Source organism: Oncorhynchus tshawytscha, linkage group LG25, assembly GCF_018296145.1.
Source record: "Oncorhynchus tshawytscha isolate Ot180627B linkage group LG25, Otsh_v2.0, whole genome shotgun sequence".
NCBI lineage: Eukaryota > Metazoa > Chordata > Actinopteri > Salmoniformes > Salmonidae > Oncorhynchus > Oncorhynchus tshawytscha.
In genome coordinates this window covers 4552378-4613325 of record NC_056453.1, presented here as the reverse complement: position 1 = coordinate 4613325, position 60948 = coordinate 4552378, and the positions used below count along the sequence as shown (strand labels likewise).

The 60948-nt window shown below is 42.2% G+C and overlaps 4 non-coding genes across 4 annotated transcripts; 3 read left to right on the top strand and 1 right to left on the bottom strand.

The window, feature by feature from the left end:
• Positions 1-2000: 2000 nt before the first annotated feature.
• On the top strand, positions 2001-2094 carry trnai-uau. Its single transcript has 2 exons — positions 2001-2038; positions 2059-2094. It is a non-coding gene; the product is annotated as a tRNA-Ile (tRNA).
• Positions 2095-2996: 902 nt separating this feature from the next.
• trnai-uau lies at positions 2997-3090 on the top strand. The gene is made up of 2 exons: positions 2997-3034; positions 3055-3090. It is a non-coding gene; the product is annotated as a tRNA-Ile (tRNA).
• An 896-nt stretch (positions 3091-3986) lies between these two features.
• Positions 3987-4080, top strand: trnai-uau. Its single transcript has 2 exons — positions 3987-4024; positions 4045-4080. It is a non-coding gene; the product is annotated as a tRNA-Ile (tRNA).
• A 225-nt stretch (positions 4081-4305) lies between these two features.
• Positions 4306-4378, bottom strand: trnak-cuu. Its single transcript has one exon. It is a non-coding gene; the product is annotated as a tRNA-Lys (tRNA).
• Positions 4379-60948: the final 56570 nt, after the last annotated feature.

The following is a 60948-nucleotide window of genomic DNA, read 5'->3' as shown; positions in this document are numbered from 1 at the left end:
CCCAATATTATCCAGTTTGCTAAATTCTTCTCATATTCGAGCAGAATTGTTAGAATTTGTGAGCTTCTGTCACGTTCTGACCTTTTTTTGTTATGTCTTTCTTTTAGTATGGTCAGGGCAGGGCGTGAGTTGGGTGGGTTTTCTATGAGTTGGTATTTCTGTGTTTGGCCCGGTATGGTTCTCAATCAGAGGCAGCTGTCAATCGTTGTCCCTGATTGAGAACCATACTTAGGCAGCCTGTTTTCACCCTTGATTGGTGGGTGATTATTTTTCCGTTTCAGTGTTTGCACCATTCGGGAATGTTTCGGTTTTCATTTCAAAAGTCCAAGCGGAGAGCTGTTTGCGAAGTGAGTTGGTGCTTCGGCAGAGAAAAGAATCGAACAACGTGGAGCTCAACCCACGGCCCTGAGATTAATTTGGTCCGAATATTGTACAGCTCCGTTTGTGCAAAATATGGTGATCAGTGAGAGTGTTGTTAATGGATCCTGTGGTGCAATCGGTTAGTGTATTGTGCTTATACAGTAATATGCAGCAAATTGATGACAAGGTTGTGCGTTCAAACTCCACCAGGAGCAAGTATTCTTCTTGAACCCTTTCCCTGTCTATTTCTTGTCCATAAAAGGAGCATTTATTCAATACACTTAGGAGGACGTTTCATAATTAATTGGTATGTCATTGAGATAACAGGTCAGAGTGCAGGCACAGATAGGATTCAAGTCCATAGTCTTCTGTATCACCAGCTAAGCCTGACACGTCAGCAATGCAGGGTGGCAAGCCTGCTAGAAAGTCCAGGTGTATGGCTGTTTGCAAAGTGAGTTGGTGCTTCGGCTCAGACAAGAATCACCCCATTTTTGGTATCGACCCTATGATTCTGAGATTAAGAGGCTCATGCTCAAACGTCTGAGCTTGCCAGGCAGGTCAATTGTAGTACTGACTTGGAACGAATATCGTACAGATATGTTGGTGCAAAATATGGTGATCAGTAAGAGTTCTTTGCATAGCTCCTGTGGCGCAGTCGGCTAGCGCATGGTAAATATACAGCAGTATGCAGCGAACCAATACCGAGGTTGTGAATTCGATCCTCACCAGGAGCAAGTGCTTTTCTTGAAATCTCTGCCTGTCTATTTCTTATCCAGAAAAAGAGCATTTATTCAATCTATTTCATAAGTAATTGGTATGTCATTGAGATAACAGGTCAGAGTGCAGGGACAGCTGCCATTCAAATGTATAGTCTTCTGCAATGCCTGACACATCAGCAATGCATCCTGCTCGAAAATCCAAGCGGTTGGCGAAGTGAGTTGGTACTTCGGTAGAGAAAATAATCACTCAACATGGGGCTCGAACCCATGACCCTGAGATTAAGGGTCTCATGTTCTACCGACTGAGCTAGCCAGGTACCTCAATGGTAATCTTGTATTGGTCCGAATATCGTACAGCTCCGTTTGTGCAAAATATGGTGATCAGTGAGAGTGTTGTTAATGGATCCTGTGGTGCAATCGGTTAGTGTATTGTGCTTATACAGTAATATGCAGCAAATTGATGACAAGGTTGTGCGTTCAAACTCCACCAGGAGCAAGTATTCTTCTTGAACCCTTTCCCTGTCTATTTCTTGTCCAGAAAAGGAGCATTTATTCAATACACTTAGGAGGACGTTTCATAATTAATTGGTATGTCATTGAGATAACAGGTCAGAGTGCAGGCACAGATAGGATTCAAGTCCATAGTCTTCTGTATCACCAGCTAAGCCTGACACGTCAGCAATGCAGGGTGGCAAGCCTGCTAGAAAGTCCAGGTGTATGGCTGTTTGCAAAGTGAGTTGGTGCTTCGGCTCAGACAAGAATCACCCCATTTTTGGTATCGACCCTATGATTCTGAGATTAAGAGGCTCATGCTCAAATGTCTGAGCTTGCCAGGCAGATCAAATGTAGTACTGACTTGGACCGAATATCGTACAGATATGTTGGTGCAAAATATGGTGATCAGTAAGAGTGCTCTGCATAGCTCCTGTGGCGCAGTCGGTTAGCGCGTGGTACTTATACAGCAGTATGCAACGAAGCAATGCCGAGGTTGTGAGTTCGAGCCTCACCAGGAGCAAGTACTTTTCTTGTATATTTCTTGTCCAGAAAAAGAGCATTTATTCAATCTATTGCATAAGTAATTGGTATGTCATTGAGATAACAGGTCAGAGTGCAGGGACAGCTACCATTCAAATGTTTTGTCTTTTGCATTACCAGCAATGCCTGACACATCAGCAATGCAGCCTGCTCGAAAATCAAAGCGGTTGGCGAAGTGAGTTGGTACTTCGCCAGAGAAAATAATCACCCAACATGGGGCTCGAACCCATGACCCTGAGATTAAGAGTCTCATGTTCTACCGACTGAGCTAGCCAGGTACCTCAATGGTAATCTTGTATTGGTCCGAATATCGTACAGCTCCGTTTGTGCAAAACATGGTGATCAGTGAGAGTGTTGTTAATGGATCCTGTGGTGCAATAGGTTAGTGTATTGTGCTTATACAGTAATATGCAGCAAATTGATGACAAGGTTGTGCGTTCAAACTCCACCAGGAGCAAGTATTCTTCTTGAACCCTTTCCCTGTCTATTTCTTGTCCAGAAAAGGAGCATTTATTCAATACACTTAGGAGGACGTTTCATAATTAATTGGTATGTCATTGAGATAACAGGTCAGAGTGCAGGCACAGATAGGATTCAAGTCCATAGTCTTCTGTATCACCAGCTAAGCCTGACACGTCAGCAATGCAGGGTGGCAAGCCTGCTAGAAAGTCCAGGTGTATGGCTGTTTGCAAAGTGAGTTGGTGCTTCGGCTCAGACAAGAATCACCCCATTTTTGGTATCGACCCTATGATTCTGAGATTAAGAGGCTCATGCTCAAATGTCTGAGCTTGCCAGGCAGATCAAATGTAGTACTGACTTGGACCGAATATCGTACAGATATGTTGGTGCAAAATATGGTGATCAGTAAGAGTGCTCTGCATAGCTCCTGTGGCGCAGTCGGTTAGCGCGTGGTACTTATACAGCAGTATGCAACGAAGCAATGCCGAGGTTGTGAGTTCGAGCCTCACCAGGAGCAAGTACTTTTCTTGTATATTTCTTGTCCAGAAAAAGAGCATTTATTCAATCTATTGCATAAGTAATTGGTATGTCATTGAGATAACAGGTCAGAGTGCAGGGACAGCTACCATTCAAATGTTTTGTCTTCTGCATCACCAGCAATGCCTGACACGTCAGCAATTTAGGGTGGCAAGCCTGCTCGAAAGTCCAAGCGGAGGGCTGTTTGCGAAGTGAGTTGGTGCTTCGGCAGAGAAAATAAACTCAACATCGAACATGACCCGATTAAGAGTCTCATGCTCTACCAACTGAGCTAGCCAGGCCCTGGATCTTGTTTGGTCCGAATATGTACAGCTCCGTTTGTGCAAAATATGGTGATCAGTGAGAGTATTGTTAATGGATCCTGTGGTGCAATCGGTTAGTGTATTGTGCTTATACAGTAATATGCAGCAAATTGATGACAAGGTTGTGCGTTCAAGCTCCACCAGGAGCAAGTATTCTTCTTGAACCCTCTCCCTGTCTATTTCTTGTCCAGAAAAGGAGCATTTATTCAATACACTTAGGAGGACGTTTCATAATTAATTGGTATGTCATTGAGATAACAGGTCAGAGTGCAGGCACAGATAGGATTCAAGTCCATAGTCTTCTGTATCACCAGCTAAGCCTGACACGTCAGCAATGCAGGGTGGCAAGCCTGCTAGAAAGTCCAGGTGAATGGCTGTTTGCAAAGTGAGTTGGTGCTTCTGCTCAGACAAGAATCACCCCATTTTTGGTATCGACCCTATGATTCTGAGATTAAGAGGCTCATGCTCAAATGTCTGAGCTTGCCAGGCAGATCAAATGTAGTACTGACTTGGACCGAATATCGTACAGATATGTTGGTGCAAAATATGGTGATCAGTAAGAGTGCTATGCATAGCTCCTGTGGCGCAGTCGGTTAGCGCGTGGTACTTATACAGCAGTATACAACGAAGCAATGCCGAGGTTGTAAGTTCGAGCCTCACCAGGAGCAAGTTCTTTTCTTGTATATTTCTTGTCCAGAAAAAGAGCATTTATTCAATCTATTGCATAAGTAATTGGTATGTCATTGAGATAACAGGTCAGAGTGCAGGGACAGCTACCATTCAAATGTTTTGTCTTTTGCATTACCAGCAATGCCTGACACATCAGCAATGCAGCCTGCTCGAAAATCCAAGCGGTTGGCGAAGTGACTTGGTACTTCGCCAGAGAAAATAATCACCCAACATGGGGCTCGAACCCATGACCCTGAGATTAAGAGTCTCATGCTCTACCAACTGAGCTAGCCAGGTATCTCTATGGTAATCTTGTATTGGTCCGAATATCGTACAGCTCCGTTTGTGCAAAATATGGTGATCAGTGAGAGTATTGTTAATGGATCCTGTGGTGCAATCGGTTAGTGTATTGTGCTTATACAGTAATATGCAGCAAATTGATGACAAGGTTGTGCGTTCAAGCTCCACCAGGAGCAAGTATTCTTCTTGAACCCTCTCCCTGTCTATTTCTGGTCCAGAAAAGGAGCATTTATTCAATACACTTAGGAGGACGTTTCATAATTAATTGGTATGTCATTGAGATAACAGGTCAGAGTGCAGGCACAGATAGGATTCAAGTCCATCGTCTTCTGTATCACCAGCTATGCCTGACACGTCAGCAATGCAGGGTGGCAAGCCTGCTAGAAAGTCCAGGTGAATGGCTGTTTGCAAAGTGAGATGGTGCTTCTGCTCAGACAAGAATCACCCCATTTGTGGTATCGACCCTACGATTCTGAGATTAAGAGGCTCATGCTCAAACGTCTGAGCTTGCCAGGCAGGTCAATTGTAGTACTGACTTGGAACGAATATCGTACAGATATGTTGGTGCAAAATATGGTGATCAGTAAGAGTTCTTTGCATAGCTCCTGTGGCGCAGTCGGCTAGCGCATGGTAAATATACAGCAGTATGCAGCGAACCAATACCGAGGTTGTGAATTCGATCCTCACCAGGAGCAAGTGCTTTTCTTGAAATCTCTGCCTGTCTATTTCTTGTCCAGAAAAAGAGCATTTATTCAATCTATTGCATAAGTAATTGGTATGTCATTGAGATAACAGGTCAGAGTGCAGGGACAGCTACCATTCAAATGTATAGTCTTCTGCATCACCAGCTATGCCTGACACATCAGCAATGCAGCCTGCTCGAAAATCAAAGCGGTTGGCGAAGTGAGTTGGTACTTCGCCAGAGAAAATAATCACCCAACATGGGGCTTGAACCCATGACCCTGAGATTAAGAGTCTCATGCTCTACCGACTGAGCTAGCCAGGTACCTCAATGGTAATCTTGTATTGGTCCGAATATCATACAGCTCCGTTTGTGCAAAATATGGTGATCAGTGAGAGTGTTGTTAATGGATCCTGTGGTGCAAACGGTTAGTGTATTGTGCTTATACAGTAATATGCAGCAAATTGATGACAAGGTTGTGAGTTCAAGCTCCACCAGGAGCAAGTATTCTTCTTGAACCCTCTCCCTGTCTATTTCTTGTCCAGAAAAGGAGCATTTATTCCATCTATTTCGTTGGACGTTTCATAGGTAATAGGTATGTCATTGAGATAAAAGGTCAGAGTGCAGGCACAGCTAGGATTCAAATCCATAGTCTTCTGAATCACCAGCTATGCCTGACACGTCAGCAATGCAGGGTGGCAAGCCTGCTCGAAAGTCCAAGTGGAGGGCTGTTTGCGAAGTGAGTTGGTGCTTCGGCAGAGAAAAGAATCGAACAACGTGGGGCTCAACCCACGGCCCTGAGATTAAGAGTCTCATTCTTAGGCAAAGGGTTCAAGAAAAGCACTTGCTCCTGGTGAGGCTTTGTTTTCCATTAAACCACATTATGGATACATAAAATGCTGCATTTTGGTCCTCCGATCCTTCCTACTACTCCACCTCAGAGGAAGAAGAAACCCGTTACAGCTTCTTTCAGCCACTGCATGGTTTTATTAAAATCCTATAGCTTCCTATTACGGAGAGAAATGGGGACATTTGTCGACATATGAATAATTATTATTCCCGAACCTCGCACTACTTTCCTGTGATATTCGTATTTATTCTTTGCTCCCTAGTTTTGTTTTACTGTGTTATTCACTTTATTAACACCACTCTCTTTCTCTTGTTCTCAGATTTCTCCCTACTATTGTCTGTTGCTCACATGTATCTGTTTATTACATTTCCTGAGTTTTCCCCGCAGTCCCAGCATAAGTCGCTTGTAGATTCAGGCGCAGCTGGGAATTTATTGACCGTTCATTTGCCCATAGTTTAGGGATTCTCCTTGTTCCTGTGGATATGCCCGTCCCTGTGTTCCCCCTGCTCAAGCCAGCGCATGTCCAGGCCCGTCTGAAGTTTGCCAATGACAATCTGGATGATCCAGAGGAGGAATGGGAGAAGGTCATGTGGTCTGATGAGACAAAAATAGAGCTTTTTGGTCTAAACTCCACTCGCCATGTTTGGTGGAAGAAGAAGGATGAGTACAACCCCAAGAACACCATCCCAACCGTGAAGCATGGAGTTGGAAACATCATTTTTTGGGGATGCTTTTCTGCAATGGGGACAGGACGACTGCACCGTATTGAGCGGAGGATGGATGGGGCCATGTATCGTGAGATCTTGGCCAACAACCTCCTTCCCTCAGTAAGAGCATTGAAGATGGGTCGTGGCTGGGTCTTCTAGCATGACAACGACCCGAAACACACAGCCAGGGCAACTAAGGAGTGGCTCCGTAAGAAGCATATCAAGGTCCTGGAGTGGCCTAGCCAGTCTCCAGACCTGAACCCAATAGAATATCTTTGGAGGGAGCTGAAAGTCCGTATTGCCCAGCGACAGCCCCGAAACCTGAAGGATCTGGAGAAGGTCTGTATGGAGGAGTGGGCCAAAATCCCTGCTGCAGTGTGTGCAAACCTGGTCAAGAACTACAGGAAACGTATGATCTCTGTAATTGCAAACAAAGGTTTCTGTACCAAATATTAAGTTCTGCTTTTCTGATGTATCAAATACTTATGTCTTGCAATAAAATGCAAATTAATTACTTAAAAATCATACAATGTGATTTTTCTGGATTTTTGTTTAAGATTCCGTCTCTCACAGTTGAAGTGTACCTATGATAAAAAAATGACATACCTCTACATGCTTTGTAATTAGGAAAAATGATTTTACCCATATGGTTATAGGAAAATAGAATTAAAGCAGCATACCCTTAGTTAAATGCAATGCCCTCTCCTTCTTCAAATTGGTCCAAATTACAAATATGGCTAAGAACTATAAACTCAAACATATTTATCAATTACACAAATTATCTTGAAATCAGTATTACAAATGACCATAAATTCATTATCCAAATGTCTTTCCAATGAGGGTGATCAAGCCACAATGGAAAGTCATGATATAGGTCATACAAAACCCTTCAAATAAGTATTTTTTACTATATTAGACAAATTATTTAAACTCCAACAAATAGTCACAACAAATGTTTTGTGTGATGGGTGTTTGCAAACCTTACTGGAAAAACACACAACATACATACTTTAGATAACTTCCATCCGTCCCAGAAGAAAGAATCCTACTCAAACACATCAGATAATACAATGTTTAATTAAATCAAATCAACACCTAAAATAAACAGTGAACAAATAAACAAACCCATAACCTCTTTAATCAGCTAAATCATTTCAACCTGTTTTTTTGTTTGTTTTTTACAAATCTAAAATGTTTCAAAAGTTGGCGCTGTCTCATCAGCGTAAAAATCAAAGCTAACTTTTTTCCACTCACATCCACAATGTTTTCATTACCCAAAGATCAAAACTGTTCAGCTCATACATTAATGATCTTCCTTCTGTGTTTACAGGGTCTGAAGTTCCAATGTATGCAGATGATAGTGATAAATGCATGCAAATAACAAACAACAAACTTCACAAGAACACACTACTATAATGGGTCAGATGACAAACTTGTTCAGAGACTCATGTTTGCATCTCAATAAAAAAACAGTCTGCATGTTTCTCACAAAGAAAACAACTGATGCACCTGAGACAGATCTCTATGTATCAAGGGAAAAGCTCCAGGTAGTATATGATTTTAAGTACCACGGCATCTTACTTGATTTTCCTTACCTCTATCGTAAGATTAAAATCAAACTTCACAACTTTCTGTTCTCTTTCCCCTCATGAAATGTCCAAGACTTTAAAAATAACATGCACAGCGCCAAATTTATAACATATGTCAGTCAATCCATAAGAATGAAAAACATTTCGGTGGGCACTGTTTCAGTATGATATGTTGGATAAAGGAATAAAGCCCGACACCAATGTCAGGTTCAATAGCCTTGTTTGTGCATTGTACAAATCCCTACACATGGAGTCCGGGGAACAGTCCGGCTAGTCGAATACCTATCAACTAGACTCCGTAACATCATCCTTTTCAATAGAAAGTGCAAACATAAAGACATAACATTAAGTTCTTAACAGTCAGGTCATAACAATAGAAAAAGCATGACATTTTCTTTTTACTTCAGTTGTCATCTTCCTTTTTTAATTTAATTATTTAAGAAAATATATTTTAAATTAACCGAGGACAAGTTAACAGTCCCTTGCTTACAGAGTAAGCCTAGGTATTTGACTGTCCGGAGGCTTGCACAGCCAACCCACCCGTGAGTAAGTATTGGCTCTGACAGGGGTAGGGTTAGGGGCACAAGCTGGAGAGCTTGGTAGGGTAGAAGCCTCACCTTCAGTTGGCCCATGTCCCAATTCTGCGCCCCTTACCCTTAGGCCTGGACTGTGATCCAGCTCATCTAGGTGAGTGTATGGCGTGTTCTGGTTTGTCTGCTCTGCTACGCGCAGATCCACCTGATTGCGACAATAGAGGGAGCCACCAACATCCACCAGGTAAGAACGTGGTGCAACTCTCTGCAGGCATGTGCCCAGCCTCCAAAGTTCTGTGTGGTCTCCCGGCAGTGGTTTCATCCTTATCGTTTCACCCACCTCCAGCTCTGGTAGGTCTCGAGCAGTCCGGTCGTAGAAGCTTTCTGTGACGCAGTTTGTCGGTGACGCCAACCATGACGCAGGGCTCAAGTAGCTTGTTAGCTACGGGGATGGTAGTCTTCAGACGTCTGGACAGAAGGCGTTGTGCTGGGCTGCTGTCTATATTTTCGGTGGGTGTGTTCCTCCACTGTAAGATCGCTTTCCATGGGTCATTGCTGTCGCGCAAGGCCCTGCTTAACAGGTTTTTTGCAATCTTGACAGCTGATTCTGCCTTGCCATTTGCTTTTGGGTGTCTTGGAGAGGAGGACACGTGGTCAAACTCCCATTCTGAGGCGAAACGCTTGAACTGTGCAGTGAATTGTGGGCCATTGTCCGTGATTACCTTGTCAGGCTGACCTTGCCTTGCAAACTGCTCCTTGCAGCGCTTTATGACCATCTCTGCAGACAAGTCAGGGAGCAGTTCAATTTCCCAAAAGTCAGAGTAGTGATCAACGATGAGAAGATGGACTTATTCAGCCACAGACAAAAGGTCTATGCTGACGATTTGCCAGGCCCTTGTGGGCAGTTCGTGTGACATCATGGTTTCCTTTTGCTGTTCATGAGCGTACTCGTTGCATGTGGTACAGTTGCTGACAAAGTCTTTAATTTATGCTTGCATGTTTGGCCAGTATAATGTTTCACGAGCCCGACGGTAGCATGCGTCACCTCCAACGTGACTGGAGTGTATGCGGGTAAGCATCTCTGGACGTAGTGATTTGGGAATAATGACCTTCTGACCTCTGAACAAGATGCCATTTTGCACGCTGATCTCATCTCGAAAGGTCCAGTATTCTCTCACTGTGAAAGGTGTCTCGTCTTTCAGGTATGGCCAACCTGCGAGAGCCATGGACTTCAGTGACTGTAGGTATTCGTCCTTGTCAGTGTGTTGCCTTATCTGGGCTAGGCGGTGATCTGTGACGTTTAAGTAGTCTGCCTGATTGATCTGTTGAACATCTTGTTGTTCCTGCTGTAGCGAACAGATGGCCTGCCGCTGATAGACAGTGCCTCTGCCTGTACATTGTGTTGTTGCCCTGCTCAGTGTGTCGCTGATGTACATCTCTGGTCCTGTCTTGTAAATGACCTTCAGGCTGTAGTTTTGCAGAGTCAGGAGCATGCTTTGAAGCCTCTTGGGCGCGTTGAGGAGAGGTTTACTGAATATGGCAATGAGTGGTTTGTGGTCAGTTTCAGCGGTGACCAGCTCTCGCCCATATAAGTAGTGATGGAATCGCTGGCAGGAGAAGACGATGCTGAGGCACTCTTTCTCAATTTGTGCATAGTTTTGTTCGGTGGGGGTGAGCGCTCGAGGCAAACGCAACGGGCTGGCCTTCCTGCATAAGGCAGCATCCAAGTCCCCTTTGGCTGGAGTCGCTCTGGATTGTGACAGGCTTCATGACGTCGTAGTAGCGCAACACTGGCATGGATGAAGCCAGAGATTATCTCCTGCACTGCGGCCTCGTGCTTAGGTAGCCAGTGCCATGGTGTGTCTTTGTCCAGCAACCGGCGCAGAGGCTCACAGACTGCTGATAGGTGTGGCATGAACTTTGCAAGATAGTTTGCAAAGCCGATGAGACGCTGTACTCCTTTTGCATCAGACGGGTTTGGCATGTCGAGGATCGCTCTGACCTTGTCTGGGTCCGGCTTCAGGCCTTTTGCCGAGAGAATGTGGCCATGGAAGTGGACGTCCTTCACCTTGAACTGCAGCTTCTTCAGGCCAAGGCGAAGCTTAACTGATCGGCAGCGCTCCATCAGTGCCAGGAGCTACACATCGTGGTCGCGTTCTGCTTCTTTGTCTGTGTCACCACAGCCTACGATCAGGACATCATCGGCGATGGGTTCAATGCCCTTGAGACCAGCCAGTAACTCGTGCTGCTTGCATTGGTATATCTCAGGCGCCACTGAGACACCAAACGGGAGCTTGAGCCAGCGTTTCCGACCCCAGGGGGTCCAGAAGGTAGTCATGAAGCTGCTTTCTCGTCCAGCTTGCATTGAAGGAATGCATCTCGGGCATCCACCAAGGTGAAAATCCTGGCCTTGGGAAGCTTATAGAGGACATCCTCTAGTGTCGGCATGATGTAGTGGGATCGTTTCAGTGCTTGGTTCAGATGCTTTGGGTTGATGCAGACCCTCAACTTCTCTGGTTTTTTCACTATGACCATATTGCTGATCCAGTCAGTTGGTTCAGTCAAAGATGTCATGTGGCCATCGGCCTCATACTTGTCCAGCTGGGCCTTCACAGCCACTTTCATTGCAATGGGCACATTGCGAGGAGCACACTGGACTGGAGTGATGCTCTCATCCACTTCAAAGTGTACCTCCCCAGGCACAGATTCAACGGGCATGTTGAATACATCATCATATCTGCTGAGTAGTTGTTCTTTGGACAGGGGTCCATGCTGGACATGATCCACAATGTGCAGGTCATTTGGTACAGTGAACTGCATCAGTCCCAGTCGTTCGCATGTAGAGCCTGAGAGGAGAGGATGTTGACTGGTTTTTACAATCTCAAACTCCAGCTTGTGTTTGCGTCCCCGAATAACACATTCCGTCTCAAAAGGTGCCCATAGAGCTCATTAGCTCTCCTGAGTACAGCTTTAGTCTAGAATCGCTGGGCAATAGATGTGTCAGTTGCCAGATTGATTTTGTCTTTGTAGCTCATTACGTTGCATGTAGCATCGGAATCCAGTTGACATTGTTGTTGCTTGTTGTGTAATCGTAGTGTCACAAACCATTTCTTCCCTCTTGAGTGTACAGCCCCAATGGATTCATGCATGTTACTTTTACTGTTCAGCTCTGAACATTGAGTGACATCAACAACACAGTGAATCTTGCCCTCACTCACCCTTCTTTTGCTTTTGAGACACACTTTTGCAAAATGATTATTAGTTCCACAAGCTCTGCATGGTTTTCCGTAGGCAGGGCAGTGCTCTTTGCCGTGTGTGTGTATTCCCATAGTATTTACATGCTACGGGGCTCTCTGTGTTCACCGTTCGTGGTGAATTGCTCTGCCTCGATTGGTTTAGTCTGAATGTCTGCTTAGCAACAGCGTGAACAGTATCAACGTCGGAGCGTGGGGTTTCGATTTCCATTGCTCTCATTCGCATGTCAGTGACTTCAGCAGTGCGGCACATTTCGATGGCAGTTACTAATGTTAAGCCTCTCTCTCTCAGTAGACGCCGGCGTGTATCCTCATTTGCAATTCCCAGTACTATTTTGTCACGAATCAATTCATCTTTCAATCCCCCGTATTCAGAAGTGGTGGATTTCTCTCTCAAACGGGTTACAAAGTTGTGTACTGACTCACCCTCGTCCTGTTTGCAGCTTCCGAAAACGAACCGCTCGTAAATGACGTTTCTGGCGGGTTTGAAGTAATTCTCCAATGCATCCAATATAGCCTTTGCATCACACTGTTGTCGTGCTGTGAGGGTGAGATTGTGCCGGTAGATATGCCTGCATTCGCTGCCCATTAAACTCCTTAGAGTTGCAGCTTGTACCTCGTTGGGTTTCTCATGTAGACCGGTCGCCAGCGCATAGTCCTCGAATTCATCCCTGAAGTTGTCCCAATTAGTATTCCAGTCCCCTGTGAGAACCATGGGATTTGGTGGCGGAATGTTCGCTGCCTTTGCCTTCAGTCATCGAAGTAGGTAGTGATGCTAGTTAGCCAGCTAACAACGAAGTGATCAGTGTTGTGAGTAGGAAACGGCTTGTGTTCGCATATGGAACGTAACTGCGCCTATACTGTACTTAGCTACAAAAATAACAAACGTGTGTTTTCCGAGACACTTCTGATACCATGTTTCAGTATGATATGTTGGATAAAGGAATAAAGACCGACACCAATGTCAGGTTCAATAGCCTTGTTTGTGCATTGTATAAATCCCTACACATGGAGTCCGGGGAACAGTCCGGCTAGTCGAATACCTATCAACTAGACTCCGTAACAGGCACCACTCTATCGCCATGATGTCTCCGCTATTATTTAGAATTTCTTTAATTTAGGTAACTGTCTACTCTATGATACAGTAATTTAAATACGACTCAATACATTATTCCAGCAGATCATTTAATGAACAGACACCGTCTTGCATCAAATATCGCTTCGCTATTATTTTTGAATTAATTAGTCTCTCAATTTAACCTAAACAAACTATTAAAAAGTAAAATGTATCCCTTCTTTCAATTTGAACCAAACAAGCTATTAAATCGTTCAGTTTATATCTTATACAAACACTAGCGACCGTATCTTTCCAGGCAAAACATACAAATAGTTGAATTACAATCAAAAACTTTTAGTAAGTGCATTGACTGGGAACTGAAGGTCTCCAGCTTAGAAGGCAGCTATGCTCACCACTGTATTCGTAAAATCAAGATACATCACTATCGAGACAATTCCCAGAAAAATAGCCCTAGTTTAAAGGTCCAAGTGTTACTTCGGCTATGATTCTCACATGCCAAATAAATAGATTAGCAATCAAAGAATAAAATCGACATTTATAGACTAGGTAACAGATCTTGCGCCTTTTAATAAAAGTAGATTGTTTACTCATGCAACGTATTTCAATTACTTTATGACATCACATTAATCACGCAATGATAATTAGTTTGATGGAAACCTTAGGCTTTGTACGACATTATGTCTAGATTCCCTCTTAATTCTCTAACTTTATGGAAAACAGTTTATTCAAAAAACAAAACATTTTCAGACCTTAAGGGCAGTTTTATTTCAAATGTTGTACCCAGACGGAGATAATCCAATAAGCGTTTTATAGTTCCATCGTTAGGGTAAGACAACCAAAAGTGGACACACTAATCAGTTTCTAGAGCTCAATTTTCCAGATTTTGTAGACTAGTTTAATAGTGCTTAAAACCTCATCTTTATCAAATTATCCATTAAAGATACCAATTTAAAACCTACGTACGTCTACGAATGGGTGGTTTAAATTCTATCTAATTATATTCTCAGCATTACTTTATCAAATCTCTAGTAATTGATTATACACACATACAATTTATCATATTTTCAAATATTCACAGAATCCATATAAAACGTAAGAAATCTTAGGTACTCACACAGAACTTTAAGGATCCTCACACAGGATTGGTCAGATGTTCACACAGAACAACCTACCCCGCTCACACAGAACGCTCCTACAAATATTACCTTGTGATCCGATAACAAAATACTAACACAGAGTAACCCAGGGCATACCTGGCTAGAACATTTAAAATAATTGGAATTCACCACCTCTGAGAGTCACTTAGACAGTCACACAGACACTTTCAGAATGAGGTCCTTCTTCCAATATGGGTTCACCAAGTACTGTGTTTCACACAGAACACAGTCACCCTGGCCCCTCACTCCCACAGACCACACCAATCCCCACTGTGATCAATTCAGTATCGGGGCGGCTCTAAGTCGCCCGCAACTGACCAAGAGCAGAGCATTCTTTGAGTCCGCAAACTCGCAGATTACTCTCCTCTGACTCGGCCCTGTTTACGCCTCCAAGGTGCCCTCCTTACAAAGGAATTCACACTCAGAGTATACGTAACAGAGGGATATTTAAAAAAAACTTGATCAAAGGTGGGTCCATCTGCTTCGTTCCCGAAGTGTGGTTTCCCTGAGATCCCAAGTTTGAGGGATCCCTCGTGCACGACTTACCTAGGTCAGGAGCAGTCACCGACTGAAGATTCACATTCCATCCCCGTCGCCAAATGTCATGGTAATTTCCTGTATTACTAAGTGAAGGGAGAGTTTACAAACTACACACAAGTCAGAGTTACAGTGGGGCAAAAAAGTATTTAGTCAGCCACCAATTGTGCAAGTTCTCCCACTTAAAAAGATGAGGCCTGTAATTTTCACCGTAGGTACACTTCAACTATGACAGACAAAATGAGAGAGAAAAAAATCCAGAAAATCACATTGTAGGATTTTTAATGAATTTATTTGCAAATTATGGTGGAAAAATAAGTATTTGGTCACGTACAAACAAGCAAGATTTCTGGCTCTCACAGACCTGTAACTTCTTAATTAAGAGGCTCCTCTGTCCTCCACTCGTTACCTGTATTAATGGCACCTGTTTGAACTTGTTATCAGTATAAGACACCTGTCCACAACCTCAAACAGTCACACTCCAAACTCCACTATGGCCAAGACCAAAGAGCTGTCAAAGGACACCAGAAACAAAATTGTAGACCTGCACCAGGCTGTGAAGAATGAATCTGCAATAGGTAAGCAGCTTGGTTTGAAGAAATCAACTGTGGGAGCAATTATTAGGAAATGGAAGACATACAAGACCACTGATAATCTGCCTCGATCTGGGGCTCCACGCAAGATCTCACCCCGTGGGGTCAAAATGATCAAAAGAACGGTGAGCAAAAATCCCAGAACCACACGGGGGGACCTAGTGAATGACCTGCAGAGAGCTGGGACCAAAGTAACAAAGCCTACCATCAGTAACACACTACGCCACCAGGGACTCAAATCCTGCAGTGCCAGACGTGTCCCCCTGCTTAAGCCAGTACATGTCCAGGCCCATCTGAAGTTTGCTAGAGAGCATTTGGATGATCCAGAAGAAGATTGACATTCTCCCATATGGTCAGATGAAACCAAAATAGAACTTTTTGGTAAAAACTCAACTCGTAGTGTTTGGAGGACAAAGAATGCTGAGTTGCATCCAAAGAACACCATACCTATTGTGAAGCATGGGGTGGAAACATCATGCTTTGGGGCTGTTTTTCTGCAAAGGGACCAGGACGATTGATCCGTGTAAAGGAAAGAATGAATGGGGCCATGTATTGTGAGTGAAAACCTCCTTCCATCAGCAAGGGCATTGAAGATGAAATGTGTCTGGGTCTTTCAGCATGACAATGATCCCAAACACACCGCCCGGGCAACGAAGGAGTGGCTTCATAAGAAGCATTTCAAGGTCCTGGAGTGGCCTAGCCAGTCTCCAGATATCAACCCCATAGAAAATCTTTGGAGGGAGTTGAAAAGCTGTGTTGCCCAGCAACAGCCCCAAAACATCACTGCTCTAGAGGAGATCTGCATGGAGGAATGGGCCAAAATAATAGCAACATTGTGTGAAAACCTTGTGAAGACTTACAGAAAATGTTTGACCTCTGTCATTGCCAACAAAGGGTATATAACAAAGTATTGAGATAAATAAGTATTTTCTTCTCATTTCGTCTGTCATAGTTGAAGTGTACCGATAATGAAAATTACAGGCCTCTCATGGTTTCAACTGCACATGGGGACAAAGATCGTACCTTTTGGAGAAATGTCCTCAGGTCTGATGAAACAAAAATAGAACTGTTTGGCCAAAATGACCATTGTTATGTTTGGAGGAAAAAGGGGAGGCTTGCAAGCCGAAGAACACCATCCCAACTGTGAAGCACGGGGATGGCAGCATCATGTTGTGGGAGTGCATTGCTGCAGGAGGGACTGGTGCACTTCACAAAATAGATGGCATCATGAGGGAGGAAAATGTGGATATATTGAAGCAACATCTCAAGACATCAAGTTAAAGCTTGGTCGCAAAATGGGTCTTCCAAATCGACAATGACCCCAAGCATACTTCCAAAGTTGTGGAAAAATGGCTTAAGGACAAAAAAGTCATGGGATTGGAGTGGCCATCACAAAGCCCTGACCTCAAACCTATAGACATTTTATGGGCAGAACTGAAAAAGCATGTGTGAGCAAAGAGGCCTACAAACCTGACTCAGTTACACAAGCTCTGTCAGGAGGAATGGGACAAAATTCACCCAACCTATTGTGGGAAGCTTGTGGAAGGCTACCTGAAATGTTTGACCCAAGTTAAACAATTAAGGCAATTCTACCGAATACTAATTGAGTGTATGTAAACTTCTGACCCACTGGGAATGTGATGAAAGAAATAAAAGCTTAAATAAATAACTCTACTATTATTCTGATATTTCACATTCTTAAAATAAACTGGTGATCCTAACTGACTTAAGACAGGGAATGTTTACTTGAATTAAATGTCAAATTGTGAAAAACTGAGTTTAAATGTATTTGGCTAAGGTGTCTGTAAACTTCCGACTTCAACTGTATATACAGAGAAGAGTCAGCCCAATAATTTAACCCTGTGGCACCCCCCATAGAGACTGCTAGAGGTCCGGACAACAGGCCCTCCGATTTGACACACTGAACTCTGAGAAGCAGTTGGTGAACCAGGCGAGGCAGTCTTTTGTGAGGCCAAGGCTATTGAGTCTGCCGATAAGAATGCAGTGATTGACAGAGTCGAAAGCCTTGGCCAGGTCGATGAAGATGGCTGCAAAGTACTGTCTTTAATCAATGGCGGATATGATATTGTTAATGACCTTGAGCTTTGCTTAGGTGCACCCATGACCAGCTCGGAAACCAGATTGCAAATGGTCGCTGATTTGTTTATTAACTTGGCTTTCAAAGATTTTAGAAAGGCAGGGCAGGATGGATACAGGTCTAACAGTTTAGGTCTAGAGTGTCTCCCCCTTTGAAGAGGGGGATAACCGCGGCAGCTTTCCAATATTTGGGGATCTCAGACTATATCCTTCTCCCCCCACCTTGCACTCTCTCTCCTATCTATCCATGTATCTTTCTCTTTCCCTCTCTCTAGGACTGGTTCAGTATTTATGAGCACAACAGAAGGACAAACTGCACAGCCTCAGACCTGATCATGGAGAACGAGTATACGTTCCGTGTCTTCAGTGAGAACCTCAGACGTCATACCTTAGGTAGGTAGGTGTGTATGTGCTGTACATGCTTACATACTGTAGGCCTTGTTGATATAATGTATGTGTTTCAGAGACATCCGTTACAGTATGAATTCATTACCAGTCCATATTAATTCACTATATAATAACCTTTTCAATCAGGATTGCAAACTGCCCCCAAGTTCATAGTACAGCCCCTGCTTGACTGGTCTGTGGTGGCAGGATACAGTACCGCCGTCAGCCCTGCTGTCAGTGGCTTTTTTTGGGACAAACAGTCTGAATGTGCTAACTGTAGATGCAGGGGTTTAAATTGGGGCTCTGTGCCAAATGTCTCCAATTGCTTTGTCACCACCTGAAAGGACGTGTAAACATATTCAGTTCTTTCTTCGTCATGAATGCACATTAGAGAGAATTAGATAAAAACCATGTTTTACAACGTGAAAAAAACAGAAACATAATTTCATATAGTGTATGGTAAATTCATACATAAACATTTATGGTCATTCATAAAGGGATTTATATACGCATTTCTAAACATTTACAAGCATTTCCATGGGCTTATTCATGAAAAATGTAATAACATGTTACCAAGTCTTTCCCTGATTTGTATTACATTGAAGACCATTAAGGTCACATACTTTCCATGAAGTCTCTTTTGGGGTCCCTCTCAGCCTAAGCTCAAGCAGATGAGGAGAATCTGAGAATCCTAGGTTCCTGATGCAGAACAACCAGGGGGTGTTGACTCTGAATATCTGCAAGCCCAGCCAGTATGACAAGGGCAAGTTCACCTGCACGGCCATCAACGCTCTGCTCGTACAAGGTATGGGAGGAGGACATTGTGGAGTGCACTCTGCTCGAACAAGGTATGGATGGAGAGGCACGGAAGGGAGGTGGAGAGAGAGGGGGTGGATGGAGGAAAGGACTGAGGGAGAGAAGAGATGGAGATATGAGGTATGAAAAAAGGGGGAGGGAGAGGGGGTGGAGAGAGATGAGGTGTAGTGCAAGCTAGAGGTAGGAAGTATGGAGGTGGGAGGGTGGAGATAAGGATAGGGGTGGTGTGTGTAGGGCATGAAAAAGGGATGGAGAGAGAAGAGATGGAATGAAAGCTGGAGAGAACAGGGAGGGAGGGGGGTGGAGGGAAGGATGGAGAGAAGGATGGATGAAAGAAGAGCGGTGGAGTGCAAGCTGGAGATAAAGTATGGAGAGAGGGAGGGATGGAGATGTGTTATGATGGAAAAAACAGCTTGGGTTTAAAAATAATACTTTCATTATGATTGATTAAATGTATTAGTTTTAATAAAGCATTATGTTGTACACTAACTCAAGTATATTGACCATGCATTATGAACAGCACCTGAATGTTCCATGTTCTTCTCTTCCCTAAGCTCTCAAGGAGGATAAGGAGGACAAGGAGGAAGGAGATCAGAATTGAGATGCAGAGTTTTTTTTCTCCTTTTAACCATGTTTTCTATTTTGTGGAATCAGAGTAGTACATTGCAAATTAATGCACCACATTGCCAAAAATATGTGGACAACTGCTCATCGAACATTCCAAAATCACATATGGAGTTGGTCCCCCCTTTGCTGCTACTTTGCTGCTATAGCAGCCTCCACTTTTCTGGGAAGGCTTTCCACTAAATGTTGGAACATTGCTGCGGGGACTTGATTCAATTCAGCCACAAGAGCATTAGTGAGGTCAGGCACTGATGTTGGGCAATTAAGACTGGCTCGCAGACAGCAGTCCAATTCATCACAAAGGTGTTTGATGGGGTTGAGGTCAGGGCTCTGTGCAGGCCAGTCAAGTTCTTCCACACTGATCTTGACAAACCATTTCTGTATGGACCTCACTTTGTGCACAAGGGCATTGTCATGCTGAAACAGCATAGGGCCTTCCCCAAACTGTTGCCACAAAGTAGGAAGCACAGAATAATCTAGAATGTCATTGAATGCTGTGGCGTTAAGATTTCCTTTCACTAGAACCAAGGAAAAAACAGCCCCAGACCATTATTCCTCCTCCGCCAAACGTTACAGTTGGCACTATGCATTGGGGCAGGTAGCATTCTCCCAGCATCCACCAAACCCAGATTCATCCATAGGACTGTCAGAGTGATTCATCACTCCAGAGAATGCATTTCCACTGCTCCAGAGTCCAATGGCGGTGACCTTTCCACCACTCCAGTCGACGCTTGGCATTACGCATGGTGATCTTAGGCTTGTGTGCGGCTGCTCGGCCATGGAAAACCCATTTCATGAAGCTGCAGACGAACAGTTCTTGTGCTGACGTTGCTTCCAGAGGCAGTTTGGAACTCGCTAGTGAGTGGAAATGTAATTCGTAACACATCATCTTTGCCACAATATAATAGAATTACCTGTAGGCCTACTATGCTACTCGTACTTAAACCATGAACAGGAAAAACCAAAGAGGGCAAGATGCAAAACTTAATTTCATGCCACAATATAATAACCTGTTTGTATTTTCCCTATAGACAATGACTTTACTTACTTTTGATATTAGCCTAATAGAGTTAAACTTGTTTTGTGAAGGTTTGGTGTGGTATGGCAATTATTAGTTTAAGCTACTGCAGGCCTATGAAGAGAGTGTGCTCCAGTGGACTCTGAAAGTTGCATTTAAGGTGAGGAATAATGTTTTAGACCTACTAGAGTTACTGCTTCAATCTAGCAATAAAATGCTTGTCTTTATAAAAAAATATATTCTGATAGAAAATTAGGAATTAGCCTCCTTCTGTACGCTTATATCTGTATAGCAGTAGTAGCCTATCTGACAAGTATAAAAAAATTCATGTCAATGTCGGGACTGTTTGGGTCTGTTTTCCACGGTCCTTTTCGGAACGGGTCTAACTGTCCTCGGGTCTGTTTAAAAAAAAATATTCATGCATATTGGGTTGGGTGGGAAAGCAACGGATCCATTTCGTAACGGGTCCAACTTTTTGGAACCGTGAAGAACTCTAGTGCCTGTGTGAACATGTTATGTGTGTGTATGTATTGGAATGTGTAAGTATGTGTGAGTGTGTGGGCAGAGTCCAGTGTGTGTGGATAGTCAAAAAGAGTTAGTAAAAAAAAAGGGTCAATGCAGATAGTCGGGTTAGCAGCAGGGGTTCAAACTGTAGAACCTAGTTCCTACATTTGAATAAAAAATATGTTTTATCAAACAAAACTATGCTAAATTGTATTTATGGGATCCTCATGATGACAAATCAGAGCAAGATTACTGAATGTAAGTACATTAATTACCTTCAGAGGTGAATGTATCAAACCAGTTGCCGTGATAAGTGTTTTGTTCTTGTGCACTCTCCTCAAACAATAGCATGGTATTTTTTCATTGTAATAGCTACTGTAAAATGGGCACTGCAGTTAGATCAACAAGAATTTAAGCTGTCTGCCCATATAAGACATGTCTATGTCCTGGAAAGTTGGCTGTTGTTTACAGCGTCATTCTAGTCACATTATCGCACGTTAGCAACAACCGTCCCAGTTTATGGACACCAATCCCATAGAGGATAACTTGGGTGGCTGGAGTCTGACCATTTCCCCCAGGGCTCATTCCATGCATTAAGTCACTCGGTTCTGTCATATCCTCACATGGCCTCTCCTGGTATATTATTGCTATACTTCCCCCCCTTCTGCCACCCAGGTGGCGAGACGCATATCTGCGTGCCTGGCAGACATCTCAGCTTGGATGTCTGCCCACCACCTCAAGCTCAACGAAACAGAGCTGCTCTACCTCCCAGGGAAGGCCTGCCCGCTCCAAGACCTCTCCATCACGGTTGACAACTCCACGGTGTCCCCCTCCCAGAATGCAAATAACCTTGTCATCCTCTGCAGACATCAAAGCAGTGATTCAGTCCTGCAGGTTCATGCTCTACAACAGTACAACCTTTCCTCACACAGGAAGCGGGGCAGGTCCTAATCAAGGCACTTTTCATCTCCCGTCTAGACTACTGCAACTCTCTAGACTACTGCAACTCTCTGTTGGCTGGGCTCCCCGCTTGTGCCATCAAACCCCTGCAACTTATCCAGAATGCCGCAGCACCCCTGGTGTTCAACCTTCATACATTCTCCAATGTCACCCCATAAACACGATGATGTTCCCTGTGTTTCACCACCACAAGTGTCACGGGACTTGTCTGAAGGTAACTCATACTGTAACGGTTTTCTTCCTGGGAAGGAGAGGAGGACCAAAATGCAGCGTGGTTATTGTTAAGCATCTTTAATAAAGACGAAAACGTAAACACTATACAAATACAAAATAAGAAAACGTGGCAAAACCGAAACAGTCCTAACTGGTGCAGCGAACACAGAGACAGGAAACAATCACCCACAAGATACCTAAAGAATATGGCTGCCTAAATATGGTTCCCAATCAGAGACAACGATAAACACCTGCCTCTGAGAACCACTCCAGGCAACCATAGACTTACCTAGAACACTCAACTGAACACAACCCCATAGACTACAAAACCCCTAGACAAAACAAGACACATAAATCACCCATGTCACACCCTGGCCTAACCAACATAATAAAGAAAACACAGAATACTAAGGCCGGGGCGTGACACATACAAGCAAATGGGTATGGAGGTAATTTTGTGTCCCCCAAAATATTGTGTTAGATATGTGTCACAAATATACATACATTTACTGATATTTCTTTTATCCCCTAGATATAGGACAGATACTTCAAAGTCTCATTCCTCATGATGTATTTGTTTTACTGTCTATGAATATCTTATTCAATGCATTTCTATTTCTATATTCTATTTCTATATTTCTATTTCTATAGTAAAGGCACAATTCAATATTCTATCAAAACATTTATTTTTTATTTAAGGGGGATATCTAAAGTGGTCCTATAATGTCAAATCAAACTAAATGATCCATGGTATGACCATCTTAAAACAATTCCATATGTTAGCTTAGAACCCCCCCTCCCCCCAACGGCTTAGATTTTAGAGGTTAAGATTAATGCACTAATTGTAAGTCGCTCTGATAAGAGCGTTTATCTCCATGCCATGATGTTTTAGGAAAACTTATTCAACACTTGGAGAGCCCTCCCATCCCTGGAGTACAGGTTTCTTCTCTGGTGGATCAGCACCGCTTTGCTGGTCAACAGTGCCACCAATAGGAAAGCCACTGCCACTACAAGCGCCACAATGACACGTTGCAAAAGTCACGAGAGATGCAATGAAGTTTAGTAATCAGATTTAAGATTTCAGTCTTAAAGAGAGTCCTGTTTCAATGAGTAGTGGTAGTTTCAGAGTAAACATTGTGATAAGTTAAAGTTATCTGTGGTAATATTTAGGGTTATTCTGTTGTATAGAATGACAGAACAATGAGCTCCTCCGCCAAAGTAACAAAGCAAAACCTTTGAACCATGAGGAAGATATGGACTACCTCGCTTACCTGTGTTGGACCGTGACGGTGTGAGCCCACACTCAGTCCGTTGAGATTAAATCTTTAAGTCTAAAAATGTGCCAGTTTCAAGGACAAACTTATTCTTGTATTCAATGCTTTTTGTTATGCGTTTACAGAACATACTATATGTGATTAGGATATAAGGGTCTATTGTGAAAAGGTGAGGGAGACATTTTTCAGGTAACACTTTACTCCACAGATTCAGCATCATGACACATTATGGAACGGTCATAACCATGTCATAACACAAATATTTAGAGTGTTGTGACATTTTTCTCTTATTTTATGTCTGGTTATGACACCTACAGTTGAAGTCGGAAGTTTACATGCACTTAGGTTTGGGTCATTAAAACTTGTTTTTCAACCACTCCACAAATTTCTCCTTCACAAACTATAGTTTTGGCAAGTCGGTTAGGACATCTACTTTGTACACGACACAAGTAATATTTCCAACAATTGTTTACAGACAGATTAATTCATCGTATCACAATTCCAGTGGGTCAGAAGTTGACTGTGCCTTTAAACAGCATAGAAAATTCCAGAAAATGGCTTTAGAAGCTACTGATAGGCTAATTGACATCATTTGAGTCAATTGGAGGTGTACCCGTGGATGTATTTCAAGGCCTACCTTCAAACTCAGTGCCCCTTTGCTTGACATCATGGGAACATCAAAGGAAATCAGTTACCACGTTCATCTGTACAAACTGTAGTACGCAAATATAAACACCATGGGACCACACAGCCGTCATACCGCTCAGGAAGGAGACGCGTTCTGTTTCCTAGAGTTGAACGTACTTTGGTGAAAAAAGTTCAAATCAATCCCAGAACAACAGAAAAGGACCGTGTGAAGCTGCTGTAGGAAACAGGTACAAAAGTATCTATGGCCACAGTAAAACGAGTCCTATATCGACATAAGCTGAAGGGCCGCTCAGCAAGGAAGAAGCCACTGCTCCAAAACCGGCATAATAAAAGCCAGACTACGGTTTGCAACTGCACATACACCAGCTCTGTCAGGAGGAATCTGACAAAATTCACCCAACTTATTGTGGGAAGCTTGTGGAAGGCTACCCAAAACATTTGACCCAAGTTAAACAATTTAAAGGCAATGCTACCAAACATTTGTCACGGTTTTCTTTAGGTGAAGTAGAGTCAGACCAAAATGCGGCGTGGCTATTGTGATCCATGTTTAATGAAACAAAGTAAACACGAATCAAATACAAAAATCAGAGACAATGACAAACACCTGCCTCTGATTGAAAACCATATCAGGCCAAACATAGAACTAGACAAACTAGACATGTAACATAGAATGCCCACTCAGCTCACACCCTGACCAACCAAAACATAGAAACATACAAAGCAAACTATGGTCAGGGTGTGACAACATTAATTGAGTGTATATAAACTTCTGACCTACTAGGAATGTGATGAAAGAAATAAAAGCTGAAATAAATCACTCTCTACTATTATTCTGACATTTCACATTCTTAAAATAAAGTGGTGATCCTAACTGACCTAAGACAGGGAATTCTTACTAGGATTAAATGTCAGGAATTGTGAAAAACTGAGTTTAAATGTATTTGGCTGAGGTGTATGTAAACTTCTGACTTCAACTGTACATACGAGTGTAAGAACCCACAAAACCTACCACACAAGGCAAAACATTACATTACACCTTAGCCTTTTTGTAAACAGCTTGTTTACGTTGTTTTATTGTTTTTCCATAATGGAGTATCATTGTATGGCAGACATGCACCTATCCCAATGCTCTGTTGCTGGTGACTGGGATGAATGCAGGAGCAGATTTCAAGAGCAGGACAAGACACCCTTGACTGATGACTGATATAAGTGTATGTATGTGATAGGCCTATCTGGCTTATATAATTAAGGACACAATGATTCTTCAGGATCATAAAGTGTATTTTCTACAAGTTATTTGAAATATGATGAAAACATGACCGTAAAGAATTCATAACAAAGGATTTAAGAAAAACATTCAAACGAAAGGGAACTTCTTGGCAGGAAAAAAAACGAATTAGAATAAATGTGGGTTTTGACACTCTTATGTAGGTGTCGTAACCAGCCATAACATATCTAAATATATATGTCATAACAGGTATATATGGGTCATGACAGTGTTATGACCATATTATGACAGGTTATGACATAGTTATGACTAGGGCTGTTACGGTGACCATATTACTGCCACACCGGCGGTCACGAGTCATGATGGCAGTCAAATTGTGACCGTTTAGTCATGGTAATTAGGCTTCTCCATACTCTGATGTTGCTGATGGTCATTAGTAGCCTACCAAACATGCTAACTGCCTGGTACTCCGCACTCTGTTGTCCCTCTAATCACTCTGACATCAATGTAAATGTAATCAAAAATCTAATCAATCACTTAATGAAAGCGCGAATGGACAACGCTTTTTTTGTGGTTACTTTTCATGCCAGCTAGGTATGCTATACTCCTGTCTTAAAGAGAAGCAATGTGCTTAATATTAGGAAGGTTGAGAAATAAATATAGTAGGCCGAGCCTATAGAAAGCTGATACAGGCCATCAATTGCATAGCCTGTACAAATGTTGCGCAACATGAGCTCATGCTATTTAAAAAATGAAAACTTGCTGGCCCAGTTTCGAGACTGTTGCATGATAATGGTCCATCCTAAATCTAAACAAATGTCTCTCATTAATTATTTAGTATATGTAAAGACATGATTAAATCAAGAATAGTGTGATGGTGACAATATTAGCCTATCACTTGTGAATTATATATTATCACCTGTGAATGATTCATGCAAAAAGCTCATTATTTTTTTTGCCACTTTTTCTAATCATAGAATATGTAGCCTAGCCCATAGGTCTATATTTTGATATGGTTTGTATTACAACTAAAGTGGCCAAGTAACTTCTTAATATTAAGCACATTAAAATCGCTTTACAACGTGTGTACAGACTAACTGGGATACATTCGCAGCATGTGAGTTTCAAGTTTGGGGAAGATCATTTTTACCATAAAAATGCACCTTTATAATAAAAGCATGACATGTACAAAATCACATTAATTTGTTGTCACTTTTGAGAATAGCCCACAGCCATATGGCATAACCAGATCACATAAGGATAATGCAGAGTATGCTATTCTGTTTTTCTGAAATAGACCATATTTTCTTCATATCTTGTTTCTTTAGACCTGTCTAAAATATATAATGGATTTATTGTGATGGTGTAGGCTATATTGCATGCATTTATTATACTTTTTAAAATGTAGAAGTTCCAAAGGTCTGCATCAGTGGCTTTTAGGCTGTGCGTGGAACTAGGAGATGCTAAATGTGTTTATGTTAATTAAAAAGGTCAATTACCGTGAGACCGGCGGTTATTTGACAATCACTAACTGACAAAATTTCATGACTGCCACAGCCCTAGTTATGACCATGTCATAACATTTTATTACAGTGGGTGTCTAGTAAATTGTTACCCATTTTTCTATGCTCCCATGCTGGAGGTTGTCTCCCTGTTGGAACGTGTACTGAACCAGATTTCCTTTGTCAACGACTGCTCTCCTGTTTGTTCACCTGGAATTTCCCTTTACAGATACAGGCATGTGTTATGCAGATTTCTTTAATACTCGTTTCACATATCACATAGTTCTAATTTAAATCAAGAAGAAAATCTAAAATAACCTGTGTAGTTTATCGCGTTAAAACATTAGCCTTGTACATACTGTATCATTTCTAGAGGTATTGCAACTAATACTACATTACCCACCATCCTCTTGGTAGAACTCAAAGAGCTGACAGACAGTGTATGGAGGAAGGAGACTGTTGTAGATGTCTAGGGCAGCCTGGAGCGTGATGAGGGTGGATTCATACTAGAGAGAGAGATGTACACATCAGGTCACATAGAATTAATTGGTGTCGTATAAATTGCATAATCACGCGTGTGTGTGCTTGTAAATGTGTAAATATGAATATGGAGACATGCCAGTAGAGGTCTGATTGCATAATATGAAGTGTGTGCATTTTGTGCGCACGTGCGTGTGCACCATTGGCGTTCACAAACCGCTGAATACATTAACTTGCGCCTGCTCCATTGCCTTGGAGAAATTCCTCAGGATGGCATTCAAACAGAACCCCTAAACATTAAACAAACATTGGATCAACATTATAAAAACAATCACGGTGACACACAAGCAAACAGTTGGCATAATCCAACCTTCTATTACCATAACATTCAGACCAACTCACAATGCCGAGCATATTCCACTACTCAACTTCTCAGCCCACAGCCACAACCTTACAGCAACATTACTTCAACTCTTTTACAGCCCATAGCACCTCTGGCAACATTTGAACTACAACCTCTCACCTCCCGAGGGTCTTGTCCTTTATCTTGTGTGTGACAACACTGAACACGACCTCAAATGAGGCTATTTCCTGTATGGTGTTGAGTACTTCCTGTGTGGCACAGCCTGGAGTAGTCAGGTTGTGATTCCTCTAACGGGTACAATGACCGTTAGCATCATTCTGTTTGAAGCGTAATCTTCCATAACACGAGTCACAACCAAGCCAATACCCATGTAATTACTGTGACTGCGTCACAAATGGCACCATATTCCCTTTGTGGTACGCAAATTTTGCCCGGGGCCCATAGGAGTCATGGTCAAAAGTAGTATACTATATAAAAGGTAATAGGGTGCTACTTGGGATGCATCATGTATTTCATGGTTTGTGTAAGTCTTTCCATTTATAGCCATCTCTAAAAATAAGAGACGTTGGAAGTACACTTTGTACTATTGCGAACGCGTATTACTGTAATTATGGCCAATTCTACCTCTTATATAATCATGAATATTTCTCAATTCAATGTGCTATTGTGGTATTAAGCCCAAAGACCCAGATGATCACATGGCAGTGTTTCACCTAGATTGCCTATTCCCAGATGGGGGACACAGGTCCAAAAAGCAATATCCAGACTTTCTGGCACCAAAGTTGTCAATAGAAACCAATAACATACTAAATATTTTAGACACAGGGCAAGAGAGCTAGGTAGGAGGGACACCAGTGTTATGAAGTAACACAGACAACATGCAGGAAACGTGAGTTTACCGGGTATTAACCAAGTATATGTATGTAATGTATGCATTCGTCTCAAATGACACCCTTTTCCCTATTTAGTGCACTACTTTTGACCAGAGCCCTATGGGAACCTCCATAAAAGTAATGCACTATAAAGCGACTAGGGTGCCACTTGGGACTCTGTTCTCCGGTCACCTTGCTCCCCACCCTCAGGAAGGGACATGCAACTAGTCCCACGGGGGAAACCCTGCGTACATGTGGCATGGTGTTTATATCAGAGTCAGAGTGTGTATGTAGTGAGCTACATATGGTCATCCAGTACCTGACAGGAAAGTGTTGCAGACCCTCCAGATGGAATTCCTGCCCAGCAGCTTAGACACAGGCTACCCATTGTGGTTGGAGAGTTCCTGTATAAATCGCTGTGGGATCATAACTACATTCTTGTAAGATTTTTTTTAAAAATCCAATCAGTCAAATGTATTACTGTGACTGACGGATTCTTAAAAGCAATTCATATATTCTGTCACATTAGCATTTTGCCTCCATAAACAGTTAATTATTAAAACCATATGTCTTGTCAAATAAGTGCACTGTACCAAGGTGTTTTTTACCCAGTGCTTAGTCAATTTCATTGTTCTTCCTTTCGTCTACACTGCTGCAAAATACTTGACAAGTGTTGATTACTGTCAGTATGTAGCGATAGATTCAAGGTCCAGTATGTACAGTGCCTTGCCAAAGTATTCGGCCCCCTTGAACTTTGCGACCTTTTGCCACATTTCAGGCTTCAAACATAAAGATATAAAACTGTATTTTTTTGTGAAGAATCAACAACAAGTGGGACACAATCATGAAGTGGAACGACATTTATTGGATATTTCAAACTTTTTTAACAAATCAAAAACTGCAAAATTATTCAGCCCCTTTACTTTCAGTGCAGCAAACTCTCTCCAGAAGTTCAGTGAGGATCTCTGAATGATCCAATGTTGACCTAAATGACTAATGATGATAAATACAATCCACCTGTGTGTAATCAAGTCTCCGTATAAATTCACCTGCACTGTGATAGTCTCAGAGGTCCGTTAAAAGCGCAGAGAGCATCATGAAGAACAAGGAACACACCAGGCAGGTCCGAGATACTGTTGTGAAGAAGTTTAAAGCCGGATTTGGATACAAAAAGATTTCCCAAGCTTTAAACATCCCAAGGAGCACTGTGCAAGCGATAATATTGAAATGGAAGGAGTATCAGACCACTGCAAATCTACCAAGACCTGGCCGTCCCTCTAAACTTTCAGCTCATACAAGGAGAAGACTGATCAGAGATGCAGCCAAGAGGCCCATGATCACTCTGGATGAACTGCAGAGATCTACAGCTGAGGTGGGAGACTCTGTCCATAGGACAACAATCAGTCGTATATTGCACAAATCTGGCCTTTATGGAAGAGTGGCAAGAAGAAAGCCATTTCTTAAAGATATCCATAAAAAGTGTTGTTTAAAGTTTGCCACAAGCCACCTGGGAGACACACCAAACATGTGGAAGAAGGTGCTCTGGTCAGATGACACCAAAATTTAACTTTTTGGCAACAATGCAAAACGTTATGTTTGGCGTAAAAGCAACACAGCTCATCACCCTGAACACCCTATCCCCACTGTCAAACATGGTGGTGGCAGCATCATGGTTGGGCCTGCTTTTCTTCAGCAGGGACAGGGAAGATGGTTAAAATTGATGGGAAGATGGATGGAGCCAAATACAGGACCATTCTGGAAGAAAACCTGGAGTCTGCAAAAGACCTGAGACTGGGACGGAGATTTGTCTTCCAACAAGACAATGATCCAAAACATTAAGCAAAATCTACAATAGAATGGTTCAAAAATAAACATATCCAGGTGTTAGAATGGCCAAGTCAAAGTCCAGACCTGAATCCAATCGAGAATCTGTGGAAAGAACTGAAAACTGCTGTTCACAAATGCTCTCCATCCAACCTCACTGAGCTCAAGCTGTTTTGCAAGGAGGAATGGGGAAAAAAAATTCAGTCTCTCGATGTGCAAAACTGATAGAGACATACCCCAAGCGACTTACAGCTGTAATCGCAGCAAAAGGTGGCGCTACAAAGTATTAACTTAAGGGGGCTGAATAATTTTGCACGCCCAATTTTTCAGTTTTTGATTTGTTAAAAAAGTTTGAAATATCCAATAAATGTCGTTCCACTTCATGATTGTGTCGCACTTGTTGTTGATTCTTCACAAAAAAATACAGTTTTATATCTTTATGTTTGAAGCCTGAAATGTGGCAAAAGGTCGCAAAGTTCAAGGGGGCCGAATACTTCCGCAAGGCACTGTAGCTTTGTGTGTGACCTGACCAAATTCACACAGAAATGTGAGTTGTAGATATATCATTATCATTGAAAGCAAGTCTGATTAGCAGTAGATCTGCTCTGTGTGTGCTAATTCTATGCTTCCAGTCCTAAAGTTTTGCTTTTGCTCTTTTTACTTTCAGTTTTGCACACCAGCTTCAAATAGCTGACAATGCAATATTTTTGGTTATTGAAAACATATTTCACAGCAGTTTAGATTGTACAATGATTCTCTATATACTATATATTGCTTGATGTCACGTCAACTGAAATCAGGCGAACATGATCGAATTTTAGCAATCAGGTAATGGCGGAGCAATTCCAACATATTACACCTTTACACCCTATTAGGCTTTCAGCTGCTCAATTCCTTCAGATCCCATCGAATGACACAAGGAGAGGAAACCACTTATGAATATTGAGATGTACCAAGGGGTGACACAATTTTTCAGTTACTCCATGTTCCCACCAGAGGGTAGTAAAACGTACCAATGGACGCCTCCATAAATTGCCAGATTAGTCCTTAATAGGAATCATGATGGGACTCAGTTTAATTAAAACCTTTTCAGTTGAATTCAACCCTGTGGTTAATTAACAGCTCTGAGAAGGTGAGAGAAATTGCGTTGAGCAGCTTTTTGGAAGACGACAGAGAAAACTGACTGAGAATATCGCTGAGGACTTGATGTCACACCAAAATAACTAACGAGGTCTTTGTGACAATGAAACATTAATTCAGTCTTTGGATAACAAACACAAGTAGCAAGTGAGTCAAAATGTATTTATGGGACAAGATGAGTAGGGAGAGACAGGGTTGGGAGGAAAAGGGTTTCATGGCATATTGCTCAAAGCATTTCTATCACATGATATGACTTGAAATGACGGGACAAACATTAAAACAATGACATAAACAGCAAGTTGTCAACAAACTCATAAAAGTCTGAGGTGTGCTTGGTATATCTTGGAGTTTTCCATTTTGGGACTATTCTATTTGATTCAATTGGATCGGGCAACTCAATCAAGCTCAAGCTGTATTTGAAATGTGTTGACATACTGCTATGAATTTGACCCAAGTCTGAACATGCTATGTCATGTCTACTATGAAGCAGCTTGTCAAATCCAAGACACAAATACAAGTCTGAACATGCTATGTCATGTCTACTATGAAGCAGCTTGTCAAATCCAAGACACAAATCCAAGTCTGAACATGCTATGTCATGTCTATGTCCTATGTCAAGCAGTCTTGTCAAATCCAAGACACAACTACAGTTTGAACATGCTTTGTCATGTATTACTATGAAGCTTTGTTTTGTCAAATCCAAGACACAAATACAAGTCTGAACATGCTATGTCATGTCTACTATGAAGCAGCTTGTCAAATCCAAGACACAAATCCAAGTCTGAACATGCTATGTCATGTCTATGTCCTATGTCAAACGTGTCTAGTAAAATTAATGTAAACTCAGTTTACAGCTTTGCTTTATTAGCGGCCCTTTGTTTTGTTTTTATCGCCGTTTCCATCCCAATGCCAAATGTCCTATTGGTAAGGGAAATGGATGTGAAAGATCCATGCTCACAGTCACATCTCAAATGGCCTATTGGTAAGGGAAATGGATGTGAAAGATCCATGCTCACAGTCACATCTCAAATGGCCTATTGGTAAGGGAAATGGATGTGAAAGATCCATGCTCACAGTCACATCTCAAATGGCCTATTGGTAAGGGAAATGGATGTGAAAGATCCATGCTCAAATGGCCTATTGGTAAGGGAAATGGATGTGAAAGATCCATGCTCACAGTCACATCTCAAATGTCCTATTGGTAAGGGAAATGGATGTGAAAGATCCATGCTCACAATCACATCTCAAATGGCCTATTGGTAAGGGAAATGGATGTGAAGGATCCATGCTCACAGTCACATCTCAAATGGAAGTAATGATATTGAGACCCACATCAAGCGCCACACAAAACCAATATAACTAGTGTTTTCCTTCAAATATGTTTGATTGATCCTACCTGGAGTGCCAGGTCAGATGGGCTGGGTTTGCACTTTTGGGACTCTTTCATTGGTTACAATGCAACCAGGCTAGTTCAAACACAGTTGACTGAGTAGACATGTTTTTTTATGCCAGCCAGCTGCCTGCCTGCCGCCTGCCTACCTACCTTATCCTTGGCTCTGGTGACAGTTGAACTGGAATGGGCTGCCATGGTAACTAGGGCATGAGGGGAGGGGGGTGTCTTTTGGGGGGGGGGGAACAGCTCAGCCAGGTTAGCCCGGGCATTCATCAGGGTGCAGTAGTAGTCTGTGCTCCGCATGTACACCTGTGTGGAGGGGATGAAGTGAGGCTTGGTTACGTCCCACTGTCCATACTAGCATACCACAGAGAATGCATGTCCAAAAAAATGTATTCATTGTAAGTGGTATGCCAGTGTTTATTTATTTATTTATTTTACCTTTATTTAACCAGGTAGGCAAGTTGAGAACAAGTTCTCATTTACAATTGCGACCTGGCCAAGATAAAGCAAAGCAGTTCAACAGATACAACGACACAGAGTTACACATGGAGTAAAACAAACATACAGTCAATAATACAGTATAAACAAGTCTATATACAATGTGAGCAAATGAGGTGAGAAGGGAGGTAAAGGTATGCCAGTGTGCATAATGGAACAAAGCTTCTCTACTAACAATTCATATGTTCTACTTAAAAGCCAGTATAGGAATATGCTAACAACATAGGCTTAACAAGTATCAAACTGTTTGAAGTATTTTAACAGTTGAATAGGGCAAACAATTCAATTTAAGGTTATACTGTGGTCTATTCCTGAAAACATGTGATGATATCAAGAGAGAGATATAATATTTTTGGTAAAGGGGAAAGAAAGAGAGAGAATAGAGAGAGAGCAATGTCTCTCGTGACATCTGTATTTGCTTTTTCCTTTTCTATGTGAAGTGATAGGACACTATAAATCACTTTGACAACATTGGCTTTTCCTGTGATGCCGATAAAGCTTGTTAGAATTCGAATGTAACATGACAGGGGAGAGGAAAGGTACAGTATGAACCGAAACTTGAGCGCGACAAACATTATTAGCGACAGCCAATTCCCGAAAGTTGTTATTTTGGTGATAATTGCATGTTACTTAATGGATGGCGGGATGGATGGAAAGAGATGGGGACGAGAGAGAGAAAGAGATAAAGGGAAATAATGGAGTAAAGAGAAAGTGGGGGAGAGAAAAAGCAACAAGAAGAGGGAAATCAGATCTTTGTTGTAATGCCAATATGATGCACACAGAGCCAAACAACATGTATGCAGTCTAATGCACAGTGGGCCCTCAGTCATAAAGCCCAGATGCAACATCATGTTATGAGGTTGGGGTGATGACATCATCAAAATTAGTCACTCTTATTAGCCTAGACCATAATCAAGTGATAATGCCCAAGAAGCTGGTGTTTGGAGAATACAGTGCCTTCAGAAAATATTCATACCCCTTGACTTATTCCACATTTTGTTGTGTTACAGCCTGAATAACAAAATGGATGACAGATTTTTATTCTAACCTACAGGTAGCCTAGTGGTTAGAGCGTTGGGCCAGTAACCGAAACTTCGCTGGGTTGATTCGCTGAGCTGACAAGGTAAAAATCTATTGTTCTGCCCCTGAACAAGGCAGTTAGCCCACTTGAAAATGAAATACAGAAATAGCTTATTTACACAAGTCAATACATGTTAGAATCACCTTTGGCAGCGATTACAGCTGTGAGTCTTTCTCGGTAAGTCTCTACAACATATAGTCCCGACACAAATCTAGGCTTGCTACCCAAGCCAGCTGGTCGTTCATTCCATCGGTTCGCTTGCCAGAGATACAACCCAGTCCCTTTGTTCTAAATCTATGGATGCGACCCAGTCGTTAATTTCAGATGTTCCATTAACATGATGGCTGGCAACGTTCTTATCGAGCCAACTTCCGCTAAGACATTAAACAGTGCAGACAGAATAATGGCAAAGTAGCTGCATTTGTTTAAGCTGTTTTCTAGTGATTTTTTAGGGCTACATCCATAACAATGAGGTAATGATGCATGATTTAGACTGGCATAGAACATTTGCTCCCTAGCCAGGACACTGTTCAGAGGACCTAGCCAACTGCACAGCTAACACAGTCACTTAAAACTGAAGCTGGAATGACAGAAAATTAGCTGCATTTGATGTTTTCCTATTTATTTCTATACAGTGCCTTCAGAAAGTATTCTTAACCCTTGACCTATTCCAATTTGTTGTGTTACAGCCTGAATTCAAAATTGATTAAATATTTTAAAAGATATTCACCCATCTACACACAATACACCTGATGACAAATTAAAAATATGTTTACTGACATTTTAGCTAATTTAAGTGTAATACAGGAATATATATACACTGCTCAAAAAAATAAAGGGAACACTTAAACAACACAATGTAACTCCAAGTCAATCACACTTCTGTGAAATCAAACTGTCCACTTAGGAAGCAACACTGATTGACAATAAATTTCACATGCTGTTGTGCAAATAGAATATAAAACAGGTGGAAATTATAGGCAATTAGCAAGGCACCCCCAATAAAGTAGTGGTTCTGCAGGTGGGGACCACAGACCACTTCTCAGTTCCTATGCTTCCTGGTTGATGTTTTGGTCACTTTTGAATGCTGGCGGTGCTTTCACTCTAGTGGTAACATGAGACGGAGTCTACAACCCACACAAGTGGCTCAGGTAGTGCAGCTCATCCAGGATGGAACATCAATGCGAGCTGTGGCAAGAAGGTTTGCTGTGTCTGTCAGCGTAGTGTCCAGAGCATGGAGGCGCTACCAGGAGACAGGCCAGTACATCAGGAGACGTGGAGGAGGCCGTAGGAGGGCAACAACCCAGCAGCAGGACCGCTACCTCGGCCTTTGTGCAAGGAGGAGCACAAATGTGCATGTGCATGCTCAAACGGTCAGAAACAGACTCCATGAGGGTGGTATGAGGGCCCGACGTCCACAGGTGGGGGTTGTGCTTACAGCCCAACACCGTGCAGGACGTTTTTCATTTGCCAGAGAACACCAAGATTGGCAAATTCGCCACTGGCACCCTGTGCTCTTCACAGATGAAAGCAGGTTCACACTGAGCACATGTGACAGACGTGACAGTCTGGAGACGCCGTGGAGAACGTTCTGCTGCCTGCAACATCCTCCAGCATGACCGGTTTGGTGGTGGGTCAGTCATGGTGTGGGGTGGCATTTCTTTGGGGGGCCGCACAGCCCTGCATGTGCTCGCCAGAGGTAGCCTGACTGCCATTAGGTACCGAGATGAGATCCTCAGACCCCTTGTGAGACCATATGCTGGTACGGTTGGCCCTGGGTTCCTCCTAATGCAACACAATGCTAGACCTCATGTGGCTGGAGTGTGTCAGCAGTTCCTGCAAGAGGAAGGCATTGATGCTATGGACTGTCCCGCCCGTTCCCCAGACCTGAATCCAATTGAGCACATCTGGGACATCATGTCTCGCTCCATCCACCGATGCCACGTTGCACCACAGACTGTCCAGGAGTTGGCGGATGCTTTAGTCCAGGTCTGGGAGGAGATCCCTCAGGAGACCATCTGCCATCTCATCAGGAGCATGCCCAGGCGTTGTAGGGAGGTCATACAGGCACGTGGAGGCCACACACACTACTGAGCCTCATTTTGACTTGTTTTAAGGACATTACATCAAAGTTCAATGTTTTTTTTGAGCAGTATATATATATATATATATATATACATATATATATATATATATATATATATATATATATATATATATATTCACCTTTATTTAACTATCAAGTCAGCTATGAACCTATTTTTATTTTCAATGACAGCATAGGAACAGTGGGTTAACTACCTTGTTCAGAAAGACATAGTTTTACCTTGTCAGCTCGGTGATTCGATCTTGCAACCTCTCGGATACTAGTCTAACCGCTAGGATACCTGATTATCTCATTTACATAGGTATTCACACACCTGAGTCAAAACCTTTGGCAGCGATTACAGCTGTAAGTCTTTTTGGGTAGGTCTAAGAGCTTTGCGTGCCTGGATTGTAGAATATTTACCCATTATTCTTTATAAAATTCTTCAAGCTCTGTCAAGTTGATTGTATATCATTGCTAGACAGACATTTCATTTCTTGCCATAGATTTTCAAGCCGTTTAAAGTCAAAACTGTAACTAGGCAACTCAAGAACATTCAATGTTGTCTTGGTAAGCATCTCCAGTGTAGATTTGGCATTGTGTTTTAGGTTACTGTCCTGGTGAAATTTGTCTCCCGGTGACTGTTGGAAAGCAGACTGGTTCCCGGTTTTCCTGTCGAAAAAAACAGTTTTGCCTGTGCTTATTGCTGCATTCAGTTTATTTTTATCCCGACTCCCTAGTCCTTGCCGATGACAAGCATACCCATAACATGTTGCAGCCCCCACCATGCTTGAAAATATGAAGAGTGGTACTCAGTGATGTGTTGTGTTGGACTTGCCCAAAACATAACGCTTTGTATTCAGGACATAAAATACATTTATTTGCCACATTTTTCCAGTTTTACTTTAGTACCTGATCTGTACAGGCTTCCTTTTTTTCACTCTGTCATTTAGGAGAGTATTTTGGAGTAACTACATTGTTGTTGACCTATCCTCAGTTTCCTCATATCACAACCATTAACCTAGCCCTTAGAAGTGTCTCTTATGACTGAAAAGAGCTTCTGGACATCAGAACAGTGATTACTCACCTTGAACTGGATGAAGAATCTTTCTTTAATGAGTCGGACGAGAGGGATTTACCCCAGACAAGGCCCTCATGCCCGTCATTCGCAGGAGAAAGAGCCAGAGATATCGTGGAAGGAGATCGGGATGCCTTGTAAGGATCCGGCGACAAGTGGCTAATCTGCCTTTGCCATCGATACTATTGGCCCATTACACACTGTATAGGCAGAATAAAACAGCAGCCTCTGGTAAGACAAGGGGTGGCGGTCTATGTATATTTGTAAACAACAGCTGGTGCACAATATCTATGGAAGTCTCAAGGTTTTGATCGCCTGAGGTTGGGTATCTCATTATAAGCTGAAGACCACACTACCTACCAAGAGAGTTTTCATCTATATTCTTCGGGGCTGTCTATTTACCACCACAAACCGATGCTGGCACTAAGACCGCACTCAATGAGCTATATATACGGCCATAAGCAAGCAGGAAAACACTCATCCAGAGGCTGCGCTCCTTGTGGCCGGGGACTTTAATGCGGGGAAACTTAAATCCATTTTACCTCATTTCTACCAGCATGTTACATGTGCACCCAGAGGGGAAAAACACTCTAGACCACCTTTACTCCACACACAGAGATGCATACAAAGCTCTCCCTCACCCTCCATTTGGCAAATCAGACCATAATTCTAACCTCCTGATTCCTGCTTACAAGCAAAAACTAAAGCAGGAAGCACAAATGATAAGTCTATAAAAAAGTGGTCAGATGAAGCAGATGCTAAGCTACAGGACTTTTTTGTGAGCACAGACTGGAATATGTTTTGGCATTCTTCCGATTGCACATCAGTCCCTGGCTTCATCAATAAGTGCATTGATGATGTCGTCCCCACAGTGACGTACAGTGATGTGCGTACATACCCCAACCAGAAGCCATGGATTACAGGCAAAATCCGCACTGAGCTAAAGGGTAGAGCTGCCGTTTTCAAGCAGCGGGACTAACCAGGAAGCATATAACAAATCCTGCTATGCCCTCCAATGAACAATCAATCATACAGGTAAAGCATCAATACTGGACTAAGATTGAATCATACTACACCAGCTCCGACATTTATCCAATGTGGCAGGGCTTGCAAACTACTGCAGACCTAAAAGGGAAGCACAGCCACAAGCTTCCCAGTGACACGAGCATACCAGACGAGCTAAACTACTTCTATGCTCGCTTCGAGGCAAGTAACACTGAAACATGCATGAGAGCATCAGCTGTTCCGGAAGACTGTGTGATCATGCTCTCTGTAGCCGATGTGACTCAGACCTTTAAACAGGTCAACATTCACAAGGCAACAGGGCCAGATGGATTACCAGGGCGTGTACTCTGAGCATGCGCTGACCAACTGGCAAGTGTCTTCACTGACATTTTCAATTAACCTCTCCCTGTCTAAGTCTGTAATACCAACATGTTTCAATCAGACCACCATAGACCCTGTGCCCAAGAACACTATGGTAACCTGCCTAAATTACTACCGATCCGTAGCACTCACGTCTGTAGTCATGAAGTGCTTTGAAAGGCTTGTCATGGCTCACATCAACACCATTATCCCAGAAACCCAGAGACCCACTCCAACTTGCATACCGCCCCAATAGATCCACAGATGATGCAGTCTCTATTGCACTCCACACTGCCCTTTCACACCTGGACAAAAGGAACACCTATGTGAGAATGCTATTCATTGACTCCAGCTCAGCGTTCAACACCAAGCTCCAATAATATGCCCTCCAAGCTCATCAATAAGCTAAGGACCCTTGGACAAAACACCTCCCTCTGCAACTGGATAGTGGACTTCCTGACGGGCCACGCCCAGGTGGTAAGGGTAGGCAATAACACATCCATCACGCTAATCTTCAACACGGGGGCATGCTCAGTCACCTCCTATACCCCCTGTTCACTTATGACTGCACGGCCAGGCACGACTCCAACACCATTATTAAGTTTTCTGATGACACAACAGTGGTAGGACAGATCACCGACAACGACAAGACAGCCTATACGGAGGTGGTCAAAAAACTGGCCATGTGGTGCCAGGACAACATCCTCTCTCTCAACATGATCAAGACAAAGGAGATGATTGTGGACTACAGGAAAATGAGGACCGAGCATGCCCCCATTTTCATTCTCAACCTATTCCCCCTCTGGAGACTGAAAAGATTTGGCATGGGTCCTCAGATCCTCAAAAGTTTCTACAGCTGCACCATCGAGAGCATCCTAGTTGCTGGTTGCATCACTGCCTGGTATGGCAACTGCTCGGCCTCTGACCGCAAGGCACTACAGAGGGTATTGCGTACGGCCCAGGACATCACTGGGGCCAAGCTTCCTGCCATCCGGGACCTCTATACCAGGCGGTGTCAGAGGAAGGCCCTAAAAATTGTCAAAGACTCCAGCCACCCTAGTCACAGACTGTTCTCTATGCTTCCCCATGGTAAGCGGTTACCGGAGCGCCAAATCTAGGTCTAAGAGGTTTCTAAACAGCTTCTACCCCCAAGCCATAAGACTCCTGAACATCTAATCAAATGGCTACCCAGACTATTGCATTGTCCCCTTTTTATGCTGGTGCTACTCTCTGTTAATTATCTATGCATAGTCACTTTAATAACTCTACCTATATGTACATATTACCTCAATTTCCTTGACTAATCGGTGCCCCTGGCCATTGACACTGTACCAGTGCACCCTGTATAAAGCCTCGCTATTGTTATATTACTGCTGCTCTTTAATTATTTGTTACTTTTATTTATTTATTTTTGCATTTCTTTCTTAAAACTGTATTGTTGGTTAAGGGCTTGTAAGTAAGCATTTCACTGTAAGGTTACTACCTTCATACCTGTTGTATTCGGCGCATGTGACAAATAAAACATTTGATTTGATTTTCATGACAATGCTTGCAGCCACTTGTGTGCCTGAGTGCTAGCTAGCTACCAACCAGAACTTTAAGCTAGGCAAGACAAACAACCCCAAAAAACAGACTATACAGCTTCAAGTTGGGAGTGGAGTTACAAACAGACTGTACTAAACAAGTAAAATGTCTTACCTGTGATGAAATGACACTGCGTCCCCATGTTTCCCACTCTCCCAAACGAATAGACTGAAGCCACAAGGCTCTTCTTGCAGGCTCTATTTCCCTACTTCCCTACATATACATTGAACAACACAGCAGATTTTTGGCATGTTTTGTTATTTCTTTATAACAAAAAAATCAACAATGAATTGGTTTTTTTTTCAATATGGGTCAATAGGAAAGAATGTAGATTTTTTTCAATTTGTGGGAGTATTATTACATGAATACCGACTTGGACTATCGACACCGGCTGGAGCGCGTTTACATTTTTTAATAACAAAGCATTAAGGCTGTGCTGTATCATGAATAGTCACAGGTCAATGGCGAGTCAACTGATTTACCTGTGAATGTATTTATGATACAGCACTGCCTCGCGTGCCTTACGGCTTTTATAAAACTGTTACCAAAATATTAAAATAACAATGAATTACATATTTTCATTAAAACATTTTTGGGGGATAAGTGAATTTATATCATTTTATTCTACCACTGGAAGATACAGTCAGAGAAAAATCTGGTTGTTAGTTATTTTGGTAATGTTGCTACAGACACGACCCAGTCATTAATTATTTTTGCATAGTGTGTGGAGTTGTGTGGTTGTGTGGTTGTGTTCAGCAGTTGTGTGGTTGTGGTCAGTAATTGTGGTCACTAGTTGTGTGGTTGTGGTCAGTAGTTGTGGTCACTAGTTGTGTGGTTGTGGTCAGTAGTTGTGTTGTCGTAAGTAGTTATGTGGCTGTGGTCAGTGGTTGTGGTCAGTAGTTGTAGTCACTCTCTACACCCTCGACATAATTATTGCCTATGCTGCTGTAACAGTTTAACTTTAGTCCGCCCGCTCGCCGGGCTCGAAACAGGTACCCTCTGCACACATCAACAACTGACACCCACGAAGCATCGTTACCCATCACTCCACAAGAGCCACAGCCCTTGCAGAGCAAGGGGAACCACTACTTCAAGGTCTCAGAGCAAGTGACATCACCGATTGAACCGCTATTAGCGCACACCCCGCTAACTAGCTAGCCATTTCACGTCAGTTACACTGCCAATGCGCTCCTCTGCATCTGTGAGTATCCATAGCAACCACTCTGTTTGAGCTGCTCAATGATGAAACCAAGCGCTGTTAGCTGACTTTAGCTAGCTACTTTTTGTAACTCTAAACTCTGATAAAGAGCTGTAACTTTTTATTGGCAGGAGGTATTCCTAATCCGCTCTATCCAATCAGAGGGCTACAGCCTGCACTTCTCTTTAGAGACAGGCAAATTGGCGAGTTGAGTTAGAGTTGAGTTAGAGCGCAGACCATGAGCCTGAGAAGGAAGACAAAGCTTGTGAACATTAGTAATCTTCTCTGTATCATTCCAGGTCATCCAGACTGGGAAGCATTCAAAATCTTATAGCTAGCTGTTCAATCTCAAACAGCTGGACAAACCATGAGAATTTGTTGAGATATGAAGATGTTGACTCCTGCCGATGCTGCCACCCCCGTGCTTCACGGTTGGGATGTATTCTTCGGCTTGCAAGCACCCCCCCCATTTTTCCTTCAAATATAACGATGGTCAATATGGCCAAACAGTTCTATTTTTTTTGTCATCAGACCAGAGGACATTTCTCCATAACGTACAATCTTTGTCCTCATGTGCAGCTGCAAACCGTAGTCTGGCTTTTTGTATGCTGGTTTTGGAGCAGTGGCTTCCTCCTTGCTGAGCGGTCTTTCAGCTTATGTCGATATAGGACTTGTTTTACTGTTGATATAGATACGTTTGTACCTGTTTCCTCCAGCATCTTCACAAGGTCCTTTGCTGATTGATTTGCACTTTTCGCACCAGTACATTTAAGTACATTAATCTCTAGGAGATAGAACGAGTCTCCTTCCTGAGCAGTATGATGGCTGTGTGGTCTCATGGTGTTTATACTTGCATACTATTGTTTGTACAGATGAACGTGGTACCTTCAGGCATTTGGAAATTGCGCCCAAGGATGAACCAGACTTGTGGAGGTCTACAATTTTGGCTGATTTCTTGGTCTTGGCTGATTTCTTATGATTTTCCCCATAATGTCAAACGAAGAGGCAGAGTTTGATGGGAGGCCTTGAAATACATCCACAGGTACACCTCCAATTGACTCAAATGATGTCAATTAGCCTATCAGAAGCTTCTAAAGCCATGACATAATTGTCTGGAATTTTCCAAGCTGTTTAAAGGCACAGTCAACAAGCACCACATAGTAAAAAATGTACTTTCTCTCCTATGTAATACGTACACGTTTAGGCTGCAGTAACACACCCCTTTGCTGTTGTCGTCTTCACTGTGGATGTGTCAGTTGTGCTTCTTTAGAAACCTGCCCAAATCAAACTGCTATGTCAGTTTACATCAGCTAGGTCAAGTAAGAAGTTATACAAAGAAGATTTTTTTGATATTTCTGTGATAATATTGCTTGTTTTTGTTGTGGTACAGGATTATATAACATTTCATGGCAGACTCCTTCAAATGGGTCAACAATATTCTGGGTCTACAAAGTAACTGAAGAAAATGTGTGTGCATGCTTAATTGAGTTTATAGTTGTTACAGGAACATTCATAATAAAAATATATGCACTGGGATATGTTTTTGGAAATATCATTGTCATTGCATACTCAGAGGATTCTATACCTCAGTTAACTTTCCAAAGACTTGCATCCACATTTCCTCTACATGAGGGTCAATGGGAAACGACTTGATGGGGGATCGATCGCCTTGACAAATTACACAAGTCATATATCTTGTGCAATTAACCAACAAAAGCCTCGTTTTTACCTGGTGCTAACCAGTGGTGGAAAAAAATTGTCATACTTCAGTAAAAGATAGAAAATGACTCAAGTAAAGGTGAAAGTAACCCAGTAAAATACTACCTGAGTAAAAGTCTAAAAGTTAATTTTAAATATACTTAAGTATCAAAAGTAAAAGTATAAATCATTTCAAATTCCTTATATTAAGCAGACCAGACGGCAGAATGTTCTTGTTTTTTTAAATTTATTGACGGATAGCCAGAGGCACACTCCAGAAATCAGATATCATATAAAAACCAGTAATAATGTGTTCAGTGAGTCTGCCAGATCAGAGGCAGTTCGGGATGACCAGGGATGTTCTCTTGATAAGTATGTGAATTTGACAATTTTCCTGTCATGCTAAGCATTCAAAATGTAATGAGTACTTTTGGGTGACAGAGAAATGTATGGAGTAAAAAGTACATTATTTTCTATAGGAATGTAATGAATGTAATGAAGTAAACGTAAAAGTTGTAAAAATACAGTATAAATAGTAAAGTAAAATACAGATACCCAAAATCTTTACCCCACTGGTTCCGACATGCATTCGTTGTCCTAAACTTATACACATTCTGATTTTGTGCACAATGTAGCCGTTGCATCTACACATGGTATGAAAATGTGTCTCTTATCCATCCACTGTGTCCTCATTCTGACCAGATATCCTGGCCCCTCCAGAGGTGGACAGGAAGATCTAATCACAATCAGAAAACAATGTGGGCACAATCAGAATGTGGAAAAGATCAGGACAAAGGGCGCATGTTAGAACCCAGTATAAACAGGCTACAATGGGGTTAATTTAAGCTTAATTAATTGGGTTAATACATGGCTCCTACATCAAGCAAAAAATACAATATGATTATGGGTTATCAACATTATCTTATTTACTTATTTTCCCCTCAAGCATAAATCAAGTCGTAAATCTATCAGATTTCAAAATTAACCCAAAACAGTAAAGCAGAACTGAAAATAATTGCGGTGACAATACATTTCAGAATGTGGGATTCAGTCGATGAGAAACAAGAAGAAATGAAAAGGTATCCCAAAGTTTTCAGGGATCCCCACCTTTTCTGTCCTTTCTTTCACTTCTGTAACAGTGGGGTTGCCTTTTAGAGGTTAACTGAAAATATTGATAGAGACAATGAAAAAATACTGCCAAATTCTCAGTCTACTTTCACACAGTATTATCAGACCTCAGGATAAGACCCAGATGCAGACAGTTCGAAGTAACAAAATGTATTACAATAACAGGGTGCAGGAAAACGACAGGGCAGGCAGAGGTCAGTAATCCAGAGCAGAGTCCGAACGGTACAGAACGGCAGGCGGGCTCAGGGTCAGCAGAGGTCAGTCATCCAGGGCAGTGTCACAAGGTACAGAACCTCAGGCAGGCTCAGGGTCAGTAGAGGTCAGTCATCCAGGGCAGTGTCACAAGGTACAGTACAGCAGCCAGTCTCAGGGTCAGGGCAGGCAAAATGGTCAAAAGCGGGAAAACTAGAAAACAGGAACTAGAAAGAAAAACGCTGGTAGGCATGACGAGACAAGACGAACTGGCAACAGACAAACATAAAACACAGGTATAAATACACAGGGGATAATGGGGCAGATGGGGTTTTACCTGGAAGGGGGTGGAGACAAGCACAAAGACAGGTGAAACAGATCAGGGTGTGACAAACATGCTATTTGGCAATTCCAAATATAGCAAAAATGTAATGGTGATTCTAATTCCACAAGTGTAATAGTTGTTAATGAACTAATAATAGTTAATTCGTTTTGAACCCTTATGTCATTAAATGATGACCTGTCATGTAACAAATGATAATATGTATAAAACATACAGTATGTAGTGTAAATGTTCCTTTCCCTTAATGTTAATGTAATAAGACTCAGACTTATAGCTTACAGCTGGTTTAAGACATCTATGAGAAAAGGGCCCATTGCAGTACATCTCATCTGTGAAGCTATACACAGATATGACTTGACATTTAGTGCATGTTGCACTAAAGGATGTGCTGCTTTCATAACCCACCTACCTGACCCCCTCTCTTCCCCTCTCCCGTGTGATGCCTACTCCCAATTCACACTGGCCGCTCAAAATCCCAATCACTGTCAATCTCTCGCTCTCCCTTGACATACATGGACCAATAAATCAAATCAAATTGTATTGGTCACATACACATGGTCAGCAGATGTTAATGCAAGTGTAGCGAAATGCTTGTGCTTCTAGTTCCGACAATGCAGTAATATCTAACAGTAATCTAACAAATTCACAATGACTACCTTATACACACACAATGTACGGGGATGGAATAAGAATATGTACATATAAATATATGGATGTGCAATGGCAGTGCGGCATAGGCTAGATGCAATAGAAGGTATAAAATACAGTATATACATACGAGATGAGTAATGTAGGATATGTAAACATTATTAAAGTGCCATTCTTTAAAGTGACTAGTGATACCTTTATTAAGTGGCCAGAGATTTGAGTCAGTATGTTGGCAGCAGACACTCTATGTTAGTGGTGGCTGTTTATTAACAGTCTGATGACCTTGAGATAGAAGCTGTTTATCAGTCTCTTGGTCCCAGCTTTGATGCACCTGTACTGACCTCGCCTTCTGGATGATAGCGGGGTGAACAGGCAGTGGCTCGGGTGGTTGTTGTCCTTGATGGTCTTTATGGCCTTCCTGTAACATCGGGTGGTGTAGGTGTCCTGGAGGGCAGGTAGTTTGCCACCGGTGATCCTTTGTGCAGATCTCATTACCCTCTGGAGAGCCTTGCGGTTGAGGGAGGTGCAGTTGCTCCCAAGAGAATTGTCTTCTTAGTTCAGTACTTGATCTGTAAACATGTATGTGCTCCTAAGAAAGGATAGCTCCCTTTATGTAGCAGCCATACCGCGCAGTGAGAATCATTACTCACGTAGCTAATTTCTGGGGCTAGCAAGCTAGCTAGGCTTGATACGGTGGTAAAAGCTCACTGGTAGCCTATCATTTCTCATCTGGTGCCTCACTTAGCAGCGGCCCCCCCCCCCCACACACACACACACACACACACACACACACACACAGGTAGCTAATTTGTCCAGCAGCCAGTGGGTCTGTCTAGCTAGCTGTCGATAGCATGAATCTGTAACAACAAATCTGTATAAACAGGGGCTAATACGACCATTACATCTCAAGCATGCGAACTAACTCACTTGCACAGCCATCGTACATAACAAAAACACATCACAGGAAGCCCCCGATATCTAACAGCTACCGTAAACACATACCATATACATCAGGAAATGTACATAGTCAACTCGTACACATTGTAAATATGAAAAAAGATGACAGTATTTCAAAACGTGACCTACCTCTTGCATAGAGTTATCAGACTAGGGAGAATGTACATTCCCGATCTCCCTGTAATAGAGTGCAGTGTTGAAGTCACCTCGCCTCCAGCTTGGCACTCCCCCACTATTGTCAAAAAATATTTAGGAACATATAGAAATGCATTTATTAATGTCTACTTTTGTTTTTGCCACATGTATTATATTACAGACACCTTAATGCATACTTTTAGATTATATTATGTGAGCTGAACAAAAAATCAAAATGAAAAAATATGTTCAAAAAATCCTTAAAGTATACATTTTTGAGATGAGTAAAGTTACTGTCCTCACTACAACTTTAAAATACTTAAATACACGTACGTTTGCCCTTGAAACATTTAATTGAAACACTATAGAATTCCATTCATTCCTATGCCGGACTGCTCCTACTGGGGAGATATGTGACATCCTATTTTCTCTCTTCATGTTGGAAAGTATTGAGTATATACATCTGCACATTCAAGATATGAAGCTATACTGATTACAGATTTGCTTCTTTTTCATAGGCTTTTTGATACCCTGACAATAAGGATGATTTCTGATGCATTTCTGAGTTTTCAGCACATGAAATCCATATTTTTCTTTCATGCACAAATCATTTTTGGATTCCCTATATGTTACATGGTATGGCCGGATAATGACTCATTAGATATCCTGAGATAGGCCTATGTGGACATCTTATTTTCTCTATATAATGACAAATACTGACTGTAGGCCTACCTAGTATATTTTCTCAGCACGTACAATGCATATGCTCTTGACTGATGTCCATATTAGGATCTTGATATGCATTTTGGACCATTTGTGATGCTTATTTGAGTTTTGAGGACATGCTCAATAATTAGACAAATATTAAATCCATATAATTATTTCAGAGTTAGTTCTCATTTTTGTATGAAGGTGTGTGCAAACCGCAAGCTGAAAGCACTGTAACCAGTAGCGTAGCATCAATAATCACCTCTTTCCTGCTGTGTTCTGCTGTGTTCCAACAGTTATCTTTTTATTTGGGAGACACAAATTAATGTTTAAAAGGTGTGTGCTCAAACTGACAACTAGAGAAACAAAGAAGTGAGAAGCTGTTCAGAAAATACCTCAAAGAAGTTAGTAGCAAATTTGAGATGTTTTATTTATCTTAGTAACTTTATTTATCTATTTATTTTACCAGGTAAGTTGACTGAGAACATGTTCTCATTTACAGCAACAACCTGGGGAATAGTTACAGGGGAGAGGAGGAGGATGAATGAGCCAATTGTAAACCGGGGATTATTAGGTGACCGTGATGGTTTGAGGGCCAGATTGGGAATTTAGCCAGGACACCAGGGTTTAACACCCCTACTCATATGATAAGTGCCATGGGATCTTTAATGACCTCAGAGAGTCAGGACACCAGTTTAACATCCCATCTGAAAGACAGCACCCTACACAGGGCAGTGTCCCCAGTCACTGCCCTGGGGAATTGGGATATTGTTTTAGACCAGAGGAAATAGTGCCTCCTACTGGCCCTCCAACACCACTTCCAGCAGCATCTGGTCTCCCATCCAGGAACCTACCAGGACCTACCCGGCTTAGCTTCAGAAGCAAGCCAGCAGTGGTATGCAGGGTGGTATGCTGCTGGCCTAGTAACTGGAATCAAGAATGTTAGCTAATTTGTCCAGCAGACAGTAGGGTTAGCTAGCTTGGGTAAAAGTTAACTGGTTGCATACAGTAGCTAGCTACTAAATAATGAAATTGCTTTCCCTTAAGGGAAACATTTTTTCCCCCCTATCAAGCCTCAAGGTGAAAGCTAACGTTTTAAAACATTTAGGCATATTTTGTATGACCGGTTAATATAAGATAGCTAGCTTGATTGTTCCAGTTAGTTTCCTCATCATAAATACAGGTAGATTATAATTATGTGATTTTACAATGTTTTCTTGCAAAATCAACACAATTTAGATTCATGATTTTTGCAATGACGGTTTGGAGTGGATCACAGACCAACACTACCACCACGTTGGGTCTGGACTGTGAGGGACCTCCGGTGACGACCCAATCTGCACCCATCGCATATAACAAACAGGGCAGGCAGGTTTTTATTTGATTATTATTATTTTATTTAACTAGGCCAGTCAGTTAAGAACAAATTGTTATTTACAATGATGGCCTACCCCGGCCAAACCCTCCCCTAAACCGGACGATGTTGGGCCAATTGTGCGCCGCTCTATGGGACTCCAGATCACGGCTGGTTGTGATATAGCCCGGGATCTAACCCGGGTCTGTAGTGACGCGATACTGTGCCTTAGACCTCTGCGGCACTCGGTCCCGGGCTGAGGGTGAAGGTGTGCAACATTTATTTTCCGTTGACCTACGTTTGCAACTGTACAGAAAACGTGATTGGAGCTCTGGATTTGCTATGCTGCATTTTTTTTTACAGAAATAGCAGAGATGTGCTTTGGAAATAGAAATTTGTTTGCCTTTCAGTGCCTTGTATAGCATACTACTGAATATGGTGCAAATGTATGATCAGATACAATGCCTTCAGGAATTATTCATACCACTTGACTTATTTCACATTTTGTTGGGTTACAGCCTGAATTCAAAATTGATACATTCAACAACAAAAAATCACCTTTCTACAATACTCCATAATGACAAAGTGAAAACATGTTTTTTAAAAATTTTCTGCACATTTTTAAAAATGAAATTCAGCGACATCTCATTTACGTAAGTATTCACACCCCTGAGTCAATACTTTGTAGAAGCACTTTTAGCAGCGAGTCTTTCTGGGTAAGTCGATAAGTGCTTTCCACACCTGGATTCTGCAACATTTGCCCATTTTTATTTTCAAATGTCTTCAAGCTCTGTCAAATTGGTTGTTGATCATTGTAGACAACAAGTTTCAGGTCTTGCCATAGATTTTCAAGTAGATTTAAGTCAAAGCTGTACCTCAGCCACTCAGGATCATTCACTGTCTTCTTGGTAAGCAAATCCAGTGTAGATTTGGCCTTGTGTTTTAGGTTATTGTCTTGCTGAAATGTAAATGTATCTCCCAGTGTCTGGTGGAAACCAGACTGACCCAGTTTTTTCACTAGTATTTTGCCTGTGCTTAGCTCCAGTCCGTTAATATTGTATCCTGAAAAACTCCCCAGTCCTTAATGATTACAACCATACCCATAACATGATGCAGCCACCACTATTCTTGAAAATATGGAGAGTGGTACGCAGTAATGTGTTGTAGTGGATTTCCCCCAAACATAACACTTTGTATTCAGAACAAAAAGTTAATTGGTTTGCCATATGTGTTTGCAGTATTACTTCAGTGCCTTGTGGTGAAAAGGCTGCATGTTTTGGAATATTTTTAGGCTAGTAGTTCAGGCTTCCTTCTTTTCACTGTCAATTAGGTTAGTATTGTGGAGTAACTACTATGTTGTTTATCCATCCTCAGTTTTCTCCAATTACCACCATTAAACTCTGTAACTGTTTTAAAGTCACCATTGGCCTCATGGTGAAATCCCTGAGCGGTTTCTTTCTCTCCGGCAACTGAGTTAGGAAGGACGCCTGTATCTTTGTAGTGACTAGGTGTATTGATACACCATCCAAAGTGTAATTAATAACGTCACCATGCTCAAATGGATATTCAATGTCTGCTTATTTTTTACCCACCTACCAGTAGATGCCCTTCTTTGTGAGGCATTGGAAAACCTCCCTGGGCTTTGTGGTTGAGTCTGTTTTTGAAATTCATTGCTCGACTGGGGGACCTTACAGATAATTGTATGTGTGCAGTATACAGATGAGGAAGTCATTCAAAATCATGTTTTAACGTTATTATTGCACACAGAGTGAGTCCATGCAACTTATGTTACTTATTAAGCACAATTTTACTCCTGAAGTTATTTTAGACGGGCCATTGAGACACGAGGTTGAATACTTATTGACTCAACACATTTCAGCTTTTCATTTTTTATGAATTTTCAAACATTTCAACAAACATAATTCCACTTTGACATTATGGGGTATTGTTTTGTAGGCCAGTGAGAAAAAATCTCAATATAATCCATTGTAAATTCAGGCTGTAACACAACAACATGTGGAAAAAGTCAAGGGGTGTGAATACTTTCTGAAGGCTCTGTATGTCACCTTCATGTGAAGAAGCACAATGATTTTCGGCACTTGAACAGATAAAATACATATCATGTAAGGATATCTATTGAAATGATGCATCTGTATATTTACAGATACTAAAATGATCATGTAATGACTACAGATGTGATACTTAGATAGCTCAGCATGTTGACACATACCCCTTATGGAGTTAAAATATTCTACCAATGTGTAAGTGGGTGCACGAGCATCAGGTGCGTGTCTGGAACGTATCTTACCCCAGATATCTCCCTGGACTCATACGGTAGCGCAGAGATTTCTGCGGTCCAGATTGGATGCATGTAGAAACTGTCCCATTACAGAGAATATCCTAGCCCCGTATATGAACTTAAGGACATGTGTATCTGGAGCATGTCTACTCCTTGTATCTAATAACATGTCAGATATCAAGAAATGTATAGATACAGTAAATATATTCCCTGATATTGACTATTTTTGCTCAGTGCCACTCACACCACACACACACAGCCCAGGGCTATAAACATTCATTATACCAGGCCAAGTCATCCATGGGTTTGCCCCAAAATTACATGGCCTGCAGTGTTTTCCCTGACTTAGCAAACTGGTAGTATCTTTAGCATCAAAGTCCCCTTGTGGGTCAGTAAAAATAGGGTAATAATAAGTGAGCTGACTTTTAGTGTTTAGTTATTCATAATTCCATTATATTGTTAACCTGTTTATATTTATACAGAATAGGAGTGTGTATAGCAGTACACACACACACAAACACACAACTACTTGTTAGCTGGTACATCGGTAAACTGTTAAAAAGTTAATCAATCTGTGGAAATGGGTCAGAGAATCCACCTGATACAAATGCATTCACACACACCGGAGAACAGGGGAATAATGTGCCCCTTATACAAGTTGACTGGGATCTGAGTTCCACCACCTACAAATGGGAGCATATAGGCCACAGGGAGCTAAAAAAAACAAAACATTTATCATATATTCAAATGTTAAACAAGTCTGGGTCAGTTAGTCCATCTATTAACTCTTCTACACAAAACTGTCCCGTGAGCGATATTTTTTATTATTTTTTTTGAAAGTTTTGGGAGCTTTGAGTTTTGATCACAAAATATAAAATCACCAGGAATTCACCAAAAATAATTACACTGGAAATCTGTTCACAAGTATCCTCCCCCTCCCCCAAAAATATGATCGTGTCTCAATGTAATCAAGGTATAAAATTGTTATTTTCAAATAAGTTGTGTTCAATTTGCAGTGTATAAATTATTATAATTATGATCTGCCCCGGCCATCTTCTCCGGAACAAATTGGCCCGCCACTGAATCTAGTGGCCTACCCCTGCTGTGCACACAATAATACACTGACTACGACATCTGAACTGCATTTAAGTGGTGGTAAAAAAAATGTTTTTTTAGCAACATGTGTCTGTTGTGTCTGTTGAAATAATTGCCATGATTTCACAATGGTTGTCATGGGAACTGAGAAGTTGGTGCATTTTGACAATCTGTGCAGGGAGACTGAGACACTAAAAAGGGGAGATGAGAGTTGGAGGAATACACAAATCCATCCGACGAGTGAATGTTACCAAATAGTGCAGGGCATTTCAACACAATAAGGCTCCAATGGGAATGAACGGTTGTGAGAAAGAGTGTAAGAGTAAATGCTGAGGTTAAAAGAGAGAGAGAGACCACTAAAAAAGACAGAGCGAGAGAGAAAGCGCAAGCTATTTTAGGCTGTGGTTGTCATGGAAACAGCAATCTCATGACTGCAAATGGAGACATCTAGAACACATGGATCGACAAACAAATGGCATGCGCAAAAGCGCATGCAAATTCCATGGCGTGTGTGACTACTCTCCATCTTGGTCGGGTTAATCCTCATAACACAGTCTCTTTCAGTCAGAGTGAATATGAAAGGGGGACAAACGCTGTGAGTCAGGGGCTAAGTAACAGCCAGTAGTGTCCATTCAGTCAGTCAGTGAGTCAGCCACCCAGTCTGTCTTTTAATTAACCAGTCCCTTTAGCCACTTCCTTCCCCCTCTTTTTCCCTCTATCTTTCTTTACCCCTTTCTTTCCTCTCCCCCTTGCTCAATCTCTCTCTCTCTCTCTTGCTCTCTCTCACTCCCCCCTCTATCGCTCTTGCTCTCTCTCCCTTTCTCTGAAGGACAGAGGTATTCCCACATTTCTCAGTTGCTATAGCAACACTGCAGTGAGAAAAAGAAAGGGAGGACAGAGCAGGGAGAAGGAGAGAGGGGGAGGAGGAAGGGGGAGGGGTAGACAGAAACAGGGCCTAAGATGAGGGGATGTGTGAACAATGTTAATGATAGCCCGACCGGGGCGATGGCAAATCTCCCTTCGTCGAGCCGCCCAGAGCCCAGACTTATGTCACTCCCATTAACATAATTGTCGCTGGGTATCTTAGCTTGCTTGGTGTCGATATCTCTCTGTCTCTACAGGACACAGTCAAGGACTATAGCCTTCTGCTCATTCTTTTGACTGTCTTCTTATGATCACCTTCCATTAATGTAATAACAACGGCACTTAATCTCAGACATGTACAAGTAGTTTAACTACCAAAATAAAGGAAACACCAACATAAAGTTTTTCAAATAGGACGTTTGGCCACCATCAGCCAGAACAGCAACTTGTATAGATTCTACAAGTGTCTGGAACTCTATTGGAGGGATGCAACACCATTCTTCCACAAGGATTTCAATCATTTGGGGTTTTGTTGATGGTAATAGAAAACGCTGTCTTGGGAGCTGCTCCAGAATCCATAAGTGTTCAATTTGGTTGAGATCTGGTGAATGAGACAGCCATGGCATATGGTTTACATCGTTTTCATGCTCATCAAACCATTCAGTGACCGCTCACACCCTGTGGATGGGGGCATAGCCATGGTAGCCAAAATAATGTCCAAAATAATTGCCTGCCCAGCATTTGTATACATAACCCTAAGCATGATGGGATGCTAATTGCTTAATTAACTCAGGAACCACACCTGTGTGGAAGAACCTGCTTGCAATATACACTGAACAAAAATATAAAAGAAACATGCAAGAATTTCAAAGATTTTACTGAGTTGCAGTTCATATAAGGAAATCAGTCAATTGAAATAAAGTTGTTAGGCCCTAATCTATGGATTTCACATGACTGGGAATACAGATATGCATCTGTTGGTCACAGATACCTTAAAGAAAAGGTAGAGGCGTGATCAGAAAAACAGTCAGCATTTGGGTGACCACCATTTGCCTCATGCAGCGTGACACATCTCCTTCACATAATGTTGATCAGGCTGTTGATTGTGTCCTGTGGAATGGCTGTGCAAAATTGCTGGATACTGGCGAGAACTGGAACACGCTGTCATACACGTTGATCCAGAGCATCCCAAACATGCTCAGTGAGTGACATGTCTGGTGAGTATGCAGGCCATGGAAGAACTGGGACATTTTCAACTTCCAGGAATTGTGTACAGAACCTTGCGACATGAAGTCTTGCATTATCATGCTGAAACATAAGGTGATGACGGTGGATGAATGGCACGACAATGGGCCTTAGGAACTCGTCACAGTATCTCTTTGCTTTTAACTTGCCATCGATAAAATGCAATTGTGTTTGTTGTCTGTAGCTTATGCCTGCCCGTACCATAACCCTACCATCACCATGGGGCACTCCTTTCACAACGTTGACATCAGCAAACCGCTCACCCACACGACGCCACGTACACTGTTTTCCATCTGCACAGCACAGTTAAAACCAGTATTCATCCGTGAAGAGCACACTTCTCGAACGGGCCAGTTACCATGAAAGGTGTTCATACTCCCACTGAAGTCGGTTGCAGTCAGGTCAAGACCCTGGTGAGGACGACGAGCACGCAGATGAGCTTCCATGAAACGGTTTCTGACCATTTTTGCAGAAATTCTTCAGTTGTACAGACCCACAGTTTCATCAGCTGTCCAGGTGGCTGGTCTCAGACAATCCCGGAGGTGAAGAAGCCGGATGCGGAGGTCTTGGGCTGGCGTGGTTAGTCGTCGGGCCGGTTGGATGTACTGGTAGAGATATTAACATAAAATTCTCTGGCAACAGCTCTGGTGGACATTCCTGCAGTTAGCATGCCAATTGCACACTCCCCTAAATCTGTGGCATTATGTTGTGTGACAAAACTGCACATTTTAGGGTGGCCTTTTATTGTCCCCAGCACAAGCTGAACCTGTGTAAACAGTGCCTTCGGAAAGTATTCAGACCCCTTGACTTATAGCCTAATTCTAAAATGCATTAAATTAATTGTATTTCCTCAATCTACACACAATACCCCATAATGACAAAGCAGGGTTTTATACATTTTTGCTATTTTATTTAAAATATCCACTGACATATCACTTTTACATACAGTACCCGTCAAAAGTTCAGACACCTACGCATTCAAGTTTTTTTAAATTTATTTTTTACTATTTTCTACATTGTAGAATAATAGTGAAGAAATCAAAACCATGAAATAACACATATGGAATCATGTGGTAACCAGAAAATTGTTAAATCAAAATATATTTGAGATTTGAGATTATGCAAAGTTGCCACCCTTTGCCTTGATGACAGCTTTGCACACTCTTGGCATTCTCTCAACCAGCTTCATGAGGTGGTCACCTGGAATGTATTTCAATTAACAGATGTGCCTTGTTAAAAGTACATTTGTGGAATTTCTTTCCTCAATGCGTTTGAGCTAATAATTTGTGTTGTGAAAAGGTAGAGGTGGTATACAGAAGGTAGCCCTATTTGGTAAATGACTGAGTCCATATTATGGCAAGAACAGCTCAAATAAGCAAAGAGAAATGACAGTCCATCATTACTTTAAGACATGAAGGTCAGTCAATCTGGGAAAATTTCCAGAACTGGCCTTCATAGTCGAATTGCTGCAAAGAAACCACTACTATTGGACAACAATAAGAAGAGACTTGAGAATAAAAAGTTTGAATGACACAGAGGGGCAGTGTTCCGGAACATTTAACGAACTTTGATGGTTTTTGTGACTCACTTGAAGAAACTATCAAGCACTATGTTGAAACTGGCTCTCATGAGGACCACCACAGGAAAGGTAGACCCAGAGTTACCTCTGCTGCAGATGATAAGTTCATTAGTTACCAGCCTCAGAAATTGCAGCCAAAATAAACGCTTCACAGACTTCAAGTAACAGACACATCTCAACATCAACTGTTTAGAGGAGACTACGTGAATCAGGCCTTCGTGGTCGAATTGCTGCAAACAAACCACTACTAAACGACACGAATAATAAGAAGATACTTGCTTGGGCCAAGAAACACGAGCAATAGACATTAGACCAGTGGAAATCTGTCCTTTGTTCTGATAAGTCCAAATTTGAGATTTTTGGTTCCAACTGTCTTGTCTTTGTGAGATGCAGAGTAGGTGAACGGATGATCTCCGAATGTGTGGTTACCAAGCATGGAGGAGGAGGTGTGCTGGTGTGGGGATGCTTTGTTGGTGACACTGTCTGTGATTTATTTAGAATTTAAAGCACACTTAACTAGCATGGCTACCAAAGCATTCTGCAGCGATACGCCATCCCTTCTGGTTTGGGCTTAGTGGAACTATCATTTGTTTTTCAACAGGAGAATGACCCAACACACCTCCAGGCGGTTTAAGGGCTATTTTACCAAGAAGGGGAGTGATGGTGTGGTCCATCAGATGACCTGGTCTCCACATTCACCCGACTTCAACCCAGTTGAGATGGTTTGGGATGAGTTGGACCGCATGGTGAAGGAATAGCAGCCAACCAGGGCTCAGCATATATGGGAACTCCTTCAAGACTGTTGGAAAAACATTCCAGGTGAAGCTGGTTGAGAGAATGACATGATTGTGCAAAGCTGTCATTAAGGCAAAGGGTGGCTACATTGAAGAATCTAAAAATCTATTTTGATTTGTTTGACGCTTTTTTGGTTTCTACATGATTCCACATGTGTTATTTCATAGTTATGATGAATTCACTATTATTCTACAATGTAGAACATAGTAAAAATAAAGAAAAACCCTTGAATCAGTATTTGTATCCAAATATTTGACTGGCACTGTAGGTGTATGTAATAGCAATTTGTTTTATCATGTCAACTCATTAAGAAAACTAGACATGTGCCACTAAAGGCCATGAGGAATATAAAGGGAAAATAATCTGGATGTCCTTGTTGCCAATATTCATCTGATAGACAAGTGCACCAAATCCAATTAGATATGTGTCACTATTGACATCAATGCATGTCTCATGCCTACCACAAACATGAGGACTGTTGTATTGTTGGCGACGGTGTCTCATATACATTCTGCATGTCAACTGTATCTTTGTCCTCTCTTCTCAATCAATAACTCATCTCTTGACGTCAATACTGTTATCCCCATGGGACAAAAATGTCCTTCTTTAGGACAAATGGAGTATAAGGAAGCAGGTAGAGAGAAAGAAAGATAGATAAAGGGGTGAGAGAGCGAGAGAGGTGGAGAGGGAGAGAAACTTGTTCTACCTTCATATCTCATCATGTTGCGCATAATATATCTGACATAGCAAGAATTGCTACATCTCTGTTTTGCTTTCTTTTCTTTTTTCTTTTTCTTTTTGCTTCTTCAAACAATCTTATTCTCTTTCTTATCATAGTCAAAGAAGAGGACCTGTCCAAAAACAAATGAAATAAAAATTGCAACAGTAATACAAAGGAATCAATATATTAAGCTACACACCACAGAGAGGCAGCAGACACAGAAACAATGATGTGCATTATGACCGCCCCATATTCTTATATCAAATAAGTCAAATACAAAAACCTTTTGGCCCCAGACTTGGCACTCTGGTACCACTTGCTGTTTTGTAGCAAAGAGAACAGTCTATGACTTGGGTGGCTGGAGTCATTGACAAGTTGTAGAGCTTTCCTCTGACACCGCCTGGTATAGAGGTCCTGGTTGCTAAGGAGCTTAGTCCCAGTGATCTACTGGGCCGTATGTACAACCCTCTAGCGCCTTGCGGTCGGATACCAAGCAGTTGCCATACCAAATGGTGAGGCAGCCAGGCAAGATGCTCTCAATGTTGCAGCTGTAGAACTTTCTGAGGATCTGAGGGCCCAGGCCAAATCTTCTCAGCCTCCTGAGGGGGAAGAGGTGTTGTTGTGCCTTCTTCACAACTGTGTTGTTGTGTTTGGACAATGATAGGTCCAAACAGTACGATCCCCGTACTGGCCATGAGATACATTTTTGAGATACATTTTTTGGGCTCTCGAGTGGCGCAGTGGTCTAAGGCATTGCATCTCAGTGTCACTCAGGTGTCACTACAGATACTCCGGTTCGAATCAAGGCTTTATCACAACCGCCGTTATTGGGAGTCCCATTGGGCGGTGCACAATTGGCCCATCGTCTTCTGGGTTTGGACGGTGTAGTTTGTCCTTAACTTACTTGCCTAGTTAAATAAAGGTAAAATAATGATGTGGAAACCGAGGTACTTGAAGCTCTTGACCCGCTCCACTACAGCCCCATCGATTTGGAATGGGGAGTGCTCGGCCCTCCATGGGGAGTGCTCGGCCCTCCTTTGTCTTGTTGAGGGAGAAATTGTTGTCCTGGCACCACACTGCCAGGGCTCTGATCTCCTCCCTATCGGCTGCCTCATCGTCGTCGGTGATCAGGCCTACCACAGCCATGTCGTCAGCAAACTTAATGTTGGAGTTGTGAGCAGCCAGACTGTCGTGGATGAACAGGGAGTGCAGGAGGGGACTAAGCACACACCCCAGAGGGGCCCCCGTGTTGAGGGTCAGTGTGGCAGATGTGTTGTTGGGTACCCTCATCACCTGGGGGATGCCCATCAGGATGTCAAGGATCCAGTTGCAGATGGAGGTGTTTAATCCCAGGATCCTTAGTTTAGTTATGAGCTTGGAGGGCACTATGGTGTTGAAAGCGGAGCTGTAGTCAACGAACAGCATTCTCACATAGGTGTTATGTTTGTCCAGGTGGGAGAGGGCAGTGTATAGTGCAATAGAAATTGCGTCATCTGTGGATCTGTTGGGGCGGTGTGCAAATTGGAATGCGTCCAGGGTGTCTGGGATGAAGGTGTTGATGTGAGCCATGACGAGCCTTTCAAAGCATTTCAGGGCTACAGATGTTCTTTGAAAGGCTGGTCATGGCTCACATCAACCTACACAACCAGGACCCACTCAAGTGTTGAGTTTGCAGCAGGGACGTAGGCACGGGTGGGCCTCAATCAGATTAATCAGATTGAGAAACAAGAATAATATATATTTATTTTATTTTTTATTATGCTCTACTTGTCAGTGTTCCAAACGTGATATTATTAGTCTTTTTACCTAAACACAGTACTTGACTTGGGCAGGAGCTCACCGGAACTGATTAACGGCACTTAAAATTTTCTTCTGCTTGAATTCCAATGGAGTATTAGTGATAAAGTATTAAGGAGTTCCTGCACCTAACTATAAACAGTACCGGCACCCAAAATGAGTAATGGACCCTATTTCAGTCCAAGTCAAGTACTGGCCTAAACATGTATACACCAACAGATATAATTCATAGCAAGCAGTAGGGGGGAGATGGGAAAACAAAAGGGATATACTAGATATTGACAATAATAATAATAATACATTTTATTGGGCAGATGCCTTTCAGGACACTCAAGGACATCTTACATCAAATCTAGTACTGTACAGAAAATCTACAGTGAGGGAAAGAAGTATTTGATCCCCTGCTGATTTTGTACGTTTGCCCACTGGCAAACGAGAAGCGGACCAGGGTGCAGCGTGGTGAGCGTACATTTCTCTTTTTATTAGGATATGTCGCCAACAAAAACAGTAAACAATACAAAACGACCGTGAAGCTTAACAGGGGCTATGATGCCTCTAACAAAGTTAACTACCCTCACTGAAAGGAGGGAAAAAGGGCTACCTAAGTATGATTCCCAATCAGAGACAGAGAGCTGTCCCTGATTGAGAACCATACCCGGCCAAAACATAGCAATAAAGAAACATAGAAAACAAAAGATAGAATGCCCACCCCACATCACACCCTGACCTAACCAAATAAGGAAATAAAATGTCTCTCTAAGGTCAGGGCGTGACACGGGTTCTGGCACGTGTCACTTCGCATTGATACCATGTGCAGTAAACAATAGCTATCGCTGTGTAGGCTAGCCTACACTGTGTAGGCTACTCACCACTAGCTAAAACTCACTAGCCAACTTGGCTAGCAAAAACAAGTAAAATGGCCAAACAAAGTTCACTTTAAAAAAAAAATCAAGAGACAGTGTAAAGAAGAGGATGTTGGAGAATTTACAAAGTTATTTGATATCAGTGATTTCACTATGAAGGGCCCCCAGTCCCCCTCTATATCAATCACAGATTGCATTGATCCGTTTCAATACATTCAGAGACAATGATCAGCACTACAACTCTGTTGTTATTCAACACTTTCAGAAATCACGAAACATGCTTCTCCACTTCAACTCCCATTCTCTCCCATCATCCCCTGATACATCATCAGTCCAGTAAAAAATAAATAATGTTTTTTCAATTAATGCTCATATGTGCCTCGCAAGTAATAGGCTACAACAACTGACCTATTGCCAGTGTTATCAGATGTGACCTACCGGCTCGATTCGGTCTTATGTAGCAACATTTGAAAGTGTGTTTTTTTTTACATTGGATAAAAGTAGAGTTGATCCTCAAATATTTTGATAAACCTACTGGAGACCTCTTCTTTGTCTACACCCATTCAGCATCGTTCACACCCTCTTAAGCCTTGGCACCACCTATCTCTTTAAAGATTCACATCAGAGGCCTGATGGTTTATACTATGAGTGTGTTCGGAAATTCAATCTGGAATGCCAGAGTGCGCTCTGGGTGTTCGTAAACTCAGAGTGTTGTCAGATTGTCTCTCTCTGAGCGTTCAGAGCGCACACTGGACGCTCTGGCCGAGGAGTAAGGTTGATTCCTAACAACAGCAGTCAAGCACCCAAGCTAACTGGCTAACTTGCTAGCTACTTCCAGGCACAAATGAGAGAACAGCTCAATCTGACCATTTTACTCATTTTACTCATCCTAGCAGAGCTGGTTAGGCTGTTTTTATGTTATCCAGAAC